The 72089-nt window shown below is 39.2% G+C and overlaps 1 protein-coding gene across 2 annotated transcripts; it reads right to left on the bottom strand.

The window, feature by feature from the left end:
* Positions 1-13142: 13142 nt before the first annotated feature.
* On the bottom strand, positions 13143-53720 carry Smc2 (structural maintenance of chromosomes 2). Of its 2 annotated transcripts, none has more exons than XM_038348094.2 (25): positions 53535-53720; positions 52591-52816; positions 51825-51974; positions 48837-48959; positions 47799-47837; positions 46627-46737; positions 46399-46443; positions 45041-45274; positions 44727-44876; positions 44290-44523; positions 43095-43254; positions 42046-42163; positions 41093-41231; positions 40365-40484; positions 38791-38995; positions 36916-37051; positions 34885-35009; positions 31620-31813; positions 30657-30800; positions 26953-27147; positions 25164-25364; positions 23643-23759; positions 18969-19129; positions 16555-16702; positions 13143-14122 (listed from the first exon to the last, which is right to left on the bottom strand). In XM_038348094.2, the coding sequence occupies exons 2-25, from the start codon at positions 52756-52758 to the stop codon at positions 13964-13966; spliced, it is 3576 nt and encodes a 1191-aa protein (XP_038204022.1). In that variant the 5' UTR covers positions 52759-52816; positions 53535-53720; the 3' UTR covers positions 13143-13963. The 2 variants fall into 2 exon arrangements, with proteins under 2 accessions (XP_038204022.1, XP_038204023.1); XM_038348095.2 differs by lacking the exon at positions 53535-53720 and adding an exon at positions 53319-53505.
* Positions 53721-72089: the final 18369 nt, after the last annotated feature.

Raw genomic sequence — 72089 nt, 5'->3', positions numbered from 1 at the left:
AGATCAGACTGTAGGGCATTTTCTTCATTGAAGATTGATGGGGAAGGGACCAGCACATTGGGGGTGGCACCATCCTTGGGCTGGTGGTATTGAACTCTATGAGAAAGCAGGCTGAGCAATCCATGAGTAGCAAGCCAGTAAGCAACATCTCTCTATGGCCTCTGCATCATTTTCTGCTTTCAGCTTCCTGACCTGCTCAAGTTCCTACCTTGTTTTCTCTTAATGAACTGTGACTCAGGGTACGTAAGGGAAATTCAACCCTTTTCTTTCCAAGATGTTTTTGATCATGATGTTTTATTATAATGATAGTAACCCTAACTAAAACAGAGTTTTGCTACATTCTTTCAAAAGTAGATGTCATGTTTCTCCACCATCATTTATCTAAAACATGTTCCCCTTGTGCTTGTTTGATCATCCCAAAGAGAAACTCATCTTCCCAATAAAATCTTATCTGTAAAAGACTGTGTGAACCTGGACAGAATAGACAAATCCAAATTTTCACATAATAAAATTCATGGGAACTTAATGACAGAAGCGTGGTTCTGGGTGACAGAGAGCAATTGGTCCTCACAAGTTAGGTCAGAAGACAATGATTACCAAGCTCTTGGTACAAAAGTGACTGTCCAAAATGAAATGGGCCTGGTGTAGCTGAAGCTAATATCAGCCAACTGATACCAGGTTCTGATTGGAAAGCTCAAAATACAGCTCTGACACCATTGCTGTCTACAGCCTGGTAAGATTGTGTGGGGAAAATCAGCTAGTGTTAACCCAGGGCGATCATTGCGGTTACCACTCAAGATGGCTGTGGTTAGGTAAAACTGAATCCAGCCACTGTTGTAACTTCTGCCAAAGATGGATTTAAATGTATGGATTTACATTCGTTGTCTGTGTATCTGTATGTGTTTGGCAATATCATGGTTTTTTTTTTTTTATTAATATAGCTTTGTCATATAGTTTGAAATCAGCTAGTCTAATTCGTTCAGCTTTGTTCTTTTCCCAAGATGACTTTGACTCCTCACAAGTGTGTGTGTGTGTGTGTGTGTGTGGCGGGTGCACATGCATGAGTATATAATAATTTTGAACCATTTCTTCCACAGATGTATTGTATTTGTAGGTATTTTTCCAAGTAAATCATATATGTGTAAAAAGAGCCTTACTACCACCATTTACCACAAATGAAGTAGAAATCAAAGTCAGAATGCCTTAACACCTCACTTGTTATGATGGCCACTATCAAGCACACAGGAGATGCAGTGAAAAAAAAGATGAATTTTTGGGAAAATAGGTGGAACTAGAAAACATTATGTTAACCAAGATAACCCAAGCTCAGAATGACAAATAGCATGTCCTTGCATGTGTTTTAGCTTAGCCTTTGTACCGCTAAACATATGTATCCAGGTGGGATGAAATGTGGGTAAAATCCAGACACCTACAAAGGAGACCATGAGACTAGAAAGAGGAAACAGTAAGAGAGGGGGTTGGGGAAGAAAATAAAGCAAAATAAAAGAAGGGGGATACTGGAAGCAAAATGGGGATCACAGAGATTTGGCAAGGCCGTGTGGGGACAATCTACCAAAATGAAAATAATGTGTAAAAGTGCCCCACAGAAAGAGGTTACTCCGTAAGTCAATTTAAAACAAAAGACAAGAGATCGTAAATGTTGATGAGGGTTCCTTTGAATACTGCTGGTGGAAGACACACGGTAATAGCCAGGATGGAAAACAGTACAGAGGTTCCTTGAAAACTAAAACTGGCATTGGCATAGAACCCAGTAATCCCACTTTGGGGTATATGTCCAAAGATAATGAAATCAGTATCTCAAAGAAGTAACTGCACTTTGCTATGTGTTTGCAGAATAGTCTACAATAGGCAAGAAGTTTGAATTGAAGTGTTCAATGAGAGATAGAAGAATAAAGATTGTGCACATGCTAAGGTCACAAGATCTTAGAGGAAGAGAGATGACAAATATTATCCAGTCATAAAAGCGTGATTCTGTCATTTGAGAGAACATGGGTGAGCCTCAGGAATGCTTCTCTAAGCAAATAAGTGGACAAAGAATATTCTATGTGATTCATTAACATGAAATCCCAAATCTAAGATCTCATGTAAGTATAGGGAGAACTATGGCTACTAAGGATGAGAAACTAGGGAAAATGGGAAGAATAATAAAAAGCTACAATTTTTGAATTCCATAGTGAGTTCTGGCTGGATGATGTCCATGGGGTTATATTTAATACTAGTACTGAATTGTTTGCTTGAAAGTTAACAGACTAGATTTTGTGCATCTTCCCTGCACACACGGAATAACTGTGGCTACCAAATTATATCTTACCCAGTACTAACATTTTAATTTATCAGCTAATATTTTACAAACAGAATGATTCGGATAGTGAAGTGGAATAGCCTGATTTTTTCGCATAAAATGTCTTCTTCCAGACTGAAAAGAACAGTGTTATCAAAGTCAACACTCATCTTAAGAAGTGTGCATCTTGGATACTGCTTTTGTTATCATTGTTGTTGTTGTTGTCTTAGAAGACTAGAGTTCAGTTCCAAGCACCTACTTCTAGAGACTCACAACTGCCTCTCACTCCAGTTTCAGCTCCACAGGCTCCAGTGCCCTCTTCTGGTATCCACAAGCAACTGTGCTCAGGCAAGTGCACACATGCATGCATGCACACACAGACACATACACACAAGAAACATGCACATAATTTAAAATAATTTTTAGTGTGTATCTTGGCCAGAAAAGCCTCTCTATATAATGAGTTATGGTATATGATGGTTTATGCACTGGTAGCTGGTCCAGGTGCTGAGAGTAAGTCCTTCTCAAGCATTTGACCCCAAACGTGGCGACTTTATGGCGCCCTCTAATAATCAAGGAACATTAACAAGAGGGGTGGAAAGAATGTGAAAGCCAGAGGATGGGAAACACTGCCAGACATGTCATGCCCATTGCACTTCGGAACTCACAGACAGTGTAGTGATGTGCACGAGAGCCTGAAAACGTCTGAGCCTGTCAATATTCCATAATGGGTGAGGGAGTCATGCATGAGACCCCACCCTTCCTGGAGGAGTTATTAGTAGTTAACGGTTGCTTGGAAGAGGGGACATTTTCTTCAGTGGTAAAACGCTATGAAGTTGTCCATGGTCCAGGAAAGAACACCCACCCACTCGTGCAAGCAACCCTAATTGTTGTTTTGTTTTGTTTCAACATGGGGGTCTCACTATGTAGCCCCGACTGCCCTGGAACTCACTATGTACACCAGGCTGGCCTCGAACTCACAGAGATCCACCTACCTCTGCCTCCTGGGTGCTGGGATTAGAGTGTGCCACTACACCTGGCTAGGCAACCCTAATTAAACTCAAAAGATCACAATAAAATACAGCAAATTAATAAAAGGACTAGAAAATAGGAGGGGGACTTGTTGGGAAGAGGGGTTCAGTAGGAGTGGAAGGGGGTAAGAGATACCAATGGGGATTTTAAAAAGACCAAACTGTATCATATGTAAGTGCTAAACTGTTAAACAATCATTTTAAAGAGAAATTAGGGCGTTAAACATTTAGATTTCCAAGTACCCAGGTGAGAAAGACATAGCAACAAGAGAGCCATCTGCAAGCCAGAGAGGCCTGAGAAGTGGCCAGCATCTAAACTAGGAAATACATGTTGGTTAAACAAACAAAATCTGCTGCCATGTGAACAACCAGTCCCTGCTGCAGTCCGCGTTTAGCTATTCCATTTGCTGATCTATTCTTGCTCTTTCGTATACTTATAACTCACCAGCTCCCTGGTTTAGCTTAATTACTGAAAAGTGCCTCAGTAGCAGCACAAACGGAGGACCACTGTTCTACAGATTAAAGTTCCTGGGAGTAACTACCTGCCAAAGGTGGTGGTAGCTGGCAGTCAATGAAAGGACAGGCCCATGCCAAAATATAAATGCCTGAAAACCATTTCCTCAATAAATAAATATCTCTGAAGTCATGCTTCAACTTCAGAGTTCACCAGGGAATTGACCAGTTAAACTGTAAGTAGGCTGGAGGCCAGGTCAGACCTACTTGCAAAACTCATACTTAAATCCCCAGGGAAAGCACAGTAGACTTTGTAATCAAAAGACATGAGGATTGGAATCTAGTTTGGTAATTACTTTGGTCATTTGAACAGAATTATTTAACGTCATAAAACCTCAGCTTCATCATTCCTAAGTGGAATAATAACTACCTCCCAAAAATATTGTGAGGTTTAAATAAGAACAAAAATATTGGGAGGTTTAAATAAATCTGGGACACAATAGTTATTTGCTGAAACAAAAAATAGACTAGCAGAAAGTAACCAGCCCTGGAAAAATCTGCCAGCATGTCCAGTGAGTTCTTGGACGCCTTCTTTCACAGTATGCTTTTTTTTTTCCTGTTTCTTGTGACAATTCTTTTATTGAGAGGGACATGCACTGGAAAATAACACTGTGGTGGAAATGAAAAGACGCAGGTTTCCAGGCAGCTGTGATATAGAATAACCCTGTCTGGCTTACCATGACCTTAACTGCAGAGCAGGACAGTTATGACCTTATATTTTCTATATTTTACACACCAACTTCATGATGAATCTGGCATGAACCACAAACAGCAGCCCTTCCCCAAGACTGCCTTTGCAGTCTTTAAATATCCCAGCCACAGTTAGCAGCAAGGATGTAATCAAGGCTCCAGCAGAGAACTCGGAAGGCTGCAGTGTAAATCTTGGCATAAACCGCTGTCCATGAAGCTACTGGCAAACAGATCTTTTTCTTCCTCGATTTCCATACCGTGTGCCGGGTACTGAACTAATAGCAGTCTGATTTACTAGATGTCTCCACTGACCTTCCAGCTCGCTGGCTAAGCTTTTACATTATCCTTGAAATCAGTAAACCTCGGGTCCCTCTGGTCCTCAATCTGGGCCTTGGGCATCGTAGAAGCATCGTTCACCTTGATTGTCTCAGTCAGTGACCTTTCTTTTGAACTCACTAGAGCTTCTGGGATGTTTTCTTTTCAGGTTCCCAGATGAAAACTCTTTCACAATTGAGATCTCAATGCCTCAGATAAGAAACCATCTCAGGTGCTTTAGGCCTTTGTTTTTTCCTCTCAAGAAGATATTACTTCAATAATATATTATTTTCTTCCGACAGAATTTCCCCTCTGAGACCTCTGTGTGTCTCTTGGTGCCTTTGAATAGAGTATTCTAAATTTAATACAAAAGATCCACAGAAGTCTATGTGGCTTTGCAGATTATGTATATAAATTTACCTGGAACCTCTAAAGTTGATTAAATGTTTCTTTTTGGCTATAAGGCCACTACTTTAACTTGGTTTATTTCCTAACAGAAATGCTATCATTTATTTATGAGGCCACATGGTCAGGAAGAAATAGGCTGTTATTTTGAGCTATGAGTTAAATGTTGGGGCTATGGGTTCTAGACAGTCCCCAGCGGGGAAAACCCTGCACAGCTGAAGGCCCCGCTGCCAGCAAGGCTTGCATCATGTGTACGTCAACAGGATAAAGTCCAAGGAACAGGATTACTATGAAAGAACTGGCACCTACACACATCTTAAGGCAAGGCTTACATGCTACACAAGCCAGTCTCTCCAGGCCCTATGTAAAAGCACGACCCCCAGACAGTGCAGCCAAACAGGTCGCTCCAGAAAGCTGAGAGTTTTGTAGGGGGTAGACAAACTTGGGACCATCACAATGGGGAGGGAGTGTGTTATGCCATGACAGTATCTGTGTGCTGGTGAGCGATGCCCAGAGGACACAACACATCAAAGAATCTGTGACACCATGGAGATGATGTGCGTTGTGCACAGACACAGCTAACAGCTCATGCCACCCCTCCTTGTGACCGCTGCAGGGCTGCCCATAGATCACGCTGTCCAGCTCTTTCTGATCTAAACCTAGACAAAGCGACTGGAACAGAATAAGCCTTCTCCGGAGGGGCTTAGCTAAAGAGAAATGGATTCTAGATTTAGTGTATTCACCAGCAGAGTGGTCCAGGACAACTTCCTTCAATTTTCTACCTCTTGATTTAGATTAGGTAGAAGAGACTAGGCCAAATAATAACAGATTAGACAAAATGACGAAGTCAACGTGAGGATTAAATTGCATAGTATATGTAATGTGTATACAAAAAAAGAAGTGTGTTTTTTTTTTTTACGACAGTTCACATGTCATGAGGAAAAAGATAGGGATGATACTAAATTTTGAAAAAGTACTTAGCAGTTTGGTATAATGTAAGATCTCAGTATTCATTTCTTCCTTGTGATTACCTCACGTCAACTATTTACAGTGTATGATGCTTACGGGTTTCCCCTCTAGAGTCCCAAAGGAAAGTATATTGCACATTTCATTTACAGTTATCGACATTCTCTCTTCACAAAGCAGCCTTTTGTATCTAGGGTAAGTTGTAGGGAGACATGAAATTGGGATTTAGCATAGTCGGATTAGTCATTTGTCACTAGTCTCTGGGAATTCATGAACATTTGGTTAGAGTCACTTTTCTCTGATGTTCAAGGAGCATTAATCGCACTGTTTCTCAATCTTGACTCCACTGAAATTATAATGAGTAGCTGCCGCATGAGAACGCTTACCAAGGGTGGGTGTACTATCTCATTTCACCCTTGGAATTCCATTAAGCGATTACTATCACCATCCTCATTTTACAGATAAGTGCAATTTGGCTAATAATAATAGAAAGATAAATCTAGACATGTAGGTAATAGCCAGAATTGGGATTTGGATTTTCGAGTCTCACGTCTTTGCTTACATCCATTACACTGTTAAATCTCAGCGAAGATGGAAACTCCACCAAAGTTTATTCTCTTAGTGAGCTATAAAATAATAAAAATTGAGTACCTCAAATGTCAACTTGTTCATTAAGACACGAAGTACAAACAATATAAAAATGATAAATCACAGTTGACTTTTTACAACCTCGGTGTTCCCTGAGAAAACTAAACTCATCAATCTTCCTCCCAACTAATCTTTTCAACATTAATGATTTTCGAAAGTAAATTAGAAACTGGGAATTAATGAGTTTTTCTTCTTAATGACAGAAGCCTCATATCATTCCAGTTTCCAAACCAAATTACCAGTTAAGTTATCAAAGAATATGTGGATCACAGTCCTCTGTGGGCCTTAGTTACAGACTTTAATAATTAAAATTTCTCACTAAAGTGGACACTTTTCATTCTCAAGAAAAATCATGTGCTTTATTTTAAGAGGCCTCATTTCCTGGGCAGTGTAATGATGTTTGTTTCTTGTCATGTTACACGATCCGCAAAACACATGCTTTCGATATAAAATATGCCTTATATACATTTTTAAGTACACAATTATAATTTTCAATGAGTCATGTACAAGAGATGCATTGGTTCACGTCATTTGCCTGAAGTGCCAGTCAAACTGGCAGCTGCTTTTTTACCTTTTTGCTGTCCTTGAGGCTGAGCACAGAATGCCAAACCCCACACTGTCATTAGAGATGCCAATCAGAAGAGGAACCACATACTTTTAACAGGAGAAATGAAAAGTGTAATCGTCCCAGAGTTGTCAAATCATTTCACAAAGTAACAATACCATTAATAAATCATGCCAGTCCTGGAAAGAGACCAGCATTCCCAATATCACATTCATGAGCAAGTCATTATATCGGAGAAAAACGATTAAATCAAAAGACTTGGATACTTTTAAGTAGTCCTTGAGGGGATTAGATACATTGCAGTATTATCTTTCTGGCTACTTTATGTGTTTTTTTATTTTAAAATTATACCTTTTCTGGAAAGCCAATACTAGAAGGGTAAAACACTTATAAGGTGTCCCTAGGATAAAGTGTTCTAGAAAGTTCATAGGAGAGGTGAATTAAGATGTTAAAGACACAGCATGAGAGCAGTGGTTGAGCCAGCTCAAGGGCTCACTTTGGATGGCTGGCTGGCTGTGGAAGCGTTCCCTTAGGAATAATCTCTACAAAAGAGTTAAAGCAAATAAGACTGAGTAGAGGGACAAGTCAAGCTGTGTCAAAGGCCTGAAGAGTTCCAGCCCACTCTTTAGAACTGCTTCTGAACTAGAAAAATCCAGTGGAGAGTTGTACCAAGAACAGACTTTTCCCATTCTGCATGTGACCTGTCACTTTGAAGGATGGAGTCCCTTGCCACACAGAAGCTTTTCAGTTTCCTGAGGTCCCGTTTATTGTTTTTCTTACGGTCTGTGCTAACACTGTATAGTTCAGAAAGGTTTTTCTTGTGCCAATGCGTTCCACACTAGTCTCCACTTTCTCTCCTACGAGATTCAGTGCAGCTGAGCTCATGTTGAAGTCTTTGATCCATTTGGACCTGAGTTTTTGGCAGAGTGATAAGTATGGATCTAACTTGGACCAAATTCATAAATTGGAATTCTTGTACGTGCTGCCATCCAGTTTGACTAGCACCATTTGTTGAAGATGCCTTCTTTTATTCCATTGTGCATTTCTGGCTTTTTTTTTTTTTAATAAAAAATCAGGTGTACATAAGTGGGTGAATTTATGTCTAGGTCTTCGATTTCATTACATTGATCAATGTGTCTGTTTTTGTACAAATATTATGCCCTTTTAGCACTATAGCTTTATATAGCTGTAGATGGTGCTATCTCCACCAGTACAGGAATGTTGTATCTATCCTGGGATTTTTATGTTTCCATATGAAGCTGAGAATTGTTCTTTCAAAATCTATAAAGAATTAAGTTAGTATTTATTTATTTTATTTTATTTTTGAGACAGGATTTCTATGTGTAGCTTTGGAGTCTGTCCTGGAACTCGCTTTGTAGCCCAGACTGGCCTCGAATTTACAGAGATCCACCTGTCTCTGCCTCCCGAGTGCTGGGAATAAAGGTGTATGCCACCACTGCTTCGCTTGCGTTGAGATTTTGGTGGGGATGCATTGAATCTTTAGATTGCTTTTGGTGTGGTGGCCATTTTTACTATATTAACCTTACCAGTCCATGAGCATGAGAGATCTTCCCATCTTCTGATATCTTCAATTTTTTCTCCAACATCTGAAAATTTTTATTATACAAGTCTTTCACTTGCTTCGTTAGCGTTACTCCAAGATATTTAATGGTTTTTGAAGCTATTGCTAAAGGTTTTGTTCCTCTTATTTCTTTCTTAGTCTGTTTATTCTTTGCATATAAGGTGCTTTAGTTTGGATTTCTATTGCTGTGAAGAGACACCATGACCATGGCAACTCTTTTTTTTTTTTTTAAATATTTATTTATTATGTATACAATATTATGTCTGTGTGTATGCCTGAAGGCCAGAAGAGGGCACCAGACCCCACCACAGATGGCTGTGAGCCACCATGTGGTTGCTGGGAATTGAACTCAGGACCTTTGGAAGAGCGGGCAATGCTCTTAACCTCTGAGCCATCTCTCCAGCCCAACCATGGCAACTCTTAGATATGAAAACATTTAATTGGGGTCGTTTGCTTACAGTTCAGAGGTTCGAGTCATTATCATCATGGTGGGGAACACGGTGCCCTGCAGAATTAGCTGAGTCCTACACCTTGCAGGCAAGTCGATCGAGACACTGGGCTGTATTCTAAGCATCGGAAACATCAAAACCCGCCCTCACAGTGACACTTCCTTGAATAAGGCCATACCCACTCCAACAAAGCCACACTCCTTATGAGACTATGGGGGTTAATTACATCTAAACTACCACAGAATGCTACTAATTTTTGTGTATTTATTTTTTAATCCTAACTTTCGTGGACTTTCTAAGGCCATTTCCTTCTGTTGTCTTATTGCTGAAGTTAAGACTTCAGGTACTCCATTGGATATATATGGAGAGTAGACAATCTTGTCTTGTTCCTGTTTTTAGTGGAATGATTTATAGTTAATGTTGGCTATGGACTGTCTCACTGCATCTCCCCAGAACTCTTGAAATGTGTGTGGGGGGAGATAGTTAAATCTTGTGAAAGGTCTCTTGTGCATCTGAGGTGCTAATATGTTTCTTGCTCTCTAGTTTCTCTATATGATGGGTATCAATTTCCATATGTTGAACCACACCTAAGCCACTTCATCTCTGGGATGAAGCAAGTCTACTTGATCATGGGGGACGATCTTTTTGATGCACTCTTTGATTAGGTTTGCAAATATTTTACCAAGAAATTTTTGCATCTATGTTCATAAGGGCAATTGGTCTGTAATTCTTTGTTGGGTCTTTATGTGGCTTGGGAGCCAGGGTAACCATGGTTTCATAAAAAGAATTACGCAGTGCTTTCTGTTTCTTCTTTGTAGAATGATTTGAGGAGTATTGGGATTTACTCTTCTTTGAAAGTCTTGTAGAATTCTGTGCTAATACCATCCAGCCCTGGGCTTTTTCTAGTTGGGAGACTTTTAATTACTGCTTCTATTTTATTGGGGTTATAGGTCTATTTAAAACTCTTATCTGATCCTGACTTAACTTTGATAAGTAGTATGTGTTGCAAAAATTATGTTTCTTCTAGATTTCCGATTTTATGGAGTACAGGTTTTTGAAGTATGTCCCTGCTACTCTTTGGGTTTCCTCAGTATCTGTTATGCCCTTCTTTCATCTTTAATGTTGTTAACCTGAATATCTTCTTTCAGCCTTTTAATTTTGTTAAGGGTTTGTAAATCCTACTGACTTTCTCAAAGAAACAACTCGGTGTAACACTGATGGTTTGTATTGTGCTTTTTGTTTGTTTCTATTTTACTGATTGCGGCCCCGAAATTGATTTTTTTCTTGACATTTTTGTATTATTGTTTTTTGATCTAGAGTCTTTACGTGTGCTTTTAAGTTACTAATATAGGATCTCTCCAACTTTTTTTTTTTTAATGAAGAAACTGAGTATTAGGAACTTGCCTCTTAGAACTGCCTTGTGTCCCATTATTTGGCTATGCTGTGTTTTCATTTTCATTCAATACTAAAAAGTGTTTTTTTTCCCCCTTAATTTCTGTCTTGACCCATTTTTTATTCACTAGAGAGTTGTTCGGTTTCCATGAGCTTGTAAGCTTTCTGTTGTTGATATTCAGCTTTAATCTGACGTGACCAGACAGAATGTAGGGTGTTATTTCCATTTTCTTTTATCTGTTGAGAACTGCTTTGTCTGAATGTGGTCAAAGTTGAAAATTGTCCCATAAGGTGCCTTGTTAGGTCCACTGGATTTATGACATGAACACCAGCATCTCTCTATTCATCTTTGTTTTGGTGACCTGTTTGTCAAAGTGGGGTATTGAAGTCTACTGTGTATGTGTGAGGTTCTCTGTGTGATTTAAGACATAGTAGTGCTTCTTCAGTGCCCTGTGTTTGGTGCATAGATGTTAAAAACTGCAATTACCCTTTAGGTGGAATTTTCCTCTGATGAGCATGTAGTGTCCTTCCCTATTTCTTCTGATTAGTTTGGTTTGAAGTCTATTTTGTCAGATATTAAAATGGCTCATTCCATGCCTAGCCTACTCCTTATATCCCCTGCTCGGATCTGTGCACTGCTAGGGATGGCTCCCAGCAATCATGAGTTGATGAATCCAACAAAACAGAGCTAAAGTTGGGCTTTGGGGCTATATGATTATTTTCTACCCATGGTTAGATGCTCCTCCTCTTCAAGGTCTGGTACCACACTAGTATGCTTCAGAATATGGTGAGGTTGTTGATGTAGATAGCATGGTCTTGACTTAGGGATCCCACTGGAGTTTACCGTAAATTCTACATGGTGCCTCTAACAATGGCACTTACACCACGGAGTCTCTGCCTTGCCATGTGCTCTTAAGGGATAAAGCTGTTTTACTTTTTACTGAACCTTCTCCTGTTGTGGCCTTGAAGCCACCCTGTCACATGGTACACAGACCAGAGTATTCTCAGTTGTTCAATCTGCTGCCTTCACAATTATAGGAGGCACTGTTCCTCCTTGGCAAAAGAAAGTATAACATGTAGTAACTCTAGAACACTCATCAATATAAAGTTTGTCAGTATACTATATATATCTCCTTGGTTACGGAGTTTTATCACAGTATTAGAAAAACAAGTAAGGTACCTCCCAATCTGCTACACTTCTGGATTAGGCATGATCATCCTAAGCATCCAGTGCTTCTAGAGTCAGCCATCCTCTAAGTGTTATTACTGTGTGCGAGTTACTTAAACTCTGTTCAGTGATTCCTCAGTCATACAATGCTGATAAAGATTACCTCATTGAGTTATGTGAGGCCTAAATAAGAAAATATATATAAATGAAAAGCGTCTGGCTTAAGTTATTAACGTTAACTCGCCGTCTATGGAGATATATATATCTCCATATATATATATAAAATACCACAACTTCCTTACACTGAAAAAAACATTACTACAAAAATTTAATGTCTTACAGAAATTTAATATATGCACAAAAATTTTCAAAGAGCAAAATTATATACAATACAAAAAAAAACAGGAAAGCATACAAGGAAATAATTTATAGTCAAAGAAAGGAGAACACATAAAATGGTCAACCTTATAAGTCATTTTAAAAATGTTGGCTAAAACAGCAATTCAATGCTATTTTATAACTGCGTAATCTAAAATATTAGCAGTTCGCATTGATTAGATTGTGATCAAATTAGAATACTGTGTCACTGACACTGTGACTAGACACAACTGTTTTGATCAACAGTTTATAACACTTTGGGGAAATGTCCATTATCTGTGATCAACACTGTCTGTAGGTCAGTATTTACAGCTTAGTTTCTTCTCACCCAAAGTGGACAGAACTACTCTAGACAAAATCATTTCTAATATGTCCCAGGGTACAAATTACCTAAGGGCATCACAGATATGTATGGCAAATGAAGTTTGAGAAATGTCAAACTCAGGGTTTCTATAATGTATGAGAAAAAGTAGAACATCACACAACTAAGGCTTATATAGCAGGAAGAAATATGGGGCCAAAATATGTAAAATTAGATTAGGTCACATCAGAGTTCTGAGGATTCCAAGTGTGGAGGTGTTGATGTGGAATTTTGTCTAGAGAGACTTAGAATTAGAACTGCAGGTGAGGATCTCAGGTGAGTATTAGCTCCACCTCCTGCTTTCCTAAAGGAGTCTCAACATTTTATCAGGACAGTCAGAAGGCACTAAGAATTAATCAATCATCAAGCCTTTGGGCTATTTTGGTAGAAAAGACAGATTTATTTAGGTTTATCAGATTCTTACAAAACATATTTTTCACTTAATCTGCTAGGTCCTATATTCACCAAAAGGCTATTGATTGGATTATGAAAAATCTGACGAAAACCTTAAAAAAATATTAGAGGACTTTAGATAGAGTAATACCAAGGGAAACAAGTGTAAAACAGTGTAGCACATTTCTCTTCAAGCTTCTATTAAAATTCCCAAAGACCAATCAATTATCACACATATACAAACATGATAGCCCAACACCATTAAAGTGAAACATTTTCTCAATCTCCATTTCCCATCTGAGAATCTGGCATGGTATTCCCACAGGTCTAGTCTCAGCTCAGTGCATCCATCATTGTTGTGTTCCCTTTGTTGGCTCAGAGACATGCTTTATAAATATTCTATACTCAAATGATTTTATAAGCAAAAGAAAATTCATTAATATTGCCCTTAGAAATTAAACTAGTTAAATGCTGTCAGCTAGTTTTCCTATAACTTCATCTGTTTCTTTATATTTTGGCTTTTGCATCAGAATTTAACAGTGAGGCATATCTCAGGTTCCTTAATACAAGATTTTTCTAAGACAAAAAAAGTTGATGATATTCATGTAATCACAGATACAATAATTGGATCATAATCACACTAGGTAAGAAAAGAGGAATCTATTCTTTTACAAGTGATAAAAGAAGACTTAAGTAAAATAATGATGATGCTATTATATAAACAACTTAGACCCAAATTCTTGAACATTCATGTGTAAAAGCAGGCCAAGGTAAGAGGTCTGTTCTCTGAACTTCCAGCACATGTTCATTTGGGCTCTTTTCCCTTGGACTTTGCTTCCTTTGGAATCTTCCCATTTTGACTCTGAGTGAACCTAGCTACTGTAGAAACGCCATCCACAAACTTGGTTTTGAAGAGGACGTTTGCATTGTTGAACATACCTTCTTTGAGGGACACCACAATGAACTTAAGGGAAGAGAAAGAAGCAAAAACATTAAGGAAGTTCACTCTCTTAAATAAGAGCATTTAAACAGAGACCACAAAAGTCAAAACAGAACATGCGGGGGGGCTCATAGGGGGATAGAAAGAACAGCAGGGTAAATGGTAAACTGTGAGTTGTGGAAGGCTTTATTAGGGATGGAGTTCAAACCAAGTTCAATATTGTACACACACACACACACACACACACACACACACACACACACACACACACACACACACTGAAAATTTCCCATCTGGGCTGACAATACTCCCCTCTCCTAAGAGCTAATGACTAACACACTGATATTAGACACGTGGATATGAGATGCTTCATTTTGAGTTGTTAGTCAGGACTGTCCAAGAAACTCCCAAAACATTCCACAGGTTATTGCTGTTGCCCCTGGTGGAAGATACACTACTGCTGAGGACATCATGTACTTTGGACAAAGGATCTGGAGGACACTCGCTGGTTCTGACCTGAAAAACTCTTCCCTGAGACTTAGCTTTCATGGTATCAGAAGGTGCCATGCAAGTTTCCATAGAAGAAGAAGCAACCACCAGTCCTACCCAGCATGGCAATGATAACCCTAATGGTGCAACAGTGGCATGCATACACTGGCAGTAATCAATAACTTTCTAATTATCCTTAAGGAAAATCATGCCTGGGAGTGGAAACGTGGCCAACTACACAGGGCTGATGAGGTCATGGGTTTCTGAGGAGAACCTACAACTGCCATTTATTAAACTAGCCTAATTCTTAACTGATTTTAAATGTTTATCCTTATATCCACAGATGAGTGTACCTCATCAAAAAATCTTCTTAGAAAACCACAACCGGTCAAAATGCAGAGAACAAGTGATCTTATGGTTCACAGTTCTGATGCATCTGTAACACAACTCCTGCATCTAAGGTCAGGCAATCCTGAGGAATGGGAGAGTTACATGGGAGGGGAGGATGGAGTAAGAGGAAGGAAGAAAATGATATAACTATATTTGAATTTAAAAAGAGCATTATGTGGAGGTCACTCTGTTCTTTCCTTAAACACACAACACCAAGAAAATGCACATTCTCAAATACCAACTGAAAACAGGTATGGCCCTATGTATCCAAATGAACAGTAATGTTCTTTTTATCTTAGAAGTTTCTTCATTTTACTTTCAGTGTTGATTATATAAGGATATTACTTCCCAGTAGCTGACTTTTGTGGATGGCATTACCTATTTTATTATTAGCTCTAATCATTTAGTGAAATAACTTTCTTTTTAAAATAATTTATTTAAGCTGGGTAGTGATGGCGCACACTTTTAATACTAGCACTCGGGAGGCAGAGGCAGGTGGATCTCTGTGAGTTTGAGGCCAGCCTGGTCTACAAGAGCTAGCTCCAGGTCAGGCTCTAAAGCCGCAGAGAAACCCTGTCTCGAAAAACAAAACAAAACAACAACAAAAAAAAAAAAAAAAAAAAAAAACCAAAAAAAATTATCATGTCATGTATACAGTGTTTTGTCTGCACACATGCTAGCAGGCCAGAAGAGGGCACCAGATCTCATTACAGATGGTTGTGAGCCACCATGTGGTTGCTAGGAATTGAACTCAGGTCCTCTAGAAGAGCTGTGAACCACTGAGTGATGAGTTTATGTGATGAGTTTAATAACACCAAAGAAGATCACAAATTCTTGCAGTTCTACCTGAGTCCAAACACCACCTTCATATACTTAGGAAAAGGTACCACTTAATTGTAGGTGCCCTGAAACTGCCATAATATATATTCTTGAGTGACTACGAGGAGTCAAGACCCTAGCAGTGTACTACTACATGTAGGTTTATTCAACCATGCTTGACAGCTACAGCTTCTTTAACAACGATACATAAAAAAAAAAAAAAAAAAAGAGGAAAAAAAGCTCCTTTTTAGCTTTAAGGAATTCCTATTTTAGCCCAGAGAAACCAAAGTTCCCCCATTATGTGCCACATATTTCTGATATCTTAAATATATTCTTGAAGCAGTTTTATTTGATTGGCATCCTTGTGGCAAACAGCTGCAGAAAATGTTTATATCCTCACTAAATCTATTCTAAGTTGTGTTCTTCATCATGTTAAGTCAATAGTGTTAATGCCTGGCTCTTTCCTTCAAGGGAGACTGATTTTCAAGACAGGGTTTCTCTGTAGCTTTGGAGCCTGTCCTGGAACTAGCTCTTGTAGACCAGGCTGGTCTCGAACTCACAGAGATCCACCTGCCTCTGCCTCCTAAGTGCTGGGATTAAAGGCGTGCACCACCACCGCCCGGCGGTTGTCTGACCCTCTTTTTGATAATTTGCATGGTGGGCAAGAACTCCAGCATTGAGTTACAGTCCAAACCAATTCCAAATATCTAACTTAACAGTGATGGCTTCGTCAATAGCCATCTTCTGGAGTGGCCTACCTGAGAATGTGTGAAGTGCGTCCGCAGCATCTGCCCAATGTTCTGCGTGTGAGAAAGATCCAAGGCTGCATCCACCTCATCCAGGATATAAATTGGAGCAGGTTTGAAGAGGAGCATGGATAGTATTAGTGACAGAGCCACTAGAGACCTGAGAGAAGGTGGAGGAGGTAAAGCCATAAACATTTACAGACATTCTACCAAAACACTAAAGCAATTTTGCAAGGTCCTTAATATGATAAACAGCACAGACTCATCTCAAAGTCATAAAGATTCTAGGTTCCAAAGCTCTCTTCACAAGCATATGATTTTCATGACACAATTTTAATATTCTCATTACACTTGGCATTTATACTGACTGAAGATCATGTTATTTTTAAAAACGAATTAATTATATGTATTGGGGTTTTGCCTGCATATATGTTTGTGCACTACATGCATCGTATCCTCACAGGCCAGAGAGGGTGTCATAACCGGTGCAACAGAAGTCACAAATGGTTATGAGTTGCCACAAGGGTGCTGGCAACTACATCCATGTCCTCTAGAAGAGCAGCCAATGCTAACACCTATGAGATATCTTTCCAGTCCTAGATCTTGTTCCTTTCTAACAAATGACATTTATCCCTACCTCAATTGTTTATTTAGAGCCTAGATTACAGGTAAGAGAGTGGTTATATATTTATTAAGGAAGCAATAAAGACTCAGTGACCCCTATAAAATTTTAATTATACATGTATTTACACAAATACACTCACACACAAACTGTATGTATAGATTATATTTCTACACAAAACATAACAAAGAGCTTCAAAAGGAAAAACAACAGGTCTCTATTTAAAAAATAATTTTCTGAATTATAAAAGTCTTCTGGCTTTTGTCTGAAAAAGTTTATTGGCTTCAATATGAATGTTCCTCTTAGATACAATTTTAGGTTGACCCATTTTCTTTTGGCACTTTTTAATGCTCTAACACTTCTAGCTGGCAGTTTAGGATAAGTCTAAAGTATCAAATCATCCTTACCTCCATGATATTTAATTTTTGCTGGCTGTCTTTAAATTTTATAACTATACAGGTTTGTATATGCTTTGCTATATCAATATATCTAAGTGCTTATCTTAGACTAGCTCAAATGGTGGTCTTTACATAATTCATGGTATCTGGGAGATCTGGGGTTATTATTTCTGTAAATATTTCTGCTTCCTGTTTTCCTCTATTTTTGGAATATTAATTTCATGTGTGTCAGGCAGCTTCCACAAAACACCAAACTGACTTTGAGTTGTTGCTGGTTTTTTTTTTTCCTCCTGAGTTTAGGTTAAGTAGATTTGACTGCTACATCAAGTTAACTCTTCATTTTATAGTATCTAATTCATTAATCTTGTGAAATATACATTTCAGTTATATTTTACCTCTACACTTTCACATGATTATTTTTAACAGGTTTTCTCTTAAGTTATCTCTCTAATTATGAAAATGATTAATTTCACATCCACTTGAAGTCTCATATTTCTAGGTCAGTTTCTTTTAAAGAATTATTCTTTTCTAGGTTAGTACACTGAGTTTTCTTTTGCAAATTTACTGATATTATTATTATTATTATTATTTTAAATACAGGCTTTTGCTGTGTAGCCCAGGTTGAGCTAGCTCACTGTTCCAGACCAAGATGGTCTCAATTTTGGCAATCTTCTTTTCCTTTGCTTTTGGCATTCTCCAATACAGATGTGAGGATAACACCTGGTATCTTGTAATTCTTACTAAATGTTAGACATTAGGTTTAGTATTTTCTTTGCTACCTTTTTAAAAGAGCACTATTGTGCGTGTGTGTGATACAATTGATGTCAGGGTCTACTATTCAGTTTTCTAGATTTGTCTAAAACAGTGTTCATCTTAGGAACATGTGGACCCAATGCTTAGTTCTCTGTAGCTTCCTCAAACTAGAGTCCAAGTGTCTGGCATATACTGTTAAATGCTAGTTGGCTTCCCCTCCCTGATTCTGATGACAGCAATTGTCACTAGGGAGGGAGCTGGTTAACACAGGACTGGCATTTTCATTTTTCCTTTCGGGTGTTCAGATTTCTACATGACTTGCTCATTTTAAAATGTCTAACAAGTTGTTTCTCCTATACTTGTTGTTTATTCTTTCAGTGCTAGAGAGCAAACTCAGAGCCCTGCATATGCTAGGCAGGTCCTCCAACAATGAGCTATATCCCTAGCTCTAGTTGTTACTGTCTAATTTAAACAAATGATAATACCCAATTTGTAGTCTCATATATTAGGCTTTTCCAGTTTTACAATGGCAGCCAATCAAATCAAAACTGAAACAGAATTAGAGTTAAGAAATGATGAATTATAATAAAAATATAAATTAAAAAATAAAAAAATAGCTCTGAGAAATTATAAATTACAAAGGGACTACTTACCTCTGGCCACCACTAAGCTCAGTTAGGTTTTCTTTCCATGTGTTTCCTAAGGCAACCTTGAACTCCAGACCATCTAAAACTGTCTGCCCTTCTGGTGGGGCAAGCATAGCAGTGGCACCAGGCAAAAGGGTAGAAAAAATAGAACCAAAGTCTTTGTTTACCTAGATTAAATAGATTAAAAAAGCCATATTAAATCTTCAGAACACTTTCCAATTGTTAGTACATATACATGCAACTCAGCAGGTCAACTGTGCTGTCAGAAAGAAAAGGTCTGGGGAAACTGTCCTGTCTGAATTGCTTTGCTGAAGCAGGTGACTACACAGATTTAGGCCCAAATTCATGGCATACTGGATGATTCAGTGCATATACTTGCACTGATCACCATTTAGCCATCTGTCTTACAAATATGACCAATAACTTTAGAGTTCAGAAGACAAATGTGAGAATACCACAGGGAAACCAGTACCGCCCCTTATCAAATGCCTGTCTTCCAAGATTTCATAGACGTGTTCTCTAGGGAAATCTTTCCATTCAGCAGCAGGCACCCAAAATACACAAGTAAATATACTTAGGAAATCTAGAGGCAAACAGTATTCCTGGTTATGGACCTAACCAAGTAACACATGTTACCTCAGCCAAAGAAGTACATATGCCAATATTAATAACTTCTACTGTATTAGGTTATTGTTGAACATTGAGCAAATGAGGTATGATGACTCACATACTGAATAGTCAACAGATATCATTTGCATCGCAAGAGTCTTGGGAATTAGAAAAGAGCAAAATCAATTTACAAAATATTCTCAATTGTACTAAATTTGGGGACCACTGGGAGGTGTCTTCTAGGAACCATTAACTCTATGTGTACTATAAAAATACTTGGGCGTGAAGTTTCTGCATGAAAGCAGATTGACCTATAAATTTCTTTTTGTTTTCGTCAGCGTGTATGTATGTATGTGTATATGTGTGTTTCACAGGATTTGATATGACCAATAGTGACTTGATAAAAATGGTTTGGTAGCATGTCATCCATTTTGATTTTATAAAATCATTTCAGAAGCACTGGTATTAGTTCTTAAAAGGTTTGGTGGGATTCAGCAGTGATTCTGTCTAGGCATGGAATTGTTCTACAAATTATATAATTAACTGTTTCCCTATTATATAACTTAAAGATGCAGCTTAAGACTAGCGGTATTCCTGAATATGGTCCTAACTAAAGAACTTATATTATCTTGGGTAAAAAGCTAAATATGCCAATATAAATAGCTTCTACCATAGTAGGTTATCACTGAACACTGAGAAAGAGAAGAATGATTGACTTGAATGCTGAATATTCAAAGCTGCACTGGTGAGCCCTGGGAATTAGGAGAGCGCCAGATACAGTCAACAACTACTGAGCATTCCTTCTCCAATTCTATTGCTTGCTATATGTCTAGCTGTTAATCCCACTATGGTTGAATTTTGGTAGGTGTGGTGGTCTGAATGAGAACAACTCCGACATGTTCATACATTTGGTCCCCAGTTGGAACTATTTGGGAGGAATCAGGAGGTGTGGTCTTGTTAGAAAAGGTATATCACAGGGGTGGGCTTTTAGGTTTCAAAAGCCCAGGCAGTGTCTCTGTCTCTGCAGATCAGGATATATGTTTTCAGCTACTTCTCCACTACCATGCCTGCCTGTGCTCCACTATGCTTCCTATCACGGTGATCATGGACACTCTGAAACTGTGAGCCCTCAATTAAATACTTCCTTGGTCACAGTGCTTCTTCATAACAGAACGGTAACTAAAACAGTAGGATAAGTCTGAAAGCTCACTAATTTTACATTTTCTAATTTTGTAGAATATGATGCTTTTCTGAGTCACACTGGTATCTGTTTTAATGACTCTGTACCTCCCTGATTGGTATATTTTCCTTTTCATTTCTAACTAGTTCATTAATTTATGTCCTAACAATGACATTGCATCTACTCATTTGGCCTTTGGCTTTCTCTTGCTTTTCTAAGGCCCCAAGCTGCATCAGTAAGTTACTATATAATCACTCTGACTTTTTCAAATGTAGGTTTACTTTTTTTTTTAAGGTCAAATTTTCCATCATAACACTGTTTTTATTATGCTTCTTATATTATTGTATGTTGTACCTCATTCAAATCTAGAGCTAAAAAGTTTCTTTAGCTGGGTGACACGTTTTTAATTCTAGCACTTGGGAGGCAGAGGCAGGCAGATCTAGAGACCAGCTTGGTCTATTGAGTAAGTTTCAGAACAGTCAGGACTACACAAAGAAACCCTGCCTCAAAACCTAAAAGTTTAAGTTTTTCAATAACCCATTCCTTATTCACTAGCTGGGTACTTAGTGTCTCCAAATTTGTATATATTCTGTAGTTTCTCTTGCTACTTCAATACTTTTATTTTATTGTCTATTCAGATAAAATACAAGAAATTATTTTTTGCTAAATATGGAATGATATTCAAGTTCATGAAAACAAAATAAAATCGGCAATCAAAACAAAGCTAGCCTGCAAAGCTTCCACCAGAAAAAAGAAAGACTTTCTGAGGTAAAACAAACTAAAGGAATTTATGACCCAACTGGTCCCGCTTTAGAGTTCTACACTAGAAATGCTGAATATAATCACACAAAACAAACACAAAAGTTTATAGCACAATAGAAAAGATACAAATAAGAGAATAAAATTCTACCAACACAAAAAAATCACCAAAAAACAAAGATGAACAAAGAAATGAAAAAGATATGAAAACAGAAAAAATTAATGGAATGAGGTAGTACATCTTTACCATTAATATCTTTCAAGGCAAAGGGGTTAAATTGCTTTAAGAGTAAAGACTAAGTGATGGATAAAAACAAAAGTTAGATACAGTGATCCAATGCATGGAGGAAACTAAGTTTACCAGCAATACACACACACACACACACACACACACTGAAAATGAAAAGATACAGCATATAAGCAGAAATCTAAAGTGAGCAGCAGCAGCAGCTATACTTAAATCAGATATAATAGACATTAAGTAAAAAAAACTATGAAGAGACCAAGATATTTAGAATATGACCTCAAAAACCAAAACTAAGAAGAAGCAAGAGTTAAAGAATCTGAAGAATTGGGGAAGCATCTAAAATTTACAAAGCATTACTATATTGGATATACACATAACTTAAACTTAAGAACAAAACCTGATTTAAAAATGGATAAATGACCTGAAGAGAAATTTCTTCAAAATAGCCACACAAAAGGCCAACAAGTAAAGGAAAAATGTTCAACATCACTAATGTAAATCAAAACCACAATGACCGACTACCTCACTCAAGTTAAAATGATCAACACACAAAAAAAGGACCAGTTTCTTCCAGCAAAGATGCAGAGTCACAACATGACACCAACCTAGGGCCTACTGATAAACACACAGTGAAAACAGGATATAGTTGATAAGCATAGAAAACACTTCATCTTCACCCACACCTGACAGGATCTGCAGTCGCCCAGGAGACAACTCCCTGGTCACATCTGTAAGGGCGTTTCTGGAAAGGTCTAACTGAAACAAGAGGCCTATCTTATACGTAGCTCGGGGTTAGAGTCCCAGACTGAATTAAAGAGGAGACTACCCCACAGCTATGACTCTCTGCTTCCTGACTGTGGGTACAATGTGATCAGTCACTAGCCACTGCCGCAGGACGTTCTGCTATGACAAAGTATATTCACAAAATGTGAGCCAACATAGCTCTTCCTTCTGTCAAGCAATGAGAAATGTTAACTAACACCTGTATGAAATGTAAGCATTAGAAGGAAAGAGGCATTATGAGCCTCAAGAATGGAGAGAAGAGCGGAGAAGAGCGATGTTAACTGGCGGTGCAGGCATGCCTTCAGATTAAGAGGAATGAATTTCCCTGTTTGATATCACAGGATGATAGCTACTGTTGACTGCAATTAACGAAAAATTCAAAATAGTTCCAAAAAAAACCCCACTAACCCAGATTTTGATGTTCTTAGTAGAAAGTATTAAATGTTTGAAGCGAGTATGTTGTGTGCCTGTCTTATCATTACATATTGCATATATTGAAATGTCACAGCATACGCTTTAAACATGTATAGTTACTACATGGCAATTACAACGGTATTTTATTTGAAAAGCTTTACTATATTTTTTTAAACTTCAATTTACGGAACTTGCAGATCATCATAATTATACCAAAGCCAACCATACCCCAAATCTGTAGTTTGGCACTGTAGTTTATTGGGGTATAGGAATGTACTGAAATGGTAACTGAAACAAAAGATAGAGAAACTGTGTCCTTGGAAGGCCTTTGTTTCTAGCTAGCTGTCAAGTGAGGAGCGCTGCTTCCAGGGTGAAGCAGCTGTGGGGGAGCAGATGCTGGAGAGCACTGAGGTTTTCTTCCAATAGAGAAACTGCACTCTCACAGAGGAAGGAGAATAAACAGTGCTTCCTTTGAAAGTAACAGTCATGATAAATGAGGATGTGACATAAACGTGCTTCTTTAAATCTTGTGGTGAAGTCAAGACAAAGGCACATTTGAGAAGTGGTGGAGGCTTTAACTCAGGTGTGAGCACAGGCCTCACTCAAGTCACACTGAGCTGCTCTCAGTGTGAACCCGCTCATCTGATCCTCGATCTCGACGTGGGATTACATTTTGGGAAACAAGTACCTTTTGCCAAGCAATATTTAGGGCCTGGTTTTTCTTCTGATCAAGATCTTCGATAGTGGCAAGGATTTTGGATTTGTCATTTTCTACAATTCTTTTCTTCTTCATCAAATCATTATACTGTAGAGGAAATGGGATAACTTATTTGTAAAATACAAAATTTCTTCCACATTCTGGGATGTAGTCAGTCATAAAAAAATTTCATTATTTTTAAACATAACACAATCCTATTTCCTAGAAAGATACAATGTACCAGAACTATAATGCAAACCAAATGATGAGAAAAATATATTACCAATATATAGGAAAACCCAACTACCAGAACCAAGAATTTTTAAGTCCTAAAAATATTTAGACTATATTAATAGTCCTTTTCTTCCCAGCGACCGAGAACAGCACACGAAAACTAGAAAACTAAAATACAAGTGGTCAGTTTCAGCAGTACCATGAATAAACTTTTACTTCTTCACAGTGACACGCATGTCCTATGTAACACAGTAATTGGCCTTTACCTCTCTGACTACAGAATCAGTCTTCCTCGGGTTCTGCAGTTTTGGTCTCTTTCAGTCCTTTGAACCTAAAAACCCACCCATGTTCTATGTTTCCTGCACTGCTGCATTCCTGGAATGCGCCCGCTGATCTGAGTATCAGCCCCTCAGCTCAGCTCTCATCTTCTGCACCGCAGCCTTCCTGTACAGGGCTGCACGACTGACAGCACGGAACTCGCTAATGCCCCCCTAGCCCATTTCTCCTTAGTTCCACAGCTCAAGAGGGCCTGAGTCAGTCCTGCAGCCTTTACATTAATAGCTTACTTATTCTGTAAGTTCAGTTCTTATATAAACGGACACAAAACATGTGGGGAGAGGTCAACTGTTCATCAATAGAGAACCTTGGTGGCTTCTTTATGTTTTTTGTCAACCTGTCCAAGCTAGACTCATCTGGGAAGAGGAACTTGAATTGAGATCCCTATCATCTATAGGGAAGTCTGTGGGGCACTTTAACGATTAAGCAAGAAAGCCTACTACCCCACTGTGAGAAGTGGCCACCTTTGGGCATGCTGTCCTGGGTTATATAAGAAATCAGGCTGAACAAGCCAGTGAACAGCACTTCTCTGTGGTCTCTGCTTCAGCTCCTGCCTCCAGGTTCCTCCAGTTGCTGCACTGGCTTTCCTCAATGATAGACTACCCAGGGCCTGTATGTAAGGCAAATAAAATAAACCCTGTCCTTCCCGAATGGCTTTTTGTCACAGAGTTTATCACAACAGGAGTAACCCTAACCAGGACAACCTTTTTCTAATGCTTTAAACATTTTTCTTTCAACATTCTTTTTAAAAAAGGGCATTAAAGTTCAGTTATCCTGATCTAAAATAATAAAAATAAACAAGTCCTACCACACTATGCATTTTAAACACAAGCTCCTACTACGTGAGGCCAAGGTCTGACCAACAACACAGCTTAGAGGCCATCTTCCACCACAGCCACTGCGCTGTCCTACACGGCTGAACAGTGACAGGAGCAGACTCACCCGCTCCTCGGCTTCTGTCAAGACATTCATAGCTCTCATATTGACATTTCTTCCTAGCTTCTCTTTTACTTCTTGTAACTTCTGAAGTCTCTGACCAGCTTCTTTCGGGTTGTTTGTATTGAAATCATAGGCACTGTTAGGTTGACCAAAGAGGTGCTTCTCAGCATTAATCCAGCCATAATCATGCAACATTTTGGATACCTGGCCACACGTGAAAAAGGAAAGAACTAAAATTGAATTTGAACCAAACATTTTCAAACCAGTTTCCTAAATGTTTACTACTTTGAAAACAAATATTTGGAAGGAAAAAGAAAGAAAAGAAAAAAGGAATCACAATGATACATACAAAGAAAGGCTAGGGTAGCCCATCTACAGCAATAAGGAAGGGCCCTCTGCAGGGGATCGCAAACCCAAACACAGACTCCACAGACCAGGATCTTCCCACCACCCAGCAGCACGATGAGTGAAAGAGAAAGTTTACAAAGTTGAGAGTCCTTTGTTCCAAAACAGTGTGGCCCAAAAGTGCTTCTCACAGTATCTGAATCCCCACAGTATCTGAAGACAGTTTACACGACATTTTACTGCTCCTTTACTTTCATTCGGACCTAGTACATGAGGCCAGGTGTGGAATTTTCTCCTTATGGCATGTTGGCATACAACAAGTTTTAAATTATGGAGCACTTAGGATTTCTAGATTGAAGATGCTTCATTTGTGTATTCAAAACATCTCTATTAAAATGTAAGTCAGATGAGTTTGTTCAGATTTTACTAAATCCAATCTATAAGAGCAAAAATTAATTTGTGTGTAGAAAAACTTCCTTAGAAATAGTCATATATTTGATGAAATCATGGAAACCTAATTGTGACTACCTAATAATTATCTTATTATATTATTATACCAGAATTATAATCATAGAGAAAAAAATACTTCAAATATTGACTATTCCTACTTCCACCCCTTCTGACAAGGTAAAATGTAACCTTTCCATATAATACAACCACTTCAAACTTGAAATTATAATCCTTAATGCTTTTTTTCTACAACTGGGTGAGATTCATTCTGATCAGTGGAATGTAATACTTGTCAATCTATTTACCCTCACAACTTCCACTGCAGTGGGACCTCTAAAACTTCCAATCCTATCTAATTTCTGAGATGATCTGCCTGTAAGATCTCTGAAGGTCTGTGTGGACAGGCTACTCATCTTTGCATCTTCAGCACAGTGTCTGATAGAAGAAATTCTACATAGGCAACCATATCCTCAAGGTACTGTGCCACAGCAAAGGAAGACTTCAAATCCAATTCAAATGTGGAGTAACTTTAAAATAACTGCATTGCACAGCACTGTATTTGCAATAAAGTTGTATAAATAGCATTGACACCTGAATATAAGGGAACCTGAAAACCAAAGTCTCTTAAAATGAGACTTATATATACATAATTATGAGTTCTTCAAATTCAACTTGTAATAAGATAATGAGTGTATATTATCATTATAATAATACGTTTTATCAATGGGTATGGATTAAAAAACCAATCCTACTATCAATTATATAGAAATATAGCTCATAAAGAGGAATAAATGTTACAATTAAATTTAAAAACAAATCATTTGGGCCATTTACTGAAAATGACTGTTAGAACAGTTAATATATCTATAAACTCAAATAGACTTTAGGCTATGGCTCTGCCATTAGTAGTGTTTCCTGTTGAAGAGTTGCCAGAATGTTTTAAGAGCTCTGAGGTAACAACTCGATCCCCAGGTTGTAGAACTGAACAGAACCGTACCTTTGCAGCAGCATCGTCGGCTTCCCGCTTATGTTTGCTGATGCTGTGGTCTAACTCCTTAATCTTAAGTTGAGAATCATTGTTCTGTAAATTGTGTTTAGCCACTTCTGCACATTTTTCTTTAATTATATTGTCTTGGGCTGTTATTATTTCTTTTTGCTTTGTCAGCTCTTCTTGAGCTTTATTTACTGATTCCTACAACAACAACAAAAACGAAAAACACAAAGTTAAGGTAATACGTAAGGATTTTAGTTCTGTCTCAAGTTTGTCTGACAGACTTCTGGAAAACATGTCAGCGTGAGTACAGGTAAAGGGCTAACGCTTCCCATTTTACACCCTCATAAAGTGAGTCATGGATCCAAACACACGACAAACCTTGGCCTACCCCTTCATGAACTGGTACACAATTCACGCTGGAAACAAGAGCTTTAGCTGTATGCAATGCAGGTGGAATGAAATGCCTGGGACAAAGCTGACCTGCTATGTCTCTAAATTAAAAAGTGCGGCTCGAAATAGCTAAAAAGACGACAAGTTGACAGATCCCCAAAGAACATTTATCTAGGAAGGACAACGGTAAGGGCTCGAGACATGTAAGGCTGATATATGACTTCCCCCTTCGCAGATGTAAGGGTGGAGATGAACAGTGTCGAGAAATGGCACAGCTCTTCATCTTAATACAGCGGTCAAATCAGAAACCGAGAGAACTTTTTTGTTGTAAGAGTTGTAAGACCAGAAGAAAAGAAAATTTTCTCACCCCGACTTTCACTACCACCTGCTTCCAAGGGTGGACGCTACCTAACTTCTCAAATACTAATTATGGCATTGGTTTAGTCTAACTCTCTCAAACCCCTTAGCTTCACCTTAGGTTTTAAGTGTCCTTCTGGTAAAGACCCGATCACAAACTCACTAAGCATGATCACATGAAACAACAACAACAACCTAGTTCAACTTATATTTACATTAGGGGAAAAAGAATTAAGACAACACCAAGTTAAGTAATCTGCCAAATGATTTCCTGCTGCCCCAAAGCCAAGATGTCAGACATTCGGCTACATCTCCAGTACGTCTGCCTGCACACCATGCTGTCGCAGCAAGATAACTGACTAAACCTCTGAAAATGTAGGCCACCAACTACATGTCTTCCTTTACAAGGGCTGCCTCTGTCACGGTGTCTCTCACAACAACAGAATCTCTAGCTAAGATGGACTGTAAGAAATGACCTCCTTACGTCATCACAAACCAACGACAATTTAGGTGTGTGGGGGACAATTAGGGAAACAACGTAATTCTGAAGAACAGTGTTCTACCTCAGAAAGTTAGATGTGCTCAGAGAGACCTAATCTCCTTTCAGTGCCTAGCTGGGTTCATTAACTGTCTTCTGCAGGAGGAACATTCAAGCCTCATCGTAAATAGCTAAAGATATTTTAGCTTTTAAAACCCTTTGAAGAAAAGAATGAAGGTCTGCTACCTTAAAGAGGAAATACCACAGTCTTCTCAGCCTTAACTATGTCGAGAGAGCATGCTTATGAAGAATCTCGTACCAAGATGTACGTGCACTGCAGGTGTGACTGGCAGTCTTTTCTGCACTGGTAGAAGACACACATGCTCTGTCACTTCAGACTGAGCAGAAATGGAGCTTTTAATCTGGTTTATCTCAAGCAAATTAGTCAACACGGGGGGGGGGGGGTTCACTTCTTCCTTAGCTCCCAGCGAATATGCTTATCTGCTCTATCAGCAAATGGAAAATCATTCCATTTTTAAAGTAAATTCTGATTGAACAACCTTCCAAGATCAAGTCATCTATCTTATAACTTCCTATTAAAACAAAACAACATGATATTGATAGAGCACAGCAGAAGGCAGAGGAAGGAATTAAGAGGAAAAAATATACGATCAAAATAAGGGATATCAGAACAACAAAAATTGAAATTTACCTTGGAAGCAAAAAAAAAAAAATTGAACAGAAACTGTAAATTATCCCATCAACACAAACCATAAAGCTGAGACAAATTATAAATTCTTAGTCAGAAAAAGTAGTTAAAAATTGCTATTCTGCTACTAATATAGTGTGTATTTAATTAACATGAAACTCACGCCAGAAATAAGAACAGCATCTCAGCTAACAACTCAAATACTTGAGAAATGAAGGTTGTTATTACAGAAGTGGTAGAAATAGTACAAAAGAATTTCAGATAATTAAAAATTGGTATGAGTATGGAAAATTCATAAGAATCCTAACTTTCACAGCCCTGCTTCTGAGAACGGATCATTTCTTCCTCATTAGTTTCAACTATATTTTTGCATTACAGTGCTGCATTGCTTAGACAGATGCTGTAGGCAGAAGGGGATGTACTTGCTGGACAGTGTGCTTGTCTCACAGGTAGGCTTACTATGAAGAGAGGATAGTACCTGGATCTGAGTATGGGGTTTTACTTAGTTCCAGTCTGAATACCATCCAATGGCTGGTGTCAATAGGAATTTCTTTCTTTCTCAGCAGGCATCACACATACATAACCTTTCTGTGGATAGTCCCCCCCCCCCCCCCCCCCCCGCGGAAACCTAAATCTTTACCAAGTCAATTACATTCTGCAGTTATATCTCCCTGGTCCTCAGCTCTGTGGGTGGAGTGGGGCTCCAAGGAAGATCAGCTATTATCTAAGGACCATCACCTCAGTCCTTAGAATTCTTTTTTTTTTTTTTTTTTGGTTTTTTTCGAGACAGGGTTTCTCTGTGGCTTTGGAGCCTGGCCTGGAACTAGCTCTTGTAGACCAGGCTGGTCTCGAACTCACAGAGATCCGCCTGCCTCTGCCTCCCAAGTGCTGGGATTAAAGGTGTGCGCCACCACCACCAGGCTGCCTTAGAATTCTTAACCCCTAGGGATCAACCCTTATTTGCAAACAGTTATTTTTTTTCTTTAAACTCGGTTCATTTACTTGTGTGGTTTTGGATGAGCAGACTCAGGCTGAAGCCCTGATGTCATTTCATAACTTCCTGGAATCCCCATTTCCCCTCATGCTCTGATCATAAGTAGAAAGGCCTAAAGTATCAAGTTAGCCACCTCAGCTCAACGTTTTCTAAGTAGACGAGTGTTGAGTCTCAGGCTAGGAGCTCATCAGGCCACACTCACCCACAGCAGCCCTTTCACAAAGCTGCTATGCAGCAATCCCACCCCCACCCCCCAGAAACTAGCAGACTCTAACAAACTCTCCAATTCCAGGAAAATAACAGGGGACATAATTGTCACTTTCTTAAGAAACTTACAGGCTGTTATGAGATCCTAAGAGACAGAGGGCGACCTTGCCACATCCTCCCCTCTGATAACTGGCATGCTCCTCCTCTCTATACACCCCACATGGAGGAGACCTTTCCCTTCTCCCTCACAAGGCAAGCACCACGCCCGCCCAAGCCTAGCTAGTCTGAGAACCGCAGCTCACCCTACTGAGAATTACACTGCTGTGAATTACTCAGCATCCACTTGGCAAGGAACTCTCCCTTTCTGTGGAAGGGACCAGAGCTCTCCTGGGAGCCCTCTACCATACTATGTATCTAGCCTTGGGGCCTGGTCTCTCAGATCTCCCAGCATGCAGTCTTCTGCAGCGTTAATAAATCTCTAACCCCAAAGGACAACCTGCTTCAGTGTGCTCTTTGAACCCAAACCCTTTCTGAATGTTTTTAATTTCTCTAATTTGACCAATAATCCTTACCTTATTTTTAGCTACCTCAGCTGCCATCATTTCAATCTGACCTTCATAGGCTTTGATGGCTTCATTCACAGCATCAAGCTGCTGTTTATTAGAAGCATGTTCTCTTTTGAGTTCTTCCAGCTCCAGAGTGATAGCTTCAACTTCCTACAAAAAACATTGCTTTTAAGGTTACTTTCTGGCAAATAATTTAGGTTTATACAGGGATTAAAAATTAACAGTATTCTCATTTAACTAAGACTAACTACTGAGTACTAAACTACCAACAAACAAAGTTATTTCTTCAGAAGAGAAAGAAAACAGAAGCTTATTTCCCTTTAAAAATGCATAAATTTTAAGGGTCGATTATTGCATAAATTACTTCCTTTATATCTAATTATACTAAAGCAAACAAATAAAATTCTACAGAACCTATGCACTAGTGAGCTTTACTGACAAAATATTTCAGTATGTCAAAACTTTTGTTTCTTGATTTTGTTTACCTTTAAATAGACTTTTAGTTCACTGAAAATTATTGTGAAACTATTTATTGAAAGAATTTTAAGCTGGGTAAAAAGGTAAAGTTTGAAGTGCAGGGTGCAGTCTTTGGAGACAAAAAAGTTTAAATACCAGCTTGGGCAGTATTCAAAAGATACTAAGAATAAGTCTACAATCCTAAGACTCCTTGTAAATACAGTATGCTTGCTCTTCAGTTTCTGACAGTGCACATCCACGAAGGTAGTGCTAGTAAGAACATAACCTGTTAAGACACACGCCACATCACATGATTTGCTCCTGAGCTGCATGACTCACAACTGCAGGTTTTACAGAGAACAGCGTTTGCCTTATAAGAAGCATAATTTAAAATGTACACAAGGTACTTAGATTTTAGAATCACTACTGACGAGTAAGGAGAGCCAATGACATTTCCTCACCTGCTCTATGCCGATTTAAAAAGATTGCCACCATTTGAAGGGAGGTTCTTACCTGTTGCTTTTCTTTAGTTTTCTTGCTAGATGCGTCTGCCTTTGTTTTGGCACAATCCAGTTTTTTCTGAGCATCCTTTAGCTCTTTCTCTCTTTCAGCTTCTGCATTTTTCATTTTATTCTCCAATGCCTCATACTTTTCTTCGGCTTTCTTTTGGATTTCTTTGGTGTTTTTTAATGTTTCCTCACTTTCCTCTGAATCACAAGGTAGTTAAACATGGTTAATTTAGTAACACAGATAAAAGCTTATAAATTAAATTAATTTAAGCAATGTTTTGGGAAAACTAGGAGCTAGAGCTTGAATTTTTTAAAGCATTGTGGCTGTTTTGGAAATGGAATAATGTAACAGAAATCCTACTAAAAGATTGATTTGAGACCTATGAAATTATTTCTACTGAAAGATCACATTTTGTATTTCTGTGTGGGAAAGTGCTTTTGTTTTTAAGTCTTGCATATATAAAGCGCACGATGCAGTACTGAATTGCATCTCCTACCTTACAACTCAAATCAATACTGGTGCCACACTATTTTAATTGATTTATAGCTAGCATGAGCTTATAGTGATTCTGTCTATGTATGGCCACCAAGCAGCCTTCCTGATAGAGATGATGAGAGGATGTTTAGATTGAAGCTGAGGTACGAAACATAAGCAAACAAGGAAAAGTGGATATGCTCCTCTCACGTGTGACATCAGTCAGAGCTAGGACCTATCATGCAAATATAATTTCAGAAGATAACAATGGACATTTTCCCATGACTTTTTAGTGCAGAATAAAATATTAGCAGCAAAATGCACATGCAGATTTTTGTCATAATGAATGACAAAAACAAAACAAAGTGCTATATACAAATTATAATGAAAAGAGTGAGGAAAGCTTTTCTTTAAAAAAAAATAAAAAACCTTTCAGGAATTTGCATAGGAAGGTGTCGGAACATGTGAGATTTCTGAGACTCTGTGAGATTTCTGAGACCTTATGAGAAAGCTCCGAGTAAGTAAGACCAGAGTCTTTTAATTCCTGTTCCTCCATAGCATGGGTTGTTCTTGGAATGTGCTTTTGTGGCCCTCCCAGGTATAACAATAGCAGCGAGTGCTACTTTAGATTACCTACCATCTTACCCGTTTCCGAGCATGAGTTGTCCCGTGACTATATACAGCTTGAACTAAAGTGACCTTGCCCTCATGAGTGTACACAGCCCAAACTTGTGACTTTTGCTCACATGACCTTGCTTAACCCTCAAGAATAACCTCAGAATATAAATTGTCTGATGCTCTGAATAAAGTTGGCTGTTGCATGAGACTTTAGTTCGCCTCATTTTTAGGATCACTCTCCCAGCCTCTCAGAGGCTCACACCTCCAAATCGAGCTGCAACAGGAAAGTAGCTATGAACTGCACTGTACTGAACATTAAAAACTTTTGTATTCACTAACCCCACATCAGACAGAACTCCAAAATATACAATGAAGTCAAAAAATTGGACACCAAAAGATCACATAATCCAATAAAAAAATGGACTACAGACCTAAACAGAGAACTCTCAACAGAGGAATCTAAAATGGCTGAAAGACATTTAAGGAAATGTTTAACATTCTTAGTCATATAAGAATGGCCAAGATCAAAAACACTGATGACAACTTATGCTGGAGAAGGGAACACTTCTGCATTGCTAGTGGGAATGCAAGCTCGTACAACCCCTTTGGATGTCAGCGTGGTGATTTCTCAGAAAATTAGGAAACAACTAGCCTCAAGCCCCAGTAATACCACTTTTGGGTATATATCCAAAGGATGCTCAATCATGCCACAAGGACATGTGCTCAACTATGTTCATAGCAGCTTTGTTTGTCATAACCAGAACCTGGAAACAACCAAGATGCCCCTCAATAGAAGAATGGATAAGGCAAATGTGGTACGGTTACACAATGGAGTACTACACAGCAGAACAAAGTAACAACAGCTTGAATTTTGAGGAAAATTGATGGTGCTAGAAAACATTCTTTTGAGTGAGGTAACCCAGACACAGAAAGACAATTATCACATGTACTCACTCATAGGTGGTTTTTAAACATAAAGCAAAGAAAGCCAGCCTACAAATCACAATCCCAGAGAACTTAGACAACAATGCAGACACTAAGAGAGACTTACATAGATATAATCTACATGGGAAGTAGAAAGTAGAAAAAGCCAAGATCTCCTGAGTAAATTGGGAGCATGGGGACCTTGAGAGGTTGAAGGGGATAGGGGAGAGGCAGGGAGGGAAGCAGAGAAAAATGTAGAGCTCAATAAATATCAATTAAAAAAAAAACTTTTGTATGTAAGCAATGGGAGAAAAGAAGCTACCTACAGGAAAAATGGGCAAATAGAAAGCTTACAGAAATAGAAACACGAAGATCCAATAAACATACAAAAAATATCTCAAACTTTAATGATGAGTCAACTGCAAATTAAATCCTAGCTTAAATGCTCATGCCACTTACTCACAAATGTAAGATCAGAGAACTATGAAATGTCTGTAAAATAATTTACAGAAATGAGGACATAAAGAAATAAAGACTTTCCCATACTAACGTAAATATTGGTAAAAGGACACTTTTACCAATCTGTAGTGATATTTTATTTATAATCTAACAAATAAAGCTTGATTGAATATCAGAGTGCTGAGCTAAAGCAGTCAGAGAGGCCAGGAAGTGGTGGCACACACCTTTACTTCCCAGCATTTGGGAGACAGAGGCAGAGGGATCTCTGTGAGTTCAAGGCCACCCTGGGCTACACAAGACTGCTGTAGTCTAAAGGAGAAACAGCTCGGCGTTGGCTCACACCTTTAATTCCAGCACTAAAGAGGTGGAGACAGGAAGAACTAAGGCTGAGCAGAGGGAGGAAAATAAGGAAGGAGGAGACAGGAGCTCAGATGCAGTCTGAGGATTTGTGGAGATGGACGCAGTCTGAAGTTTTGTAGAGAGCAACACTTTGAGGATAGGATCGCCCCTTCAGCCTAAGCATATGTAGAGGTAAGAACTCTCTAGTGGCTTGCTCCTATGCTTTTCTCAGACCCATTAGCTCTTATCCCCTAATATGTGACTCTGGGTTTTTATTATAAAGACTAGTGAAAATTCATGCTACAATGATCACATCCTAAGACTCAAAAGTAGCACACTTGAACTTGTCCTGCAGAAAATGTCCACTTGCGCTCAGAAATCTTTAAATCTTCTGAGTTTGAGGGAGAGGAAAGCAGTACAAAAAGAGATTAGGCACATTGGGTTTTCATCTTACCAATGGTTTTTTTAAGTGCATCTAATTCCTCTTGTTGTTTATGGTAAGAACTTTGCTGAAGTTTGGTTTGCAACAAATCTCCCTCCTCGGTCTTCATCTCCCATTGCTGTTTCAGTTGGCGATACCTTAAAAAGACAAGTTTATAAATACCCTTGGCATCTGAAACATGCATTCAAACTCGAGGCTCTTACCTCCTATAAACTCATGTGCAATACAAATAATATAAACTCATGTAGTATAAATAGAATGACATGCAACTGGGGAGCATGGGAAGCTATGACTGAAGGTAATATGTAAATGATCAAGACCTCAAATAACTATTTTTCAAAAAACCTTTAATTTCAGAAAACACTAAAAGTAATCTTTGAATAAATTAAGTTTACTTAATTATATAAATATACCTATACACAACCACTAATAACTATAAAAATAAAATTAATGACAATTACATAAAAACTCCCCTAAATCTGGCACCTACTTATGAGTTCCCATTTTCAAATGTCTTTAATAATGTTCCCTAAAATACAAATAATGTTTATAGTGAAGCTGACAGTTTAAGAAATCATGTATTCACCTTAAGTATTTGCAATATGCTTCTATCCATGTTCTGGCTCCTTATCTCTTTGCAAAGCATTTAGCTAACTCAGTTGCAATGAAATTTCAAGTTCATATAAATTCACAACATACCCTAGTCACTAGAAATTCATGAGCTTTGAGGAGAAAAGGATTAACCCAAATATAAATACTGTCTTGAGTATTCCTACTTGAAACTGCTTGACAGTAAATAAAATAGCACTTTCAAACTCCAATTCATTAAAAAAAATTGAACACAGAAATTTTGAAGAAAACTATACCAATGTACTGATAAAATATACATGAATAGCTTTGGCTGATCCTTACATTTCTAAATTTTCAAAATCAGTTTCGTATACCTCAGTGCTACAATTAGTCAATAAGCAAGGCTGAAGAAGAAATAATCCCTGCACTGAAACAAATGAAGACTGCAAGCCCACTGCATTGCAAACTAATCAGCACCCTGCCATAGCTGCCACACAACACAAGAACTTGTTGCGTCTTTTTCACAGAAAAAAATTCAGTTGCTCTACAACTGAGTAAAGTAAATGAAGATGTGGCGGGAAATGGGTATTTTCATATTGGAATGGCCACTCTAATGGAATGTGAAGATCTCTCCCATATACACAGAGGAGCTCATGTCTTGGTGTAATTTTAAACTTCAAAAATTGAATGCTACCGACTTGTACAAATCATTTTACCATTTAAATATATTTTACATTTATTCAGCATTGTAAATTCTAAATAGTGGTGTTTTGTATTTTTTTAAATCAATTCCTGTTTATCATCTTCAGAGGGAATGGAAAAATTACAATTACATTTCAAGCAAAGCTTCTAAGTTGCAGCACACAGTGCTGAAGCTTTCTGGCAAGCAGACTTCTAGGTGACTATAGGACCATTCCCACAATTAAGGTGTTTGCTCAGTAGTTGTGTTTGGCAAGGTGTTCATGGGCATCCCACCAAAATCTCAGTCCCTCCTATTTATTTCCTGGACGGTTCCTAGTTCCTTTCCAGATTTACCTTTTGCTTCACAGATTTAACATATTTACCAACTTATGTTTTTTCTTAGGTAATAAAAACAGAGGAAGGCAGAAATATTTTAGTAAAGCTCATATGAAGGTTATTAGACATACACAAAGCACTCATAATATGTATTAGAGTATATAATGTCCAGAGTCCTCTCAGGAGTCCCTCCAGAGTATCAAAGCGTTCCTCACCAAGCTCAAATGGATACCAACACCACATAGTTTTTCAACAAAAGAGGATGTTCTTTTTCCTATATGCTTAATTAGATTCTGTTAACGTCTTTTAACAAAGATATTCTTTCAAATCGGATAAGAAGTAGATATGAAATTACTCAAAGGTCTATTCTAAAATTAAAAGTAAAACCAAACAGTCAATTTCCAATAATTTTCAATGGTGCAGAACATGTGTAGATTAGTCCAGCAGAACTCTTACTTTTCAGCAATATTTTTAAGACCTGCTAATTCCTCTGCTAGAGCCTGTAGCTCATTCTCCTTGATCCTCAGCTCATCTTGAACATCTTTGAGTTCTTGAAACTTGGTTAAAATAGAAGCCGCCTGGGACCTGGCACCTGGATAGAAGCAAATTAACAGAGGCTTTGGATATTAAGTTACATTTATTAAACATTCTTTTCTAAGAGAATTATACTAGAAATAATGTGACAGCAAATCCTCCAGTGAACTTAAGACGATAAGGAATCTATTCCATTAACCAAATCTTAACAAAGAAGAAACTGACCAAAAAGAAAAAGAATCTTTGTAGATGTCATAATGTATTTATTCAAAATATTCAAGATAACCACTGCCCTACCTATTGGATCCATTTTACTAAGGCAAATTTTTCACTCCAGACACTGAACTTAGCCATGTGATTTGTTCTGGCCAATAAAAGGAAAGCACTTGAATATTAGCGTGTAATTCACCATCTGCACTAAGGAAAGCATACTGAAAAGAGGATTTCTTCAGAGTAAGTTACAGTATGAGAACAGGGAGCTGAGGCAGCTGACCTGGAGCAAATGCAGTAAAACTGAAATAAACTAGTTCTACTACCTCCTAACTTGTCAAAGGCTCTGAAGACGCACCAAACCATCAGAATCAACCGCTTTCACATACCGTACAAGGAACGGTACTCATCCAGCAGTGACAGCTTGAGATACTACGCTAGCAAGGAAGCTCTGTAGGTTTGACAGAAGGATGCTAAGGTTAATTAACAATGCCATTAGAGCTAATAAAATGTGTATTATACATACGCCACTTCTTACACAGTAATTCCAAGCACATCTGAATCAATAAAATCTCAAGAATTTCTTTAGCTTGAGAAATTTAAAACCATTTAGTTTGTCTTCCATGCAGACAGTACTCATGTGATAATGTACTGAAGAGTGTGACACTTGGTCACTTAATTCATTCACCTGGCCTTCAAAGACATAAGTCTCTGCTGGAGAAATGGCTCAGTGGTTAACAGTGCTTCCTGTTCTTCCAGAGGATCAGAGTTGAGTTCCTAGCACCCAAGGAGGGCAGTTCACAACTACCTACATGGTCCAGGAGATCTAATGCCCACTTCTGTCCTCTTGAGGGCCACTGCACACACAACACACACATTATCATCTATATAAATAACAATATATCTTACAAAAGAACATTTAAAAAGGTATTAAATTGGATTACGAACACAAGCTCCAGCTGCTAGGATTCCAACTCCAAACTTTGCAAATTACCAAGTTACTTAACTGGTGCTTTTTAAATCTCTGCAACTGCATATAAGAGATGCATATCTTAAAGTGGTTTTAACGATTAATTATGTATTTAAGGCCCATGGAATAGAGCATCATAGAATGTACTATACATGTATAATCTAATTACCAACTAATTGTGATTACTGAGCCCCTGAAAAGCTGCCACCTCAAGTAAGAAAATTGCTCTCATTTTATCAAATGTGGCTAGTGGCTACAGTACTAGAGAACACTGGCTTCAATATTTCCAGGTACAGAAAAAATATTGTTCATTGTTATTATAGTATTAGGATACAGCGTTAAAACATAATCATTATGTGAGTTATTAAATTTCCTGAGAAAATGGGTCGTTAGGCGAAGAAATTACAAAATAATAACATAAAAGCTTCCTTTTTGTGATTGTAATTGTACAAAAACTATGCACAAGTATGATAATACTAACATCACCACCTCAGTGACTGGACCAGCCTAAGCACCAAGAGGGACAAGCTTTAGAAATAAGCAAAAAGCAACTGGGAGACAGACAGAGAAACTGCTGCACAGACAAACACTGTTAGCACAGCGGATCTATGACACACCTCCACTCAATGTCCCATGAGGATCGAACACGTCACCCCCAAGAGTTACAGTCCTAGTCATTATCCTTTTATCAAAGGCCACTTTTTTGGCATTATCCATGTTGTTACAAACAAATGTTGTTCCAAAGACAAATTCCATTGCTTTCTGAAGTTCTGGTTTATATTCAACCAAGGAAAGAGCTACATGGACGTTGTTAGGGCCAACCTGCAGGAAAACAAAAGATGTAGCACAGGACACAGTTTTCTTAGAAGCATTAGGATATAGACTAGCAAAATCTGTGACAATATAACTTTAAATTATATATACCTAGTATTAATTTTTTATTTAAGAATATCACTTTAAAAAAAGAATATCACTTTACACACTGAAAGATCAATTACTAACTCAAGTAGTTTAAGCAGAAAGCACTAGCAGTTTCTATCAAGGAAATACTAAATTTGAACATCTAAGTAGACTATATAAATAAAACTATTAATTAAGGTACAGTAATCTCTTTTTATCAGCATAGTCACAGAAAGTGTTTTAATTATTAGTAATCTGACTGTTTCAGTAAGTGCTTTTTTATTCAAATTGTACTACAGCAGCCACTTTGAAATTACAGAAATAAACACAATGAGTGACTGAAAATATAAACAGACCAGGCAAAGCAGGGTCTTCTATGCCTGTTTGTGCCTCTTGGTGAACTTTGTTTACACTGTCAACTTCCCCTTTTTAGATAAAGCAGCATCTCCATGGCAACAGGAAAGTGCCACAAAGGCTGCTGCTCAGGTGTCACTGAGGCAGCAGACACCACTAAACACACCTGGCTACACACTCTAAGGAAGCGCCTGTGCTGCTGTGTGAAAGTCCAGCTCACTAAACCAGGGTTTAACCAGGCAAATTAAGTTTGTGAACATCATTGACACAAACTAAAGCACACACTTTCAACTACAAGGACATCTGGAAAATTTTCTCAGTAATACTAAGTCATACAAAGGCTATCTGCTCAGTACTTTAACTACAAGTGCTATTTCTGGGTTTCACTTAACTTTTTCAACTCAAACACTTATAATAACCGCTCAATAACAAGCTAATTTTGTTGATAAATGTCATTAGGTTCCTGTTTTTAGTCAGCATTCAACATCCATGTAAGGGGCTAGAGAGACAGCTGTTAGGAACTGGCTGTTCTTCCAGGACAGTTCAGCTCTCAGCACCACATCAAAAGTTTGTAACCCCAGCTCCAGGGATCCAACATCCTCTTCTGGCCTCCAAGAGCATGGGCTTATGACATACAGTCATACACATATGTAAGTAAAGCAAATAACATTAAAAAAGATCTTTTTTTTTGCCCCTGAGACTTGTGATTAAAGGTGTGTGCCACCACCGCCCGGCTCATAAAATCTTTTAAAAACAAAATGCATGGTAAATTTAAAATGTATTTCCTTGTACACATCTACTTTCTTACCAGCAGAAACACTACAATAGGGCTACCTCGTCGTCAGTTGATTGGAATTCTACATGAGTATGTCCCTTACAACAAGTGTTTCCTAAAATTAAAAGAGTAAACATTTAATTAAGATACAGTGAGACTTACAAGATTCTGAGCGACTTTCAGAGTTTCAGGAGCAATACATCGGGCTGAAATTTTATTCAGAGGAATGATTGTGTACCGACGCTTCAGCTCTCCCTTTTCTAGTAGCTTCTTACCAGTAACCTAAAACACACATTTGAAATTTGAAGAAAAAGTACTAATGATGATTAAAAATAGTAAAATGGAATGTATAAAAGCTTAGGAATACATCATCAAATACATCTGTGGTATGTTTATCTCAAATAACTAGATTTTTAAAGTATATAAAATAGGTTATAATACAGCTTGTTTGGAAGGTGTTTTTCCTAAGTGATTCAAGTCAGAAAAAAATACTACACAATGTCATGTATATACAGAGTCCTAAAAGGAAAAACTGCTACAGAGGAGAACTGATGGTGAGAAGTGGCTAGAAGGGGAGCAAATGCATGACAGCAGTTAAAGGGGAACATATTTGTGATGTAACAGAAAAAGTTAAGTGACTGTAGAGATAAAATGATGCCTTCTTCTGGACTCTGTGGGTATCCTCATATGTGGTACTTGTGTAGACACATAACAAACACAAATTAGAGCTAAAAAATAAAATGTAGTAAGATAACAATCATTAACTGATTAATTTCATTATATAAAGATTAAATGCCTTAAAAAGTTAAAAAAATAAAAAAAATCCAATTTTGTAGTAGTATAGGAAATTTCAGGCTAAATATTAATTTTACATTTTAAAATTAATTTACCTCTGTGTCTACTACTACATTGTAGAGTCGCTCACCAGCCACCAGTTCCAAAGCTGTGGCTGCAGAATTATCTTTTACATTTATCAGAGAAGCTACAAGTCCTTTCACACAATTCTGATTCCAGTTCTTCTCAGGATCCCTAAAAATAGAGAGGTTACCAAAAATTAATCTCAGGTAAATATTGTAGTGCCTTAGTTAAGACCCCTAATCAAATTAGTATAGTTTTGTAAAAACCAAAATTTAAAAATGCCAGCTTTTTGAAAAGTAAAACAGATTTATTTTTTAATCTATAATTATGGGCATGCCCATGTCTGTGTGTGGGGTAAATGCATGTGAGTGTATTTTCTTGTGGAGGACAGGAGTTTGGGTTGCCAAGAGTTGGAGATCAGCCCCACCCCTGCCATGTGGGGGATGGAACTGAACTTGGACCCAATGAAAAAGCAGCGTGTTCCTTTAGCTATAAGCTACCTCTCCAGTCCCTTTCAGCAAATTTTCAACATGATACAAACCACTTTAGGGTCCAAGCTCTCTATTACTTGATTATGATTAAGAGTGCCACAGCAAAGGCTGGAGCTGAGGGGCTGGTTCCCTCACATGCCTGACACTCACTACTGCCATTGAAAAAAGAAAAATGAATGGAATAAAAATCCCATGCAGTCAAAGAAATGGGAGGATGCAACAGTAACGGCAGAATAACTAAAGGCAGTTTGAGCAGAGGAGATGGAATCACCCATTTGGTTAAGATGAGTGACACCAGTCGGTGTTATGTTCACAAGAATCCCCCTCCCCACCCAACAGATGACACACTTCAATGAATGTTTAAGAAAAAAAAATACTAAATAAAGAAATGTTACTTAAAAATCTTGTGAAAAATTTCCGGATTGCCTTCCAGAATAAGCACAAATGTGTGTTGAATATTTATCGTTTTAAAATGTATGGTTTAAATCTCTTACTTGTATGCAAACCGAAGGTTTGGAAATCTGGCCAAGAGAGCTTCGTAATTTCCTTTCAGATTACTGATGTCGCGAGAGAGCTGCCTGTGCTTTTCCAGAAGCCTCTCCTCTTTGTTTTCTGAAGAGTAATCAGAAGGAGCTTGAAACATATTACCACCTAAGGCAAGACAGGCCTCAGCCTCTCTTTCTGAAGTACTCCAGAAGCAAAATGCAAATTCTAGTTAACATCAAATAAATGGTAGGCAGGCTTACTATTAAATTCCTATCAAGTACCAATGGACATGTTTCCAACATCAGAATCATATGATTTTCAACCCAAGAAACAACAAATGAACTAAATGCCTACTGAAGTGTGTAGGCCCATATTTTTATATGATGTGGCTCTAAAGCCATAGGCCCCACCTGAGGTGGTCACGTACCCTGCTAACCTAACAAAAGATTAGGATGTTTTGCTCCTTTCTTTGTAATTTGGAGGATGCCTGACAGAGATGCTAATTCAAACCTATATGACAGCTAGCATACACAGCAGACAGGTAGTTGTGGATGTGACCGAAAGCCATTCACCTGGTTACCTAGGAAACAGAATCCTAATGTATTTTCCCCCTTGATGAAGTTTTGGTATAAAGCTGTTTGGAGAATAAACGAGAGGAATTCCTCAGGATGTGAACTCAGGACTTCATGAAGGATCACTGAGAATCTCCCTCCCAATAAAGCCATGTGAGTTGTGTCTTTATTTCTGCACCTCCACGACGGTCCAGAGAGAGAGAGAGAGAGTTTATGTTGGGGTCTGGACTGAGAGACTTAATTTAGGGTCCAAGCTGCCACGGGACCCCGACAAAGTGAAAATAGATAAACGCCAGTTTTAAACTTTCAAGTGATCAACAAGAAATTATCAAAAATTTACCTATTTTAGATAATTTTGACTGTATTTGTGAATACTTCCCTAATGTCTATTAATAAGTTTTAAAAAAGTTACTTATTTCCTTTATTAGTTTCTATGCATAAAAACCCCTCCTGCTGAGTTGACCTTAAATACACTGAAGACAAACCTTCATAATTTAGTTTCTCCATTTCAGTTTCAAGTTTTTCCTTAGTTTTTCTTACAGCTTCAAAAGCTTCTTGGTCCTTCTTGTAGCCACTATCCATCTTCCTAACTTCTGCTTGCTTATTCTTCAGCTCTTGCTGGGCATGCTTCAACTTCATCTGCGCCTGTGACAGAAGCGGTGACAGAGTATGAGCGGACAGCGCTAGCGACTCGACAGCGAGTCAGACTGAGCTGAAGACCAGGGGACGTCAGAACGGAAGACAGAACACTCAAAAAGGTACATTTCTCTGCATTCTTGTCTAAAAGATATTAAGTATAAATGAGTAATTTAGTAAAAAAGTCTGTTTTTGATATTCACAATGTATGACATTATTAATAAAGTTGAGAAATTTTATGAGAGAGTAACTCGCAGCAGCTGCTTAAAAACACACCCAACAGCTGCACATCTCTATTGTGTTCTCTTCCTTTTCAGCTCAAGGTTCTAACCTCATCTGCATATCTTTGTGGCTCCTGGCTACCAAAAGCAAAGATGTAGGACACAACAATACAGAGAAGGGAGGGCTGCTCAGAGATTCAGTGCCAGCAGTCTGATACTCAGTGGTGAATGCTGTTGGCTCTCTCGATTTACACACATAAACCCTGCTTCTTAAAGTCATACTTTTATTCTCAGGGGGATATCACCGAATATATACTCAGGCTATAAAACTAAATATTCTCAGGCTCTATAACTGAATGGTGACAGATTAGATTTTACCATTTCCTTCACAGTAAGTTTATTAAAAACTAATTTAAAACTTTTATAGACCTGAGTTCTTAGACACTTTATGCCTGTCATTTCTAAACGAAAAACACAAATATTTGTAAATATAAATGTTTTAAACTGATTAATATTAATTAATAAAACATACAAATGTTTCCAAGTAAATACTTTAAAGGTGGTTCTTTCACTTAATAAAAAAGTATTCATGAATAATTCCAAGCACTGCTACAAATAGCAAAGCATTTACTGAATTACAGCTCTTAACGATCAAAGGACACCAATATTTAACAATCATCGCATTTAGATTTTCCATATAAGAGATTACAGATGTACATTAAAAAAATCCTTGACATTCAACTACTTATTTTCAAGATATTGTAGCAACCCAGAGCATAATGTGAAAGGTGTCTTCTCAGGAACATGCGAGTGTCTTGTGTACCTGCTTGGCCTCCGTCTGGGCTTTACTTATATCGTTTTTACAAGTTATCATCTGACCGGCCAGAGTGGCTTCGGCCCCATCTTCATTACTGGAGAGGCCAGCAGAAACAGCATTGAAGTGCTGCTGGGCCGCGGCTAGAGCTTCAGCGTCTTTGTGACTTGCTTCCTGAAGGCTGTGCAGTCCGTCTGCTGTCTTCTTCACTTCCTTTTCCTTTGCAGCTAACGCTTTAGAGTCCTTCAAGAATGTCAAAGTGAAAAGATATTTTACTTATCATTTCCCCAACTGGACCCAAACGCAGTGATTTTTTTTTAAAAAAAACTAATTCCCCCCCACTTTTGTATTTCTGATTCACATAACTACACTTAAGTGGTAGCAGACCCTAAATGTGAACAGAATAGTCAAATGAGCATCACTGGAAACACATTTCATCTGCTTACCTCAAGCATGTTTTTTTCTAGCTCTTTGCGTTTGGTTTCTTCACTGGCCAGGTTTTTCTTCTTGAGGTCAAATGCACTTTGAGTCTTAGTATTGACTCGCTGGGCCTCTGCGAAAGCATCCTCTAAAGAGCGGAGTACGCCTCCGGTTTCCTATAAATCAAATGCACACCACTCGCATCACTAACTGGCTCACGATACAGTTTTTCCTACAAGCTATGTCACTGTTTTAAGATTAACATATCAATGTGGAGAACACTGCCAGTGAATCCTAGTTATGGTAAAGTTTTCCAGATGTTTATCTAATTTGTTCTGACCTTATCTCTTCTTTTCTCCAACTCTTCTATCTCACAATTGAGAGCCTTTATTTTCTTTTCGTTCTCAGACAGTACTTCTTGAAGTTTTAATATTTTATCCTGCATTTCCTTTAGCTCCTCAGCTGAGCGCTCCTTGGTATCTTCAGCCAGCAAAAACTGATAAGCAATATATAAACGACTCAGGTGCTCTATTTCTCGCATTACTTTTTGGTATTCCAAGTAGGAAGATCTTTCCTGAAAGAAAAATCATAGTAAAAAATAATTGAAAATTCATACTTCTAAGCCAAATTTAGGGAGGCTCTTGCTACAGCAAACTTGGATCAAATTTCTTTTTATATGAGCTGATAGTTTTTTGTCTTTACTGACGTCACTTTAAACTCAGAACTTTGGCTTCTAAGACAGCATTATCCCATCTCTAGAGAGTCCTACGTGGCCGTTTTTATTTGTTGTAAGTTACGATCGAGCAGTTGGGATTACAACGGAAAAGTGTCTCCGAGGTTTATCAGCTGCGGGTAGAAGTCTATGGAGGTATCTCTAACCACGGGGACACACGGTGACATGTCAGCTGCGGGTAGAAGTCTGTGAGGTATGTCTACCCACGGGGACACACGGTGACATGTCAGCTGCGGGTAGAAGTCTGTGAGGTATGTCTACCCACGGGGACACACGGTGACATGTCAGCTGCGGGTAGAAGTCTGTGAGGTATGTCTACCCACGGGGACACACTGTGACATGCACTTGGCAGCCGTGTCACTGGGGAACTTTCCAGTCTACAACAACTTGCTTGCACATTAGTGAAGCTGATTCACTAAGGACCCACTGAAGCAACAGAGCAGCTGAACTCCATAAGCAGCTTCCCTGCCTCTCCCTGCTACCAGATTTAGAAAGAATGTGTCCAAAGAGGGGTCCAAAGGCAAGATTTAACTTCCCAATCTATTGTTCATTACTAATGAAAGGGGGTGCCTTAGGATCAAAGTTTTTCAGTTTTTCTAAATCATCTGTACTATAAAGAGTTAAGCAATATTAAATTAAATGAACACTTAGTAAGTCTTAAGTGGGTACATCTTTAGAAACAATGTGTTTTACAAACAATTCTTTTTTCACTTATTACTGAAATCACCAAGTTTTATGATCCCTGGGGCTGCAAATGCTATATCTAAGATTATGAAGACTAGTCTCTAATACCATTTTGGCTTAGTAGATAAGAAATATATATCCACTGCAAGTAGAAGGCTGAATTATTGAGTACCAATTTTATCCCACAGAAAAATTCCCAAGAAGTGGTAGATACTTGTATAACTTAGGATCTGATTTTGAGAACCACCCTAACTACACCCTATCAAACATATAGCATATACCTCTTTTAATTTTTGAATAGTTGGAGTAATCTCTTCTTCCAATATCTGGAAAACAAAAGGCAGACAATATTTTCAGTAGGTCAAGTACCAATACAAAAACACCTAAGTGTTCTGTTTTCAAGACTTGGTACATGAAAGACTACGGAAAACAGAAGTGAGAAGAGCTTTATAGCATAAACTGAAAATACAAGAGTTTTCTCCAAAACTCGTTCATGTCTATCTAATTACCGTTTTTATTTCTTTCAGTTTAGCTTCCTTTTTTTCTATAGTTTTCTGGGCAGCTATTTTTTTGTACTCATACATCCTGGTTCCAGCAGCTTCTTCAATCATTGATAATATCTGGAATACAATTGCATTAAGAATTCAAAGCAATGAATCTCACTGGAATTTATCCGTAACTATACCACTACATTGACCTCAACAGAATTTTGCTAAGTAATATATACCACCCTATAGAAGTAAACCAGATCAAAACATCTATCTGACCCTGACACTTAACTGAGAAGTATCTGTAGCTTCACTCTTATTCCCAAATCAAGCCTTCTGCTACACTAATTTCCCAATGTTTATCGCTTCTGAAATTGAAGCTACTGACTGTTCCTATTTTCCCAATACAAGCCTAAAACGGCAATAAAAACAAAGTAGCCCTTTCTTCTATTTTTTTAAGTTTGCTCTTAAAACTATTTTAAGTTGGACTTCAACTATTTTTTCCAAGGCTGAAGCATGGCATACATACTTAATGATTATGTTACATGCATTAGTGACAAGTTGTGACAAGCTTCCACTTCTCTATTCAGAGGAGGCCAGTGTCTTATGCTGCCACTAGTAACTAAACAAAGCAATGCAAACACATACCAGCACCTTTTAGGAAGTTCCTATTCATCTTCAGAACCCATGTCTAGAAGATCACTGCTTTCAGGAACTCGTTATGATTTGCACATGTTCAGCAGGTTTTAAACTAGTAATTCTCACTAAGACATTACCTTAGTGAAAGTAACTTGACCTTATTTAAATAGAGTAGTAACATCAATTATAGTCTCTTTAGCTCTTTTCAACAGCAAAAGTAAAAAACTCATTTCACTGCACCAAGTACTTTCAAGGCAGTCACAAGTCCTTTGCCCCACTTCATGTACTCTAGAAAAGAAGCTAATTTTACATACATTTTTTCTATCACTTTTTCCTTAGTAATTCATCCCAACATAGAACACTAGTTAGCTACACTGCTTTACAATCAAGACCTTTGAACTACAGAAACAGTGCTAAATGTCAAGCTGCTTTACTAATCATTCTCAGACAAGGCTTCCAAATTCTTAATGTAAGAAACTACTTTTAAAATCTGGTTGCCTGGAAAATTGAGTATTTATAATTACTATTTTTATTATTATAAATAGTATTCTTACCTCTGGTGGTTTCATATTTAATACTTTTGTAATTCTGCCCTAAAAAGAAAACAGCAAATTTAGTTTAACTACAATGAGCAATAAAAAATGTCACCTAAGTCGGTCATATGATGTTTAAGTGGAAGCTGCTGGACCTCACTCAGAGTGACACAAATTAAGTTACTAAATGATACAAAGGATATGATATATATACAAAAAGACATCAGGTTATCCCTGATATGTTAAACTGCTTTAAAGCTAGCCTTTTACAACAAGATAACGACTCCATGGTGTTGATACTGAGTATTCTCCCACAGTGTTTAAGAGTTGACGGCATCATCCTTAACACAACATTCAGAGGTGGGCTTTAGGGACATGATAGGATCATGAGCACAATGAACTAATCAATGGTCTAATCCACCGATGCAGGTACCACTGGACTGTTAGAAAGTTAGAAACTACAGGATGTGGAGGTCTCACTTGAGAGACTGGGATTCTTTTTTTTTTTTTGGTTTTTCGAGACAGGGTTTCTCTGCAGCTTTGGAGCCTGTCCTGGAACTAACTCTTGTAGACCAGGCTGGTCTCGAACTCAGAGATCCGCCTGCCTCTGCCTCCCGAGTGCTGGGATTAAAGGCGTGCGCCACCACCGCCCCGCTGAGAGACTGGGGTTCTAAGGCACACCTCCTGCCATACGGTTCCGCTGTGATAGTTCAGCCTCACCGCAGGCACACAGCAATGGAGATGGTCAACAATGGGCAAGGAACTTTGGAAACCTTGATGAAAACTCTTTCTTTCCCTGACTTTTCTTCTGGCAGGTTGGGTAGGTTCCACTCTGTGAGCTATAAAAACCTGACACATGACTTCTTTTTTAAACTTATCTTGTAATCGCTTCACTTATAAAATAACTGCAAAAAAGCACCACATCACAAAAAATTCAGAAAATGCAATAAAAATAGGCACAGAAAACAGATATTAAAAAAATCCATGATTCTTTTGCGCAACAAATGAAAATTAAAATAAACCTGTTATGAAAGATACAGAACGATCCCAACCAGATACCTGCATGATGAGGAAGTGAGGGTTGTTAACGTTCAGGCCCACAGAACAGAAGAGATCCTGGACTCTGGTGTTATTGGCATTCACTCCATTGATTAGATACTTATTTCTGCCACCTATTACCACCTAAAAAAGAAGCATTTCACAACCTTTAAAGATAAAGGAACATTTTGTACCAAAATAATAAATTATAAAATGCATTACTTTGCACTATTCTGTATGATTAATGGCACACCCAATCCTGAGTGAATAGTGGAAGATGTATGTCACAATCAAAAGGACTGCGGATTTGGGTTAGGACAAATCAGGTGCTTTCACTAACTAGTGAACTATGCACAGCTAATGTTACTTTCCAATATGTATAAAATTTATTTTCTTTCCTGATCATGTTCTGAAATTGACCACACTTAGAGGTTAATATCTGTTTTCCACTTTTTAATGGGAACAGAAGATACTAAAAGCTAAAGACGTGGATTCTGTAATGAATTCTCGAAAAAACTCTACAAAGAGTTCATTAACATGACATGTGACAACTTCAAAGAAAGAGAGTAATGGTACTTCAGCTTGGGCTCATCATTGCATTCTAGACCCTGTCTTGTTCAGATCTTACTTTAGTTTCAAAATTGCCATTAAGGGTATGACCGTTGCATTTAACGAATTCCGAAAGACTTTAATAGAAACTTGCTTCTCATAATATACACCTCACTGCATTAAAAATCTCCAATACAGACTAGTAATAAATAAATAATGAATACAGTTAGTATACTTTCTTTACAGGATTATTAGGTTGGGAGGTGTGTCCATAAATAAACCAAGGATTTTATGAAAAAAAAAGATAAGAATACAGTCTCATGACCCAAATAAAGACAGAAAAAATTATGTAGGTTAAATAGGGATGTAGAGACATTTCCCCAAAAGTACCTGTTTATGGCTACTAAAAAACTTAAGAGCTGAATTCTGTCTTGCCCTAGCCAAATAAATAAAACCAGAAGCTTGATAAAAATAAAGAAAATCTATATTAACAAAATGCTAAAACAGAAAGTGAGAACTAAAAGAATTTTAAAAACAAAACTGGGAATCTGAAAGCACTGACTCTAAGAAAAAAAGATTAAGGACTAATGCAAGGCCCTTAACGATTTTAAACACAAAGGCAGCAATGAAGCTAAGTAGTAACACATATAACAAGTTTAGAGCAGCTTCAAGTCATGCTGTGGACACTGAGAGACCCGGGACAACCAGTGGAGAGTCTAAATGAAGAAATGCTAGTTCTGTCCATTTCTGTTCCCACTAACCCTTTTTGTCTCCACTAAATCTCAGGCCACACAGGTTAAAAAATTTCTATGGAACTGTATGAAGCTGAGAGGCTGCTACATACTTGGTGTGTGTAGGCTAATGAAGGATCCAGAAAGCAGCTCAAAGCCCTGTAGGGTTTTACTTAGAAAATATTTAGACCTGCAGACAACTTAAATATTGAAATATACACAAAGTCAGATTTCATATTTGAACTCTCAAGAGAACCAAGATTAATACATAAAACTAAGTTAGCTGAACTCCTGCTGAATTTCAGATTAGTTTTTAATAACCTCTTTACAAATCAGAATAGAAGGCAAGATCTGAGGTAACTGGATGAGCTCACAGGGAAGATTCAGACATGATAGCTTAAGTTCTAATCACAGCTGAGCCGAGTGCCCATGGGATGGAAGACTCAAGATCTTTCACTCTCTTACAGACAATACATCTCACAGGGCACTATCAAATATACAGTTCATTACTGACAGAAGCACCATTATGCAGTTCAGGACTCTATAAGATATTCTAAAGGATTCTAGTTTGTATTCATAAGATTTGCTCATCAACACTAACCAGGAAGCTTTTACTGAGCCAGACTGTCAAGCAACACATTAGACCTGAAATGTTTACACAGTGTTAAACAGCAATTTCCTCCAAAAGAGAACATTCTATCTTGGTGAGAAGCTCCTTGAGACAGAGGATGTTCTTTCTTAATGGAGGTAAAACATTCCAAACTGCAGGGAAGCATCTTAAAACTCAGGACATAAACAACTTAACCTTCAGGAAATCCTTAGAAGTGACCAGACTTATGGCCCACCCCTACGCCCCATCAATCTTCCAGAAGTACTGCTGAGACACTCTCACATAAGACAAGCGACCTGAAGTGCTGACCAGCAGCTGTCTGAGAGATGCTCACATCAGCGGAGCTCCTAAAAAAGGAACTCTAATGCAGCTTGCTTCTCAGCTTTCCTGATGCTGTGACCCCCGACCATAAAATTATTCCTGTCACTACTTCATAACTGTGATTTCGCTACTGTTATGAATCAAATGTAAATGTCTGTGTTTCCAATGTTTTTAGGTGGTGCCTATGAAAAGGTCGTCTGACCCCCCAGGTTGAGAATAACTGCTCTATCAAGGTGCAGTGTTGTGTAATAGCTTCCTCCAAGGCTGAATGAAATGGTTCATCCTGCAGGGACCCTTTAAATTGGTAAACAACTCTTGATAGCTTCGGAAACTCCTCAAAACTGACCAGATTCACTAGGACCCTCACTCATAAGCTATAAAACCTGCCTTCCCCCCCCCTCCCGCCCCCCAGGAAGGAAGCTAAAGTGCAAAGAACTTTTCTCTAAGAGGAGAAAAGTTGCAAAGGTGACTGAGAGCAGACCAGCTGCCTGGAAGAGGTACCTGGAAAAGATACTCTCCAATCTGTTGAGCTGCCCTCATGCTGTGCACTGTGCTCCACATTCCTAGTTCTGTGAGCTGCCATCCATGCTGAATGAGACATGTCTCTGTGTCATTTCTACTCCTGTAAGTGGTAATGCCTTATCTCAGATCCTGTGAGTAACCCTAGTACAAACCACTGGTCCATCAAGTTCAACTTTGGTGGTATGCATACTTTGTTCTGCTGTTGTTCCCCTATCTGAGGACACTATTTATAATATCACACAATATACAGTATCCAAAGGCTTGACAGCTACTCACCTGTCTTGTAACTGTGATTTCATCATGAGCTTCAAATCCTAAAGGACTCTGCTTTTTGTCAGAATTATCAAAAGTGATTGAAACGGAGGCTTTGGTAATTCCAGCCTGCCCATTCTTATAAACTAGATCTTGTAAATTAGAAGCCCGCACCTATAATTAAAGAAGGAAAGTTCACTGACAAAACTTCATATTCTACAACAGCAGCATTAAAATATATGTCTTGCTTTGAAAAACCCACCTGTGTAGTGGTAAATAAAAAAGAGCCAGTCACATCCATCCATCAGCAAGAAAAAACAAGGACTTCGGACAATAACCTATTATCAGTACCTTTTACATTCTATTCTGAATTGATCTTTACTAACTTCGCAAAAGCTAACTTGAAAAACTCATGGGAGAGGTATGAACTTTACTAGGCACCCCGTCCATTAGTACACCCTAAAAGGCACTGTAGGGCAGAAGAGCAGGTACAGACTCTGAACTGAGACTACACTGAAGTAACACTGCTGGTGGGGGCATTACTCCCAAAAGTTTAAGAGGAGGAAACTGAGGCAAGGTCTCAAAGTTTCTATTTTTTTCATCTAAAGGAGGGAGTAATCAAAGTCTCTGTTTAAATGGATGCCGTGCAATATAAACTAATTTACATCAAGCACAAACATGCAAATGAAGTCTCCAGAGAGTAAAAAAAAACAGGCAAACGTAGTCTCCAAAGAGTAACAAAGATACCCTTGAACAAACGTTAACATAAATCAGAAAGTTTATACTGTACCTGAGACAGGTTGGAGATGCCTAGGAGAAAGCAGATGGAGTCCAAAATATTGGATTTTCCACTGCCATTTAAACCAGTGATAGCATTGAAAAGGGGGTCAAAACCATTGACTTCAGTCCTTTGTGCATAGGACTTGAATCCTTCGAGAATGATTGATTTGACATACATTATTCTACACAGTCTTGGGCTCGTAAGCCTCCGTTGGGCAACAAGCGACAAGCCAGGTCTGTATAAAACAGAAATAACATCACTCAAGTATATGCTTAAAAAAAAAATCCCAAATCACAGTAAATATGACAGGAATGTAGAGCACCGGAAAAATACACTTGCCAAACTACTTTTAATTCTAAAAACAGCTTCCTCGAGTTTAAAAATACCCAGCAGTTAGCTACCTCCTGGAAGTTAAACCATCCAGCCTGGAAGTCACCATCTCTTTATTACTGCTGCCCACTTTCCTAGGCTTGTGTTGACTGTAAACACTGTACTTAGTGAAGACTGTTGGTTATTTCACATTTAATTCTGCTTGCTACAAGCGCGCTTTTCGGTTACTGGAATGGATACCCCTCTTTTTCCGCTCCTTCCTTTTTCCTCCGTGGCAGTAAAAGATGACACTAAGCACCGTTTATCTGTCTATCCAAGTCACCCTAAATCCCGCTATGCTCTTTGCCTACACACATCCGTGAATCTCTCTCTAAATAACACTTTCAGGACCCGGGTAGTTAGCAGACCTTAAGGACGAGGTGGATCCATTCTACAGTCTCTTTTTAAACATTCAGTGGTCTCTCGCGTCCCCGAGTACTTGTTGGCCCGCCTTACGGATGAACAAGAGTCAGCATCTCTATATAACCAGCGCTTGAGGTCCCTCCTTGAACCTGACCCTTCCCGCGCCCCGTCTCCCGCCGAGACACCCGGCTTGTGGCCGGGCCAAGGGCCGCACTACGCACCCGCCACAGAGCCGCCCGGGCCTGGGAAACCAGCACAGTTCCCTCACAGCGCGAAGGCGGAGAGCGAGACCACCCGACTCGGATCGGGGCGCTACCGGGCGAACGCCAGCATCCCCGGCACAGCGTCCGCCGCAGCCCAACCACCGTGCCGGAACTGTTCCTTTGAATTTCGGCGCGAGCGAAGGACCCCGCCTCCGAGGCGTCTCGCCTCTGTTGGTGCCCGGTATCTGCCTGACGGATGCGCTTCCTCTTTCGACCCCAGTAAAAATACGGAAACAACATGGCGATAGTAAATAATGTTCTCGACAGTGGAGGGTAGGGGCTATAATGCTGTGGGCATGGAAAGTGCAAATGAAGACGGGTCGTTCTCACATCCGCGTCAGGCACGCTCCAGGCAGCACCTCTTCCTGGCCTGGGCCTCGCGCGGCTCCGGCCCCGCCCACGCTCTGGCCCTTTCCGCCCAGCGGCTTCTGTCCTCGGGCTCCGCCTCCTCTAGGTCGATTTTCTGGGAGGTTACGGTGTAGAAACCCAGGCTGAACGGAGGTATCTTCCGAGGCTTCTTTTTCTCCGGACTTCTGAGATTCCTGGAACGTGGAGGCTGTAATTAGTCGAATAGGAAGGCTCTGGCTTTGGGGACACAAATCTCAAGTTTCCAAAGGGGACCCTTTGCCTGCAATAACGGGAAGTTGGGTAGCAGGTGCTGGGCAGATGATTGTACGATTCCTTATGCCAAAAAGCTGTTTAATGATAAGCTATGGTTGACCTGCCGGTTTAGGAAAGTTTGCTGAAGCTTCTTAGGAAAGTTGGTATTTACAGAGTTCCATGTACTGGATAGCTGCGTTCCAAAGGCTGTCAAAAATTCCTCCACAAACACGGAAGCCTAGTGGTCTCGTTTGTTTTCCTTTCGTTTTGTACAGTTGAGTACTTTGAGTCACTAGGCTAAACGACTTATAAGCGAAGAGACTGATTTTGTTCCCAGGCAGCCTAACTACAGAGCATGTGCCCCTAAAGCATTATCTACAATTGCTCATTTTACAGTGCTGGTAATAGATAACCCAGTCAAAAGTGTGTAGCGTTTTTAACAGCAGCAGAGTATTAGGGTTAATTATACCTGAGCATCGATGCTAATTTGGGAAGGGGCTGGCTTTGTTATTTTTATTGAAAATATGTTTTCATACCATATATTTTGACTAGTTTTCTCCTTCCCCAACCCCTCCAGACCCTCACCCAAATCCACACCCTTTCTTTTCTCCTACAGTAGAATACAAATAGGATTCTAAAATAATAATGTTGATAGTGGTAATAAAATGATGAAAACAAACCAGAATAGGATAAAATAATCAGGAAAAAGAGAACCAAAGGAAAAGCACCAGAATCATACATACGTCGAGACACAGACACACACAGACACACACACACACACACACACACACACACACGAGCAAGAGAGAGAGAGAGAGAAGCAGAAACCATAACATATAAAGAAAGGAGGCAGGCGGATCTCTGTGAGTTCGAGACCAGCCTGGTCTACAAGAGCTAGTTCCAGGACAGGCTCCAAAGCTACAGAGAAACCCTGTCTCGAAAAACCAAATATATATATATATATATATATATATATATGTATGTATGTATGTCTGTAAGGTTAAAAAAATGTTCCAACAAACAGTGTGAAACAGAACCCTTTAGTAATGCCGCTGTGTTTGTTTTGTGTTGGCCATTTACATGGGGACTGCCCTACTGTGTGGCTTGTATACCCAGGGAGACTTCACTGAAGAAACGATGTTCTTTGCAGACAGCTGTGATAGCTTCTGGGTTAGGAATGGGGGATTGTTTCTACTGTACCTCTCAGCCCTGGGACCCCATCTGGCTTAGACCTGTGCATGCTGCCACCCTCTCTAGGAGTTCATACGTGCACAAGTCCTGTTCCGTCTCATTTCCTAGGTGTCTTCCCTCCTCACTGGCTCGGATGATCTTTCTACTTTTTCTTCTTCAGAGTTCCCTGAGCCCTGAGGAGAGGGATTTGATGGAGACATTGCATTTGAGACTGAGTCTTCCGAGGTCTCACCTGTTCACATTGTCCAGTTATGAGTCTGTATTTGTTCCCATCTCCTGCGTGAGGATACTTCTCTGATAATGGCTGAGCAATATGCTCATCTATGAGTAGCAGAACATTGTTAGGAGCCTTGTTGCTACATTCCTTTAGCAGAATAGTAATATTTGAGTTTCCCCTAGATCCATTTCCTATCTAGTCTAAGGTTCTTGGCCACCCGGGCAATGTCGGGAATGGATCCATCTCATGGAGTGGGCTTTAATTCCAATCAGATAGTGCTTGGTTACTCCCACAACTCTTCTACTACTACTGTACCAGCTATCTTAGAGGCAAATTTTGTAGCTGCGTTGGTGTTCACCTTTCTGATCTTGTAGTGTGCAGGGCTGACGGCTCTAGGTAGGCATCAGCTGGACTTCTCTGTGCTTGCTGAGTTGTGCAGGTGTAGGTTAATATTTGGGCCTTACCATCAGTTTGTAGAGTGCAACCGGTGTTCTGTGTGGCTTGGGGATTTTATAGGGTACCTTTGGCCAACTTCTCCATTCAGTGCAACCCATTCCCAGCACTTTAGGTTTCATTTGTTGGTGAAAGATGCCTGATTGGTGCTTTGTCTCCCCCATTATTAGGTGATTTCAATTTAGATATCTTAAATATATGTATTTATTTTAATCTTTAATCTCAGCACTCAGGAGGCAGAGACAGGAGAATCTTTGTGAATTTGAGGCCAGCCTGGTCTATAGAGCAAGTGTTCCAAAGTGTTCCAGGACAGGCTCCAAAGCTACAGAGAAACCCTGTTTCAAAAAAAAAAAAAAAAAAAAAAAAAAAAAAAAAAAAAAAAAAAAAAAAGAAAGAAAGAAAAAAGGAGGAAGCAGCAGCTTCTAATGTATTGGTTTTCCCAATACCCTCAAATGTCAAATGGTCCTGTGTTTTAACTCTCCTATCCCATATTCCTCCCTTATGCCCTTTTTCTTGCTTCTTGCGTTGTCCCTGTTTGTTCCTGTTCCAGTGCTCCACCACCCGCCTCCATCCAGGAGCAACCCTTCCCTTTTGTATAGTCCCTTACTCTATACTTAACCTCTGTGGCTTATATGAATTGTATCTCTGTTGAGAACTTAACAGCTAGCATCCACATATAAGAGAATACATACCATATTGGTCTTTTTGGGTCTGGGTTACCTCACTCAGGATGATTTTGTCTAGCTCCATCCATTTACCTGCCAAATTCATGATTTAACTTTTTTTTTTTTTTTTTTTTTTGGTTTTTCGAGACAGGGTTTCCTCTGTAGTTTCTAGAGCCTGTCCTGGAGCTAGCTCTTGTAGACCAGGCTGGCCTCGAACGCAGAGATCCGCCTGCCTCTGCCTCCCGAGTGCTGGGATTAAAGGCATGTGCCACCACCACCCGGCATGATTTAACTTTTTTAAAACAGCTGATTCATACTCCATTGTGTAAAGGTACCACATTTTATTTTATCCATTATCAGCTGACATCTAGGGTGTGTTCAATTCCTGGCTACTACGACTAGAGAAGCAGTGAACACAGGTGAGCTAGACTAGTAGTTAGTGCTTACATTTGGCTTTATCATGGACTGCCTTGTTTTCTTCATCTATAGGAACTGAAAGTTTTGTTGGGTACAGTAGTCTGGGCTGGCATTTGTGGTCTCTTAGAGTCTGCAGCACATCTGTCCAGGCCCTTCCAGCTTTTAGAGATTGGGAAGTTTAGTATCATTTTAATAGGTCTGCCTTTGTATGTTTCTTGGTCTTTTTCCATTGAAGCTTTTAATATTTGTTTTGTTTTGTATTTGGTGTTTTGACTATTATCTGCCTGGGGGACTTTTTTTTTTTCTGGTCCAGTTTGTTTGGTGTTTTGTATACTTCATATACCTTGACAGGCTTCTTCTTTACATTAGGAAAATTTTCTTCTATGATTATGTTGAAAATATTTTCTGTGACTTTGACTTTGAAAGACCCGGATAAATCCAGACCCCTCTAGCAGGAAGAATAGAGCCAAAAATCTGGTAGGAAGAAAAGAGCCAAAAATCTAGGTTAGCCGGTTCAGTGACTCTGTTCCAGGAACTAGCTGACCATAAAGTTAGATTATAATCTTGAGAATAATCTTGAGAAACGGGGGAGTTACCCCCTTGTGATTATCACTGGTATTTTTCTAATTTTCCAATGATGCCCTCCTTACCCCCCTTGGGTTGTGGTTTCTTCCCCTAAATACCCCTTCTCCCAGCTACTCGGGCTCGAACTCCTCTACCCCTGCATGGGAAATGAGTCAGCCCCAGCACACTGGTTCCTGTCAATAAACCTCCTTTGACTGCAGCAAGGACGATCTCTTGTGAGTTCTTGGGGGGTCGTGTTATCCCGAGACTTGAGTGAGAGTCTCCCCACTCCGGGGGTCTTTCAACTTGTGTTTCTTTTCCTTCTCTGTTTCTGTTATTCTTAGATTTGGTCTTTTCATAATGTTGAAAATTTTATGGATGTTTTGAGCCAAGGTTTTTTTGACCAAGCGATTCATTTTTTTTCTATTATATCTTCACTACCTGAGATGATCTCGTCCATCTCTTGTATTTGTGAAGTTTGCCTCTGAGGTTCCTGTTTGAACGTCTAAACTTTTCATTCCAGATTTCCTTCAGTTTGGATTTTCTTAATGATTCTGTTTCTTTCAAATCTGGAACTTCCTTTCATTTCACCGTCTACTTGTGTTTTCATAGAATACATTATAGAGTTATTAATTTCCCCTTTCAGGTCTTTGACCACATTCATAATAGCTTCTTGGAGTCCTTGTCTCATGCTTCAGCTGTGTTGCATTTCTCAGGGCCTTCTGTCATAGGGTTTCTGGGTTCTGGTAAAGACATTGTTCTTGTGGCTATTGACTGTTTTTATGCTGGTGTCTGGACATCTGGGTTTGAGATTATTGTAATTCTAGGTGTTGATACCTGGTCTTGTCTTTGTTGTGTGGATTTTCTATTCCTTGGTTTCTGTAGCCCTATCTGGATCTTAAAAGAGTGTGATAGGTGTGGGTTGCCTGAGTTCCTGCCAAGTGTGGCCACTGGGGGTCCAGGGTAGAATGTGGTTTTACGTATGAGGGGCTGACAGGAAGGCTAAGGAGGGATGGGCTAGAATGGGGTGTGTGTAAAAAGATGCACGTGAAGGAGGATAACTGGGTCTCAAAGAAGAGTCTGTGGATTCCCAAGGGAGTGGAGTCAGCGAGGGAAGGCAGGCCCTTGCAGGTGCTCTGCAGTCAGGCTGGGGGTGAGACAGCAGTGGACATGGAAGAAAGTAACCATCACCTACTTGATTCCAGGCCTGCCCTGTCTGGCAGGTTCTTGGGTAAAGTGTCCCTGGGTATTGGAGGTTGACACGGGATGGGTGGGATGAGGGAGTCCGGCCAAGTTTGGTTATGGTCTGTGGAGTCCCAGGGAATGGAGGCAGCTTGGGAATGCAGGCCTCTGCAGGTGGTTTGCTGGGGGTTAGCTTGATAATGGGGCTTCTGTTGTAGGGCTTCTTTTGGAGTTTCTTCTGCTGTTTTGAAACACCATGACCAAAAGCAACTTGGGAAGGAAAAATTTATTTCACTTATATTTCTGTAACTTAGTTCATCATCAAAGGCAGTCAGGGCAGGAACTCAAACAGGGCAGGAACCCGGAGACAGGAGCTGATGCAAAGGCAACAGAGGCATAGTACTGTTTAATGGTATGCTTGTGGCTTGTCCAGCCTGCCTTACAGAACTCAGGACCACCAGCCCAGGGGTGGTATCACCCACAGTGGGCTTGGTCCTCCCATAACATTGCAATCTAAGGCTTACCTCATTAGCTGTCTCAGTATCACTCTGACCTCCTTTGTGCCCCTTTATTATGTATATAGACTCCTGCTAAGTCTTCCCTCTAGGTTATTTCCCCCACTGTCTTGGTTTCTTTTTATGTTGTTTCTTAGAAGTTATATTGTAATCTGCTGGCCTGGCCTGCCACCTGGGTACTCTGTCCCTTTAAGAGACAAGCCCTGCCTGCTTCCAATCCCCCCCCCACCCTTTGCAAGCAGATCTCCTGCCTTCTCTCTAGCCCCCCTCTTGTGAAGAGGTAACCACTGCTTCTCTTCCTCTTCCCCTTCTCCATTCTTTCTTCTCTCTCTCCCCTTCTTTCCTCCCCTCCGTTAACTCCTTACTCATACCATTCCTGCAATGATTTCAGCCATGTAAGGCCCACACTTCCGGGCTCCAGGAGGTCATGCAGGTACAGACAAGCCCACAGGCAGAAGTGCCTAATGGCCCCCAGGGATGTTCCCCCCACCACCACCACCCCCACCCCCGCGCGTGATCCACGTTTGACTCAGCTAAACCCTTGCATGCATGCGTGGTTACATCCACTTATGATTCAGCTAAGCCCTTGAGCACTTGCTTGAGCCCCATCGTCTGCATATGATACAACCACAGTGCTCTCTCTCTCTCTCTCTCCCTCTCTTTCTCTCTCTCTCCCTCCCTTTCTCCCTCTCCTTCTCCCTCTCCCTCTCCCTCTCCCTCTCCCTCTCCCTCTCCCTCTCTCTCTCTCTCTCTCTCTCTCTCTCTCTCTCTCTCTCTCTCTCTCTCTCTCTCTTTCTCTCTCTCTCCACATTGATTCCCCAGGCCTGTACATGCCCCTCTAATAAACTCCAAAGCAGGTTTGTTGAGTGTTTTGTGGTTCCTTCTCACTTGTGCCAGGCAATTTCAATTCCCAATACCCACTAAATAAACTCTATACCCAAGTTCTCACCACATGATGTATCTGTCTGTCTCTCACCTGCTGTGGCTTCAGGCCACCCGCGGATACCTTGGGACTGGCCTTGGGTCACCGCGTGTCATGAATGATAACAAGTTGCATGGACAAAGGCAACTCAAAGGATAAAGGGACTTATTTCAACTCAGAGTACAAGTATAAAGTCAATTATGGTAGGGAAGTCCAGGCAACAGGAGCTTGAAGAAGGTGGTCACATGCCATCTATAATCAGGAAACAGATGAGTACATACTGCTTCTCAGCTTTTTTCTTTTTTTTCTATTTATTTATTTTATTACTTTAAAAATATTACCATTCAAAATTTCCACTTCCTTCCCTCCTGCTCCCCAACTCACCCTTCCCTCCCCCTCTCCAGTCCTAAGAGAGAGCAGGGTACCCTGCCCTGTGGGAAGTCCAAGGCCCTCCCCCCCTCCATCTTTTCTAGAACACACACAGCCAGTGATCACAACCAGGGAGTGTTACCCACACTAGGTCGATCATTCTCGATGTCCTGCCCAACTTATTTGTCTCGTACTTGGAGGGAGGGGTAAGGATTAAGACAGAAACAGATAATAGAGTTGGGAGGGCATCCAGTAAATACTGTGATCTGCCTTAAGTTTATTACTCAAAGTCTCCTATACCCCAACCCATAAGGGGGAAGGCAAAAGACTTCCTGACAGCGTACAGAGAACAAAGAAAGTAATTTCCTCCTCACATCTCAAAATATCAAGTAACCATACCCTAGGTTAGCATATCCTTTTGTCTAGGCAAGACGTCCCTATATTGCCTCAAGCATCTCGTCGTATAACCTTGAGGTAACAAGAATAGGTCTGAATTCTGTGACCCTTAGTCAAGGTGGAATGGATTCACTTCTATGGGCCTCCACAGGTCCTTCCACTTCCTTTGAAAGTAATCAAGATAATTCCCCATTCGCATGCCTAGAAGTTCACCTGTGAGTACATTGTCTTCAGTGGTCTTGCCTTGTTAGTGTGGGCCCATATTTCATATAAAATAATTTACAGCCGGGCGGCGGTGGCGCACGCCTTTAATCCCAGCACTCAGGAGGCAGAGGCAGGCGGATCTCTGTGAATTCGAGACCAGCCTGGTCTACAAGAGCTAGTTCCAGGACAGGCTCCAAAGCTACAGAGAAACCCTGTCTCGAAAAAAACCAAAAAAAAAAAAAAAATAATAATAATTTACAGGCAGGCTCACTGGCCACTAAGCAGATGCAACCCAGCCAAACAAGTAAGACAGCTGCCTAACAAAGGCCAGGATGTACTGGAAATCTAGAATCCAGCCACTTCCTTTCAGAATTATAGCTGATGAATGTCTGTTGAGTGGGCAAGCAACTTTATAAACATACACATAAGCATGCCCATTCTTTCCATGCCACAGAGCACCCATTTCTGTAGGCAGAGTCTTCCTGTGCTGGCAGGTGTTCTCAAATAACCACTCAGAGTCTTGGTATTAATTATAAATTCTTGGTCGATAGCTCAGGCTTGTTATTAACCACCTCATACAACTTTAATTAATCCATTTCTGTTCATCCACGTGCTGCCCCAAGGCTGTTGGCATTTACCTCTCTTGCTTACTCTCTGTCAGCTCCTCTGACTCTGCTGTTCTTGCGCCGTTCTTCCTGCCAGCATTCTCTCTGTGTCTCACCGAATCTCTTCCTGCCTAGCTATCAGCCAGTCAGCTCTTTTTAACAATGAGACCAAAACATATTACAGTGTACAAAGATTGTTCCATAACATGTTCCCTCTTCCTATTTTTCAGATAACAGTTGGCTGGTTTCCTTTCTTATATTTAAATTTCTTAATGATTATCTCCATACTTCATCAAAAAAATAAAGTGTGCGGAAAGTTAGAAGTCTTGTTGATCACTGCTTCCCCTCTTTTTCTCATCCTGACCTTATCTAAATACAAATTTCTGCTTCAGTTCCCTCCAACTGTGGGTGAATGGCAGACTGGGAGTCCCTACTCTTCTGTTTTTTGCCTTTAAATCTCCACTCTCCTTATCCATAAAGAGGGTGAGTTTGCCCTTAGGATTTTAATGGTCTTCAGGACATTATTGGATGTCATCAATACATTTTCTTGGAGTCTGAGAGTTTTCTTTTTTTAAACATATTGCCTACCATTTACATGGCATAGTACACATATAGTTCAGGGGAGGTGTCAGCTCAGCTCCTAGTTCTTATATCACTTTTGAATAGTTAATCGTGTCTCTTTTCTTTCTGCCACTTCAAGGCATCCTCTGTTAATCTTCCTTGGGCAATTCCTTGGAGGAAAACAAGTTTTTAATGAAAATAAGTAATAATGTACAGACCTAGTATGACCTATGTACACATAAAAGTCAAAGCATTATGATTTGAAGAAGGCAATTCACCTATTTGCCTGCACATGTAAATCACTTGTTTTGCAACCAGAATGCTGCTATAAATGGTATGAAATTAAATACCTGTTTAGCTAATTTTTACAAAAGTAAAATCTTTTTGAGGCTGAAAGTTAAAATTTTCACACTTTAGGCTAAAGAATGATGTTTGCGTTTTTAAACATTTTTGCCCTTGTTGTCCATCTTTGGGAAATTTAAATAACATAATTTTTAGACTTAGATTGTTTGAGATTATTATTAATAGCAAATTTATTGCTTAAAATCTTGACTTATGCTTCACTCAGTCCCATTCACTTTCTCTAAACTACTTCGTGAAGCACTATTTTATTGTTATCGTCTCTGTTTTATTGATGAGGGAGTGAAGTCTCTGATCTAGACTTTTAACACAAAGCACTGCCAAGACTAAAAGTCCACCCATTTATTCACAAAGTACCTGAAACCTTACAATGTCAGTGAACCCCGACAATGTCTGCCACATACATCTTACATCCTAGTGGCTATCAGTCCCTATTGATTTAAAGCACAGTTGCTTACAGTAATATCAGGCTACCCTTGCCATGCTTATTAGCTTTAATACTTGAAGCTCTTCCCATGTGACTCCCAAAGCCCTCAAGTCATTGAAGCCCCAACTGGTTTGGTTCACCAGCTGGTCAGACAAAAATCTAGTATGTTTTTATAGTTGGTGCCCAGGCTTTAGACAAGAACATAAAATTGGAATTATTGTAAACACTGTAGAATTCTTATTGTAAAAGCAGTGTTCATTAAGAATAAAAACCATAACAAGTTAATAGACCGCTTTACAAATCTTTATGGAAACCCAGTTGAATGTAGTATCGGCAGCAGTGCTGATCAAGGGAGAGAAGAGGAGCTGTTCCTATTAGTGCTGGTTGGTGGCATCTTTTTATACAAAGAAATGTTGTCAACAATTCTGCTTGGAAGACTAATTCGGAGTAATTTTTATTTTGTATATTTTATGAGTTAATGGGATCTAGGAGTATAATAACCTGGTGAGAATTTCTCTGCAAATGGCAATGAAATTAGTCTTATTCATGAAACTCATAAATAAGCTATAATTCAGCATTTTTTATCGAGGGAAACTAAAACAGGGGTCATGCTGTTTAAGAGGCTAAGGGAATTAAACAGAACACTGGGGATCCATAGCAGATTTATGATGAAGATACATTCTAACAGGAAGCTTAATTGTGATTTAAATTACAGGTCAGGCTGTGCTGTGTGTTTGCTGTTTAGAGGAAGATCTTTGGGGAGATGCAGCCTGCCTGTTTAAAGAGGAAGCAGGAAGCAAATGAGAAAACAGATTGCGGTTGCTGCTTTTCCTTTGAAATTTCAAGCTGCTCTAAGTCAAATTGCCCCTGAGTTTCTAATGGCGCCTCTTGTGAAGGTGCCTTGTTTTACTTCATTTTTCCACAACAGTTATTTCTCCTGACAGCAGCAAAAATGATGTAGGCAGCAAGCTAATGTGGAAACCACAGATAAGGTATTCTTAGCCTTTCTAGGACCCTGACGTCCTATCATTTCAGGCTGACTCACACAAAATGAGCAAGTTCTGCAGATGGAAGGGCCTTGGAAGAATTAGAGCCACTCATTTCCACAAATGGGGAAATTAAGGCTTCTGGTGATTTCCCCAAATTTCCTTTTTATCTCAAGTAACTTCAGGTCTAATGAGGTAGTAAAACTTGTGTACAAATAATTTTAATTGTAAGTGTAAAGAAAGTGCTTTCCTAGAAAATAAAATTTAAATAACCCAAGGTTGACTCTATAGGAAGGGTTTAAGATAGGAAAAAGAGGCATAGCAGCCCAGACTTAATGCCTACTGTTGCTTTCTTCCTGGTAAAGGTTTTCAGTAATTGATACCTTGAACACTGTGCAGTCCATGGCTAGGGATTAAGACAATGATGGCAGAGTAAAAAACTGAGAAGGAATTGAAATATCTGTCCTGCTTAAGGCACTGAGTAAGAATAACACCAAACAAGCCTTTGCTAAAGCTTTGTGCCTAACAGCGGGGAGCAGTTAGTGGAAAAGGATGAAAGAGGAGAACTTAGTGTACGAGACACTGTATCAGTCGGCAAAATCATCTGGGATGTGCAGCATTAGTGTTATCTGTGTAGGACCCTACACATAACACATAGAATGTTCTCATTCATTCCTCAAGTTATTACCTTGCTCCAGTCTGTCTTCTCTTCTGGCTTCTTTCTTATAGCTGAGGAGCGGTCAGCTTTACCATCAAGCCTTTCTGCATACAAAACAGACATCTGAAATGGAATTAGGATAGAGCACAAGAATGTCGACAAGAAGGAGTTTCCTGGGATGATTTTCCTAGGTGAGAGGTGAGCTATATCTTTATGAGAGGTATACTTTTTTTCTAGTTGGAGACAGAAATAGCAGTTAAACTTACACATCATGGTAGACAAAAACTGAAGTAGTTGTTTTAATAGGAAATGACGTGGTATTGAATTGCCTGCCCATCATTTTATTAGAAATTTATCGTGTGGGCAAGATGACAAATGTCTGCTGTGAAGGTATGAACACCTGAGCTAAGATCTCCAGGACCCATGTAAAAGGTCAGGTTCTGAGGTATGTGCTACTCTGGTGCCAGGGGATGGAGTCAAGAGTATTCTGGGGGCTTGTTGACCAGCCAGTCTAGTAGAAACAGCAAGGTCTAAGTTGACTGATAGATATTTTCTCAGAATATAGTTTACAGGGTAATAGATAATATTGCACAATGATAACCTTTGTCACTGCCATGTGTACACATGTGCCCATACATACATGTATATACACATTTAAAAAATTATGAAATTTTTAAATATAAAAAAAAATAAACCATGAAAAAAAAAAAAAGAAAAAGGAGCAGAGATATGAGAGAAATAAAAAAAAACACAGAACACAGAACAGCACCGGGCAGAAAGTGGCTGGTTTATGCACACGAGCCTTTTGAACTTTTTTTCCTAAACTCTGTCAAGCAGGTGGCACACGCCTTTAATCCTAGCACTTGGGAAGTAGAGGCACTGTGAGCTCGAGGGTAGTCTGGTCTATACAGATATTTCCAGGTCAGCCAGCACTACATAGAGACACCCTCTCAAAAACAAACAAACAGAAACAAACAAACAAAAATTTAAATGGCCCATGCTGTGTTTTGGTTGTCATAATGGAGGAGTCCTGAGGGAGGCTCTGTGCCACACTCCCTTCCAGCCCTAGTGGCCGGTACAACCCTATGTGGTTGGAGAACTTTAATGCTTTTCATCTCTCATTGTAAAACCAAGGTCAATTTTATAGCTCTTTTTTCTGTAGCTATTTCATGTATGTAGTCTGCCTGTAAGTACATAAGTTACTCTTTAAAACAATGTTCCTAGACTCCCCCTTCAAGTAAAGGATCTTGCTGTTTAGATAAACTTCTTGTTAAAAAAATGGGGAAAAACTGTGTTAGGATTCTGAATGACAGTGACAAAGAGTTTAAAAAATTAAAGAAATAAAAGAAAAAAATTATAAAATAGAAAAAGATTTTATATTACTCATGTAATAGAAGCTGTGGTATAGCATTTAGAAACCCTGCTGGGATAGGTTCCTTCAAGTTGAACATGTATCAGCTACTGACACCTGACTACTGAGTTTCTGCCTTCACAGAGAGATGCTGTCCAGCTGGGACTTACACCTGCTCCTCCATGGTGATCCGTATCCAAGACTATTTGATGTCGGCATGGAAAAGCCCTGCTTCCCCCCCTGCAATACTCAAGCATCCTATGAGTAGCCCCTATGCCCATCAGGTGAGGCCTTTGTTCTGACTGCACCACAGGTCAAATTCTCCTGCTGACTAATTGTATCTTCTTCACATGGGCACAAATGTTTTGGACAGCTTTCCCTAAAAAAACTTTCTCAATAAAATTTTCTTATCAACTCTTTACCCCGAGGAAATTATCAAAGACAGCTCCATATGTAATTTGGGAGACAATTTTAACATAATTCAATACAAGTTTGGAAAGCCCGAGGAGTGCATATGATTCAGTCATTAGAAGCGTTATATGGTCTCTATGGTAACAATTTGGCATCCCAACTTCTGTGTTGAATTGCTAAAGCAATTTAGATTCCACTGATAAAGAATTATAATGGAGAGAAATTGTACCTTAGCTGTGATTTGTCTGCTATCAAGCTTTGCCAAACTCATCAATCAATTGTGGTCACTAAGTCTATCAGCAAGGCTATTTCAGGAAGTGCTGCAGCGAGGTGGGGAGAGATGCAGATGACTACATATTAAGGGCTTAAAGGGTAACAATCATTTGTTTTCTCTTGATGCTACATTTCTGTTTCACGTCGTAAGAGGGTGAAGGCCTTTCCAGTTAAACACTAAAGAAGCAGGGCTCATGGGTTAGCCACCAACGTGCTGTGCGTCTGCCATAGGGAACAGGAATTCTGGGAGGCTTTTGAACCAGAAGTTAAATGCTCCACCCAACACATTACTCAACTTATAATTCACTCTAACTGTTTATAACATGGAGCTCAGAAATCCAAATCCCATATGTGCCTGGGTGGGAGGGGGCTAAAGCTGGAGTTCTGGAAGATTGATGGAAAACAGAAAATTCTAAAAACTATAAAATTGAGGCGAAATTAGAGAAAGCAGGTAGTTGAATTAGTTAAGTAAACAGGAGGTTAGTAATAAATAACCACGGATGCATCCATATCAATTGACTCATATTTATATTTTTGAACTTGTATTATAAATTTGTATTATGTGCTTTTTATTTATAAAACGCTATACTTTCAGAACATGACTTTGAAGAATCCCTACAATGTTTAAAGACTTTTACATATAGTCAGAGATATGCTTATTCAAAATATATAGGGCAGAAAATAAAGAGTGATTGGAAGTGGGCAGTGTTCAATGAGAAAAACATGGGAATAGCTAGAGATCATAAAGTTATACGTCTCACAGATATACTTGAAAGTTCCCTTTAATCTGAGCTATAAAAAGAGTATATTTAAAAAGACAAATATTGCCTTATTGTTTTTAAATTCACTTGTTTTTCATTTTCTATTTTTCCATTTAATAAATTTCTATTTAAATTTTTGTGATTAGAAAATAATTGTAAATTGAGAGCTAATATCATTCTCTTTGAGGTTAGCAACCTGCTTTTTTGGTATTCTGTACAATCAGCTCCTAGCTAATGAGGATTTATGGTGATAATTATAATAAATTGTTCCTTTAATGCCTCTTATAGATTGTAAAACAAGTTTACACATACTATTAATGTTATTTCCTCAATATGGCTAGATGTAAGATGAGTTCAGGGGCTTAGAAAAATTCTCATATAATAGATCAAGAAATTGCGAGGGAGAGAATTAATATCTTTAAATTATTGTTGCAGCTATTTTGTATCTGTAAACAGTCTACCCTAAAACAATTGCTTAACACATAATTTATTTATTTTGCTCACTGGAGGTTTGCCTTGGCTCAATGAATCTTTTTTTTCACCATATATTTTGATTATGTTTTTCCCTCCCCAACTCCTTCAGGTCCTCCCATTTACCTTGATATTTTTCTCTCTCTTAAAACAAACAACAACAGGGGCTGGAGAGATGGCTCAGTGGTTAAGAGCATTGCCTGCTCTTCCAAAGGTCCTGAGTTCAATCCCGGCAACCACATGGTGGCTCACAACCATCTGTCATGAGGTCTGGTGCCCTCTTCTGACCTGCAGACATACACACAGATAACATATTGTATAATATAAATAAATAAACATTAAAAAAACAAACAACAGAAAACCAACAACCAACCAAACCAAACAAAATCAAAACCCCTAAAATAAAGCAAAATGAAGAAAATGTGCGTGTGGACACCCCCTCCCACAAATAAAAGCTACTCCTAAGCATGAAGCCTACCCTGAGGTATGGTTGATAAACCCACTTTCGCTCTATTAGAGAAAACAAATTTTCCCTCCCCTAGTAGCTGTCAATTTCAAGTAGCTTCTTGGCTAGGATTGGGGCTTTGTGCCAACTTCCTTTTCTCCATGCTAGGATTTGGTTTGGCTTGAACTTGAGAAGGTCTTGTGCATGCTGTCACAGTTCGTATGTGCCTCAGCTCTGTTCTGTCTGAAAATTGCTGTTTCCCTGGAGTGGCCCACCACCTCTGGCTCTTACAATCTTCTCACCTCACCTTCTGCCTTGTTCCCTGAGCCTTGAGGGAAGAGTGTGATAAAGACACCCCATTTAGTACCGAGTGCTCCAGGGTCTCTCACTTCTGCACATTGTGCAGTTGTGGGTCTCTAATTACCATTTACTGCAAAAAAAAAAAAAAAAAAACATCTTCTCTGCTGATGGTTGAACAATGCAGTGCTTTTTGGGTGTAGTAATTTGTCAATAGGAGTCACTTTTGTTGTTATGTTCAATTAGCAGAAGGAGGGGTAGAACCCTAGGGCCTGGGCATGACCCTTGGCCTCATTAATTGTGTCAGGTATGGATTATGTCTCACAGAACAAGCCTTGAATCTAATTTTAAAAAGTGTTTGGATACTTCTGTAACATTTGTGCCCCTATTACACTAATGGACATAGCTTATAGGCAAATTGCTATTGTAATTCGAAGGGTCCATAGCTGAATGAAATTGTTGATTACTTTTCTCCTCAGTGGTGACTTGACTTTCAGGATAAAGAAGGTAATCATTAGGGTTCCCCACTCTATGCTAAGTCCAAGGTCCTCCCAACTCCCCCCAGGTCCAGGAAGGTGATCGACCAAGCTGAGAAGGCTCCCACAGAGCCCGTCCATGCAGAAGAATCAGAGCCCAGCACCAATGTCCTTTGCTTCTCAGTCAGCCCCCGCTGTTGGCCACATTCAGAGAGACGGGTTTGGTCGCATGATCCATCAGTCCCATTCCAACTGGAGTTGGTGATCTCCCTTTAGTTCTGTCCCACTGTCTCCATGAGTGAACCTTGGCCTTGAGAGGGAGGGAGGGGAGGTATGGGTGGAGGGAAGGGGAGGGAAGGGGGAGAAGGAGGGGCGGGAAGGGGGAGGAGGAGCGGAGGGAGGGGGAGGAGGAGGGAAGGAGATGGAAAATTTTAAATATAAAAAAAAAATAAACCATGAGAAAGAAAAAAAAAAAAAAGAAGGTAATCATTGTCACTGACAACAGCCTGTACGGTTTGGGGGACAGTCTATAGGATACCTTTGGTCAACAACTCAGAAAAATGTAACCCGTCTCTGTCACTGTGGGTTTTATTTGGTAACATATGATGTCCAGTTGGGGTAATTTCTTTGTCATTCCTTAGGTATGGGCACTTAAACAATTGCAACTTCATATTGGTTGGCATTTGCTGTACGAATTCCTACCACCAGTAGCCTTTAAGTTACCGGCCCACTTGGGTGTGGCCTCTTATACTATTTATACTGATGTAAAGCATGCCTCAGGCCTCTTCTGGTTGCAGGATTCGATTGCTGTTCCCTGTTCCAGCAGAGGATTGTGATCTTTGATCTGTGGTAGCTATAGCTGAATCAGTCCTTCAGTATGCAGGCAGGAGAAGGTTGTCTGCCCATGACTCATGACTCACATCAATTGAAACTATATTCTTTAGTAGGCTTTCTCAGACTGCCAACCTCCAAATAATGATATGAAGACTTATTAGGTATGAATGCTTGGTTTTATCTTATGCTTATCCCACTAGCTCATATAACTGAATCTAACCTGTTTCTTTATACATTTTGTCTTAGGGTTTTTTTCCCTTTCATTCTGTATGTCCTATGTTCCAGCTTCCTCTGTGTCTGACGGACTGGTGGCTGCCTTGCTGGCTGACCCTGGGTGTCTCCCTTTTTGGTTTCTCATTCTCTCCTTCCTCCTCTGTCTCCCAAGCCTAGCTTCCTCCTATTTATTCTCTCTGCCTGCCAGCTCTGACTGTCCTTCTATTCCCTAGCTATTGGCCATTCATCTTTTTATTAGACCAAGCAGGTGCCTTAGGCAGGCAAGGTAAAACAGCAGCTCATCTTTAAATAATTAAACAAATGCAGCATAAACAAATGTATGACATCTTTACATAGTTGAACAAATGCAACATGAACAAATGCAACACATCTTTACATAGTTAAAGTAATATTACACAACAATATTATCTTCTATAAAAGACCATCATGTTCTAGTGAAATAAAATCCAGAATCATCTCATTCTATCAGTGTTTCCACTAACACTATTTGTCTGTAGATATTTAATAAATATTAATGTAGCCTGTCTTCACACAACTATAGTGATGAATGGACATACACAGATTACAGATCAAGCCAAGCAGCCTCTAGCTGCTAGCCTGTTTATTGCAGTATGCTCTATCAATTACCCCCCCCCTCATTATATGCTTGTTAAAGTGGAGACCTTGCTCTACTCCAATCTCTCCACCAGACATCAGGCTGCTGTGCCCAACTACCTAATCATTATTTCCACTATCTTATCAGTATCTCCAAATTAACTTTGCTTAAAACCAAATGCCTTATTTGGACTTCTTGTGAAATTCTCACGACGCTGCATTACATGGTACAGCCATTCATCTTTGATTCCTGTCCTTCACATCTTGAGTGTGAATACAAAAATTTACATTATTTCCTACTTGTTATTCATTCTATTTGACTGCAAATTTCATGACACTGAGAAAGTAGCATCTCTTTAGACTTTATTTGTCCACATTATCTCACCTGAAAATTAAAAATGTTTAACCAACTTTATGGGGCTCTGTTTCTTCTCAGAAACTCTGTGTAGTAAGAGTTGATAGGTTGCAAGGATGTTTCTGATTAGGATACTGCCTGTAGCGTTATACAATGTTGAGGTTAAAGTTCATACTTATATAACATTACTAAGAATTTATTTCAAAACCTAATTTGTTTAGCAATATCAATAAAATTTCAGGAGAAAAGCTTTCAGGACTAAAGGGAATAACTTTTGATAAATTGTGTAATAGAAATATCATTTTGCTAAGAAGCAGAAAGAATGAGTTATGTCCCAACCTTCACTACTTTACGGTTGTTTTGAGGGATTGCTTTTGTTCCCTTATTCTCAGTTACCTCATCTGTAATAAATGGATCATTTGGGGTTGATGAGGTTATGATGATACTACTTATGAGACAAATATGATACCATTTGGAAGATCAGCACCAGAGTCGTAGACACAAATAAACCCATCACTTTGTGGGGAATGAAGGAAACAGAGAGAGGAGCTAGATCTTGAATTGTAATACAGTCAAAATTAAAGGTGTCTTTTCTCAAAATAAGAAAAGTTTTGCCATAAATAGGCTTTTTTTGGAGAATTCAGGGCAGAAGACTAACTACTTAACAAGGGACTGGGAGATGGCTCAGTTGGTAAGCTGTTCGCTGCACAGTATGAAGA

Source organism: Arvicola amphibius, chromosome 11 (assembly GCF_903992535.2).
Source record: "Arvicola amphibius chromosome 11, mArvAmp1.2, whole genome shotgun sequence".
NCBI lineage: Eukaryota > Metazoa > Chordata > Mammalia > Rodentia > Cricetidae > Arvicola > Arvicola amphibius.
Note: the sequence above shows the minus strand (reverse complement) of the source record. Positions and strands in the feature narration are given on the sequence as shown.

Bases quoted from the DNA above. Each gene is read 5' to 3' on its own strand.
- Smc2 (XM_038348094.2), bottom strand. From the start codon at position 52,758: ATGTATGTCAAATCAATCATTCTCGAAGGATTCAAGTCCTATGCACAA. The intron at 42,164-43,094 runs GTTTGTCTTCAG...ATTACTCTTCAG, and splicing joins GGAGAAACTAAATTATGAAG to AAAACAAAGAGGAGAGGCTT. The intron at 35,010-36,915 runs GTAAGAGTTCTG...TGTCTTTTTAAG, and splicing joins CTTAAAAATATTGCTGAAAA to GTATCGCCAACTGAAACAGC.